This window comes from Daphnia magna, linkage group LG5 (assembly GCF_020631705.1).
Source record: "Daphnia magna isolate NIES linkage group LG5, ASM2063170v1.1, whole genome shotgun sequence".
Taxonomy (NCBI): Eukaryota; Metazoa; Arthropoda; class Branchiopoda; order Diplostraca; family Daphniidae; genus Daphnia; species Daphnia magna.
Genome location: NC_059186.1, coordinates 4277964 through 4347887, shown reverse-complemented (window position 1 = coordinate 4347887; position 69924 = coordinate 4277964). Strand labels below are relative to the sequence as shown.

Genomic DNA, 69924 nt, shown 5'->3' with positions numbered 1-69924 from the left:
TTTGCTTTCGCTATAAAACTAGTCTGACTTTCAGTATCCAACGCAAGTAAAAATGAAACCCGTTTTTTTTCGCGTTTTCGCATCTCTATGCTGCGATGGCATTTATTCGATGTTCATTATATTCAACAACAATGATAACATGTCCCGTCAGATATTTTATTTATTAGCTGATTCACCAGAAATTGACTGAATCAGTATACATTTCAATCACTTGTGGGATTAAGTGAAAAAATTTCTCATCATGCCGCATAAAAACAAGTGACAAAAAACTTTCGTTTGTTCCTGAGGAATTCAGGGCAGGAATGGCTGCCATCCGAAAGAAACTTGTCATCGTAGGTGATGGTGCTTGTTGTAAAGTCTGCCTGTTGACTATGTTCAGCAAGGATCAGTTACCGGAAGTTTATGTGTTACCTAGTGTTTCATAGGTCAAAGTTTTACACGAAAGTCCATAGTAGGCGATCATTGTTGTTGCCTATCAAGGCGGAAGTTGTTCCTCTTGATGGTGCAACGGCATTACTTGACGATGCTGAAGGTTGTCCAGCAGTTGGTGTAGACAGATGCAGTAAAGAAAGGTGAGGGTTTCATTTTGAATAAATAGTCATTGTGAATGTAATGAGGTGCGTAGACGTCATGGTTGTAGGTATACCTAAAGTGCTGACAACGCATTGTTGTTCTAACACGTTAATTGACGTTCAATGTGGCTTTTGCTGGGTTTTCATAGTCAATTTGTGTTGTAGGCTTTCTGTTGCAACAGTAAACAGTTGTGTTGGGTTCCAGAAAATGAAAACCTCGCTTTTGACACTGACGGCTGTGGCATCTGTCAGTGGCATTCAAAATGCTGCCGACCCGGCTATTACTCGAAGATAAAAATGGAAACTTAAGCAGGAAAATTACGTGGAATTGGCTGCAAAAATACTGAGGGTCGTCGAACGACCAAGAGAAGTTGTAATACTCTTTCATCGTTTCCTTATTGTGTTAGTCATCCGTGCTGCTGTGCTTGTACCTATAAGTTGTTCGTCTGTGCCTTTGTGGGAATAGTGTAAGTTAACAGTCCGTGCCCTTGTGGTAGTATTAGAAGTTACTCGTGTGTGCTCTTGTGGTAGTAGTATGTCACTGGTGTGTGCCTTTGTGGTGGTAGCATAAGTTACTCGTGTGTGCCCTTGTGGTAGTAGTATAAGTCACTCGTGTATGCCCTTGTGGTAGTAGAATAAGTTAACTGTCTGTACCTTTGTGGTATTAGTATAAGTTAATCATGTGCGCCGTTGTGGTGGTAAAAAAGGTTATTGCTATTTGCGCTTGCCCTATTGGTGTACATGTTTTGTCTTTCTCAATAGTGGGGTAGTATAAGTAAACTGTCTGTGCCCTTGTGGTAGTAGTATAAGTCACTCGTGTATGCCTTTGTGGTAGCAGTATAGCTTAAGTTTCTTTACCCTGGTGGTAGTAGTATAATTGACTGGTGTGCGGCCTTGTGGTGGTAGTTTAAGTTACTCGTTTGTGCCCTTGTGGTGGTAGCATAAGTTACTCGTGTGTGCCCTTGTGGCAGTCGTATAAGTCACTCGTGTGTGCCCTTGTGGCGATAGTTTGAATCACTCTTGTGTGCCCTTGTGGTAGTAGTATAAGTCACTTGTGTATGCCCTTGTGGTAGTAGTCTAAGTTAACTGTCTGTGCCCTTGCGGTAGTAGTATAAGTCACTCGTGTATGCCCTTGTGGTAGTAGAATAAGTTAACTGTCTGTACCCTTGTGGTAGTAGTATAAGTTAATCGTATGCGCCCTTGTGGTGGTAAAATAGGTTACTGATATTTGCACTCTGCCCTATTGGTGTACATGTATTGTCTTTCCCAATAGTGGGGTATTATAAGTAAACTGTCTGTGCCCTTGTGGTAGTAGTATAAGTCACTCGTGTATGTCTTTGTGGTAGCAGTATAGGTTAATTTTCTTTACCCTCGTGGTAGTAGTATAAATGACTGGTGTGCGGCCTTGTGGTGGTAGTTTAAGTTACTCGTTTGTGCCCTTGTGGTGGTAGCATAAGTTACTCGTGTGTGCCCTTGTGGCGGTCGTATAAGTCACTCGTGTGTGCCCTTGTGGCGGTAGTTTGAATCACTCTTGTATGCCCTTGTAGTGGTAGCATAAGTTATTCGTGTATGCCCTTGTGGTAGTAGTATAAGTTAAGTTTCTTTACCTTTGTGGTAGTAGTATCAATCACTGGTGTGTACCCTTGTGGTAGTTTCAGTTATTCGTCCGTGCCCTTGTGATGGTTTGTTTCAATCACTCGTGTGCAAGTTCATTTATTTTTAACGAATGATATTGTAATCCTTTATGTATTAGGTACGTCTAGAGATGGACAACTTGGTGATGTCCGTTTCGGCGATTGGAATGTTGTTTCGGCTGGATATTACCCACGGGTTGTTTCCGACCCGCGGATCAATCCGCCTAGTGGAATGACTCCGCATTTCGAATTCAGTTGAAGAATGGTTTTCGACCAACACTTTAATCCGCAGGTTGGATACAGTCAACAGGTTGGATACAGTCAACAGGTTGGATACGGTCAACAGGTTGGATTCCCTCCATCGGTTGCTTACGATTCGCGCTATCATCCATACAATTTCCGGCAGGAACAGGCAACCGGCCATTGTTTCACGGCATCTGCCAATTAACAATGGCGTCGGTTTCCTACTCCTGGCACCGCTTCCAACACGTCAGCGTTTGTACCACAAGGTATTTTTCTTTTATTTGAGCTTTTAATTTGTTATTGTATACTTCTAACTTTCTCTAATGCATTCAACAGGGAGATTGTGCTACGTCTGTAGCAAACCTGGCCACATTAAGAAAGATTGTCCAAAACGAGTACAGCCGGTTTGCTATTTCTGCAATGAACAAGGGCATAAGTACACGGATTGCCTACAACGGAAGACCTGGCAGGATTCGTCGGCTGGACTCGACGAATTTGAGCGTCTGTGCTCTATCCGTAAGTGGCAATTCTTTAGAATGCTTTCTTATGTTACAATACAAATTTTATGAAGGATTTGTTATTTTTGCAGGAATCCTGGAAAACAGTTGAGTCAAACTCACTCCTCCCAGTAACGAGTTTAGGGTCTTCAAGAAGATTAGGATCTTCAAGAAGTATGCCCAACAGTGTGGTGCTGTTTGTGTCACACCGCAAGGCATACCGTATTATTCCCTCAAAATTGGAGAACTGGCGAAGGAGAAGGTCTGCCCACACATACAAGAGTATGACCAGCATTCCGAAGGTAGATTGCTTTTACGATTGTACATAAAAGTGAAAGTAATCATTGTAATGTTTTCAAACAATTCGGTCCAGGGTTCTTTCTGATTACGGACAAAAAAGATAAACCGTGTTCGTACGAAAACTTCGTGAAAAAATGCGAAAAATTTGATTCCCAAAAAACTTTGGACTTTCCTGGACCAACCATTTTTTGGAACCAAATGTTTCGTTTGTTCAGGGGAGTTCTTCAGGAAAAACGGAGAAAGAAGGGTTTCCCTTCCTACGTGTTCGAAAAAGATTTTTCACTTTTTCCAAAGAAAACCACTTTTGACTGGTAAGTACTATTATTGGTGTATTTCATTTTAATCATTAACTGTTTCCATTGCGCCCGCTTATGTTTAGGCATCTAACACCGTTGAATAAAACGTTTCTACCATTTCTCAAAGAAGAATTTCACGACATGCACAATCCGGACAACAAGATGCCTGGTATTAACACATGCCAATTGCTATTGGGCCACGCCATGAGCTACACAGGGTGGCATGTTGAAAACGTTAATTTGCCATCCGTCAATTACCATCACAGTGGAAAACCGAAGTACTGGGTGTTTAAGTATTCTTTTTTTACCTTATTTTTCCCAATAACTCATACTCATTGTTTCACTAATTTTCCTTTTACTTAGGGTTGCCGAGAAATACGGCATGCTACTCAAGAAATTCTTCCGTAAAAATATTCCTAGTTTTTACGAAAAATGCCGATCTGCAGAACTGTAAGTTACACTTCAATTCTACCTTGTTACTTTGTCTGTATTTTTTTTACATTTATCTTCATTACATACGTTTAGGCACAAATGTTTTTTAGTTATGCCACAACTCTTTAAGGCAAACTATCCGCCGATCCCCTTTCACTGCTTCAAGCAGTGTAAGGGGGATTACATCATCACTTTCCCAGGCGCCTTTCATTTTGTGGTGAATTCCGGCTTGAACATGGCTCAAGCGACAAACTTTGCTTTTCCCGAGTGGCTGCCCTTTGCCAAGGCTCGGGAAGGGTGCAGTTGCGTCTATTCGGAATCGTTTATAGCCGTTAGCTCGCGTTTCAATTTGTGAAGTGTACTGTGTTTTCCATATTTTCATTTTTATGGCGAATTCATTGTAACGTTTTTTATTCTTGCGGTGTGTCTATACTTGTACCGATCTAGACGTCTATGAAATACATATAAGTTGACATAAGGAACATAAGACTGGAACATTTGCTATGAGTAACTATATATAGCCGTAGTGACTGTATGACGCAACACGCACAAACAGACGGAACATGAGAATGAGAATAAAGAACACACTTGTTTCGTAGTTGTAGTGCAATCCAGCAGAGGAAACGGTAGAAAGAGGAGTGAAGGAAAGGAATTCGTCTTCACTTGTTTCCCGATAGGGATTCTGTCAAAAGTGTTTCTTTCGAATGCTACACCCAGAAAACGCGTGAACCGCGTGAACCATGTGCAAGCAAAAGAAACAGCCCCAGCCCTATCGGGAACTTTCCGAACGCAGTTAGGAACCCTAGGATTAAAAACGCATAAAACAAAATTAAAAAACGTATAAAACAAAACTGAGGACACTTTTGAGGACATCGCAAGACACTGGATGTCACCGTGGAAAGCACCATCTAGTGGCATGAACCTAAAAATAATTTCAATATTTTCAGTACTGGAATAATAACATTACAAGTTTGAGAAAACGGTTCAAAGGATCACAGCGAAAACCAGCCATCCGGAGGATCATTCCGTCGTCTATACAATGACATCAATTTAAGCGTTCTACCTTGAAAGTTGAAAAGACGAATAAAACAAAACTGAGGACACTTTTGAGGACATCGCACGGCACTAGATGTCGCCATTAGAAATCTCCATCTAGAGGGATCTCAGAAAGTTAAAATAAAACCCATCTCCATCTAGGGGGACAAATCTCAGAAAATGTGCCTCCTGTATAGAAAACTTTTGACAGAATCCCTATCGGGAAATTCGGAGTTTGAAATCAGGTGCCATTTTTGCAAAAGGTGTCGGGGCAAGCGGGCTAACATCGATTTTTGCCCAACCCCACCCCGGCTGACGAAGTTGCACCCTGATTTAGCCCCAATTGCCTTTTCCCGGTGCGGGGCGGTTAACCCGATTATGGCTAATCAGGGCAGATCGCTAGGCGCAAATGGGACAAAAACTGGAATCATGTGTCGATTTCAGATGGCTGCACTCGGTGCAGTAGCCATTTTTTGGAGTAATGAATCTTCGGATAGTGATCTAGAAGATTTGCAGTACTTTATTCAAGAACGAATTCCCAGACCAAAAGTTAACAATTACTTGTCAGTCGTTGACCAGTACACTGATGAAGAGGTATTTTATTTAGATATTTAATAAAATCGTTATTGGTTAAGTTTGCTTTATTATTTTAATCAACTGTTCCCCAGTTCCAACGAAATTTCAGAATGTCGCGCCCTACGTGTGAATCTCTCATACAAGATTTTGCAGATTTAAGTTTGTACCCCAAAAACAATAACCCATGGTTGAATGCCTCATCGATCTGCCCAGGAACACATTCTCTCATTCTTATGGTATTAATAGCATGTAAAAAAATCATTAAGTAACTAAGATAACTAGCACAATAATGTACAGGTATGCAGGAAAAAAAAGTGTAATACGTTCAGTGTCTAGCAGATTCTGTATGGCTGAATCAACTTTCCATGACATAATGCAGCGTGTGATGAATTATTTATGCGAAATTTCACCAACTGTCATCAGGTTTCCATCAACACCAGACGAAATTGCTGCAAGTAAAGACCAGTGGGAACATGTCTGTAGGCTATACTATTTTATGTCAGATGCATTCAAATTTTTAATGTTGAGGCTTGAAATGAATGTATTTTGAGTAGATATCCGGATTCCCTGGGATTAAGGGAGCAATTGATGGGACTTGACAGCGATATTGACATACGCACTCCTGCAGGAAGACTCCCATCAGCATGCATAAATCGAAAGCTGCACACATCGATCACACTGCAAGCCATTTGTAGCTATGACAAAGCATTCACGGATGTATTCACTGGTAAATAACTAAAGGGGTATTTTAGATCAACACTTTTTAAAATAATACCGTTAACTATTTCCGATTCTTTAGGTGTTTCCAGCAAAATGCATGACGCAAATGTATATATAGAATGATCGGCGCTTACCCAATTTCTGAATGGATGATGATTCCATACAGACAAGTTGGTGAACTCACTGCGGCGAAAACACATTTCAATGAGACATTGAGCAGGTCTCGAGTAATCATCGAAAACGCATTCAGAGACAACTGGTTAGGCTCGCTTTCCATTCTGTTGATACTATGGCCAAATTCGTGATTTCATGTTGTGTTCTTCATAATTTATGCATTTACGCAAAAGACCCTTTTGATGAGACGTTAATTGAGCTTGAACGAGACGAGTTTGGAAATTTAATTGGCCAAGAGGAACCAGACGACTTGAAATGAATGGAATGGAAAACGAGTTGGTCAGACTACATCCGAAGTACGACGTGAAAAGTTGTTGGGGGGAATTAAACGAGACAAACTGAGAGATGAATTGTTTCGATGAACACTTTATGAAATAAAAGTATAAGAGTTAATTGATGTGCTCAACAGATTTTTTGTTGGTAACATACATTTTCAATTGGAAACTGGGTTCAACATTGTTTGACGTATCAAATGTTGATCAATGAAAACAGATCGCGGTTATCATGCTGAAGAGAGACTTGTGAATAAAAAACATTGAACACTGACTAAATACATATGAATGTGCGGTAAGTTAACTGAAAATGAACTACAGGACGACTATGAAAAGTATTAAATCTAAATAATAACGCTAATACCTGCGATTGAATACCTTTGTGAATTTAACTTAGGCAGGTTCTACCACTGGTTTATTGAAACTAACTTTTGACACAAATAATGGCGTCTGCCTCTACACGGGGAAAAATTCTAACAACTGCTATTGCCGATATCGGCCACCAAGAAAGCTCTGCTTGGCAGCGCCCCTGGCGGCCTACACAAAGTTTGCAATTACAACATACATTATAAGTCAAAAACAATAGGCCGTCTGACGGGCCTTCCAAATTTAGATACTCTCTCTTCCTGTGGACTTTGACAATCCGCAACAGACTATTCAGAACAGAATGATAATGGAGAATGAGACTGCATCAAAACAACGTTAAAACTGGTTGGAAGAGAAATCAAACGGGACGCATTGCGAGATGAATTGTTTCGATGAACAAGTTTTGAACTAGGTTGAGTCAACTGAAACCTAGTGTTCATTTGAATACAAAAACACGTCCTGGGGGTCATTGTTGTTCTTGTTCAAGGCAAGCTGGCGAATCATGTTATTTTTCTCTTCTCTGAATGCAACTTCCCTCCGCTTCAACTCGATCAATTCCCTTCGATCTGCCGCAAGTTGCTCCATGTGGTGGCTTCGTTCCTCATGTCTCTTCTGCTTGGCCTCCTGATTCATTTTGATTTTGTTATGAAATGTCAAAAGTATTATATTAAGTTGATAAATTGACCGCCAGAATGCGCGGGCTTGCTTTAAAAATAAAAATTATTCCCCACCTTGACCTGTTTGGCTCCGCCTCTGACCTTGACAGATCCAGTAGAGGCTTCCCTACACCCTGGCCTTGCCCTTACTCCTAAGTCAACTTGGTCCCTGACGTCACGAGCAGAACGCTCTGGTAAATGTACTTGTACTGACACAGTCGCTAATACACCCAAGTAAAGAACCTAACAACTAGCTACGAAGATTTAAACTAATAACAAACCAAGTGTTGGTAGTGAAGGAGTGACTTTACGTAAGTGTTATAAGTATATTATTCTTGTTAGTTATGTTGGTTAATTGCGGTTATGAACCGTGGTAAATCAAGAGGTAGAGGTAGACTGGTGCAATTACCAATTGAACAAGAGCAAGATATAGAGAGTCAACAAGAAGAAGAGGGAAGTATCCCTTTTGTGACAGACAGCACTCAAGAGCAGACATCAAGATCCACAGAAGAAGCAGTTGCCAAACCTGTAATTTTACCACCAATAGCGACTAACGTTATTGGAACGTTGGAGTCGTTCAACATTGAAACGGGAAAGTGGCAGGTATACGAAAAAAGACTTCAACAGTTCTTTATTGTTAACAGTATTACCAAAGATGTCAAGAAGAAGGCTTATTTGTTGACTGTGCTGGGAGCCGAAATTTGTGATTTAATATGGGATTTATTTAGTCCCACAGACCCCACTGATGCAACGGTAACACATGATATGATTTGTACAAAGTTAAGAGACCATTTTGTTCCAACAAAGGTGGAAATTGCAGAGAGTTTTGGTTTTTTTCAATATAAGCAAAAACCAGAAGAAGCCATAGCAAGTTTTATGGCATCGCTACGAAACCTCGCCAAGGATTGTTCTTTTGGAGACTTCCTTAATTCTGCCTTAAGAGATGCGTTCGTGATAGGCCTGCAAGATCAACGGATTCAAACGAAGCTGTTGGCCGAATCGGACTTGACGTTGGACTCTGCATTCAAGATCGCTGTCAGCATGGAATCCGCAACCCAGCAAGCCAAACAACTTAGACAAGAAGACCCAATCAACGTATTGTCGCGGTTATTTGAGGCCCCATGGACTAGTTGTCACGTCCGGCGCTTCTGTATCGGCTATTGACCGCAACTCTACCCGAGATGTCCGGCAGTCTTGTCAGCAGATATTTCTCCCGGTAGCTGCTGTCTACGTTAGTGCATAAATACTTGTGTGTGTCCCTTGCTGTGCCCCAGTCTAGTTGTAACTGTTTGTTAGTACTGTGTGTGTGTGAGCGCACCCACAATGAATACAATCTTAATCGCTACTTGAGTCTCAGCGTTATTCCTCGGTGTTACATGGTGGAGATGCAGAACTTGTGGTAAGTCTTTGCGCTGTTTCATTCTATTGTGCTCTAGTTGTGCGGAGGCGGAGGCTGTTAGGGGCTTCCGAGAGTCGTCGAACCAACTGGCCTATGCGCCTTAAACTGTTGGGGTACGAAGCCACAGCACCGGCCGTGTGACGGGCGATTAGGGTGCGATAGCGCGGGGACGGCCATAAGAATTTCTGGGGAGGTAGGTGGGACCTAGTGGTGATTCAGTGGGCGTAGAGGCGGACAGTGGTGCGCTGCAAGGCGGTAGATCACCGCCGGTAACGATTGAAAAATCGGGAGTTAGGACGAAGAGTCGTTCGTCGGGAGGCGGTAGGTTACCGTTGTGAGCGATCGGAAGATCGGATTTAGACGAAGGGTCGTTCGTCGGGAGGCGGTAGGTTACCGTTGTGAGCGATCGGAAGATCGGATTTAGACGAAGAGTCGTTCGTCGGGAGGCGGTAGGTTACCGTTGTGAGCGATCTGAGGATCGGGTTTTAGACGAAGAGTCGTTCGTCGGGAGGCGGTAGGTTACCGTTGTGAGCGATCGGAAGATCGGATTTAGACGAAGAGTCATTCGTCGGGAGGCGGTAGGTTACCGTTGTGGGCGATCTGAGGATCGGGCTTTAGACAAATAGTCAGAAGGCAGTAGATGAGTGGGGGTGCTGGTAGAGCCAGGGGAAGACAACGCCCTCACGACGAGTTTGGGCGATTTGCGCCAAGGGTTGATCAAGCAATTGTAGGTAGTATCGTCGAAACCCTCAACCCGAGTAACGTTGTGCGAAGGAACGGGAGTCGAGTGGACGACTGTGTAGGTGAGCCAGGAGGATTATCCGGGTGGGAAGACCGTACACGGGTAATAACGAGAGTAAGTAATTTGGGGCAACATCAAGCTAGTATTAGCGAGGAAAAAACTCTAGCGTGGGCGGACGGCGAGGAGAGCTCTGATTCTGAGGACAGTGAAGAGGGAGTAAAGTGGGATTTTGGCGCTTTTCAACGGAGATCTTCGGTTGCAAGCGCTCGATTGTTACGCGGCAGGTTAGCGAGGAATTCTGTTGTGGCCACGGCAGTCGCCCCCCTCAATACCGTAGGGATGGCAGCCCAAATCAAATTCCAGACTCCACCCACATTCACCGGTCGGGATGGGGAAGACGCAGTGAGTTGGATCCATCGCTACGAAAAGGTGGGTAGATACAACCGATGGGGTGAAAACGAGTTACGGGATCACATTGAGCTGTCATTAGAGGGGGCTGCGGGCAAATGGTATGCGTGCATGGAGGCAACGGGCAATCTTCCCAATGCGTGGTCGGACGTACAAGGGCCCCCGGTGGTCAGGGGAATTAAATCGACACTGTTGACACAGTTTACGCCCGTAAACTATGTGCGACATAATGAGGCCAAATTGCGTGCGAGGAAGCAGGGAATTGAGGAATCGACCCTGGAGTACTACTACGACGTGCTTGATCTGTGCAGGAGGGTAAACGCGCGTATGGCCGAAGCCACGAAGCTAGCGTATCTCTGGCAGGGGTTGAGACCTAGTGTACTAGAACAATTATGGAGCTTAAAGCCCACTTACTGCGATGAGTTCCTCCAGGAAGTAAAGCGCTTCCAGGAGATGACCGATCGAGGGAAGCAATACGAGTGGGCTATGGGAGTTATGGGAAGGGAGGAAAGACCCACGCATGACCCATCGCAGCAAGATGCAACGGTAGAAACGAGGTTGGAAAAAATCGAGAGAATGCTGGGAGTTATGGGAAGGGAGGAAAAACCTACGTATGACCCATCGCAGCAAGATGCAACGGTAGAAACGAGGTTGGAAAAGATCGAGAGAATGTTGGAGGAATTAATGTAGAGAAGAAAAAGAGCGGCGTGAAAGCAGCCGGAGACAGAGAAGGAGAAGCAGAGGGGAGGACTTGGCCAAGCTGAAGACCCAATTGGTAGAGAAGAGCGACACTGCATGGAAATTCTTCGATGGCGGGAGCGGTTGACTTGCTGAAAGTGGAAAAATCCCCCAACTTATGTTATTTTATGAACTCATGTACTTTTTTTTTCTCTCTCTCTCTCGGTTGATGTTTGGCAAGGTATTGTCTTTGTAGAGTGTAGAGGGGTCAAATGTTCCCCATGGTATGTTGAGTTTTTGGGATATAGAGTCTTATAGGAAAGTAATAGCGGTCGGGACGACTCGCTATCTAGGGAGGGAGATGTCGCGGTTATTTGAGGCCCCATGGACTAGTTGTCACGTCCGGCGCTTCTGTATCGGCTATTGACCGCAACTCTACCCGAGATGTCCGGCAGTCTTGTCAGCAGATATTTCTCCCGGTAGCTGCTGTCTACGTTAGTGCATAAATACTTGTGTGTGTCCCTTGCTGTGCCCCAGTCTAGTTGTAACTGTTTGTTAGTACTGTGTGTGTGTGAGCGCACCCACAATGAATACAATCTTAATCGCTACTTGAGTCTCAGCGTTATTCCTCGGTGTTACAGTATTAAGAACTCGTACTTCGGGATGCTGGAGGTGTGGTGAACCTCATAATCCGGCAGGGTGTTATTTCAAGACGCAAGAGTGTTTCCACTGCAAGAAAGAAGGACACTGGGCAGCTTGCTGTCCAGAAAAGCAAAAGCCAATCAGGAAAGTAAATAAAACGGAAGAAAAGGCAGCAACCCCCAAGAAGAAAAACGGCAAAAAAAAAAATTGATTAAACTATACAGATAATACCGAAGACGCCGAGGGATTGGAAGATTTTGATCCTGACAGATTTTAATTTTTTCTATCTTCCAGATCCGAACAGGTCCACAAAACCGTTGGTGACAACTCTGGATATAGATGGAAGAAAGGTGACCATGGAGATAGACACGGGAGCCGGCTTCACCATATTTTCAGAAAAAGAATGGAGGAACCATGGTAGCCCGAAATTGGAAGACACGCAGGTGCGTTTACGGACATACACAGGCCAACCAGTGGACATAAAAGGAAAATTCGTGGCAGAAGTATCGGTACATACATGAACAGAGTAAGCAGCTACCAATCCTTGTCGCCGGAGGCAATGGGCCACCACTGTGTGGCAGAAACTGGCTTCGCGCGATGAGACTCGATTGGAACCAAATACTGCAGCTGACTAACCATTCTGATACCATACCACGTTCTAACATGTTACCTGACTGTTTCCAAAAGAAATTTAAAAATTTATTTTCAACAAAGCTTGGAAAAATTCGAGGACCACCAGTGCATCTAGATCTTAAGGCGGAAGCGTGCCTAGATTTCATCGGGCTCGCCCTCTTACGCCTTAAGAGCCAAGGTTAAGGCAACATTGACCAAGCTGACTGAATCGAAAGTATTGAAAAGAGTCCACCATAGCAACTGGGGAGCTCCCATTGTAGTCGTGCCTAAAGAAAATGGTGACATAAGAGTGTGCGGAGACTACAAGGTAACTGTAAACCCATTTTTAATCGTTGATCACCATCCATTGCCACTCCCAGAAGACATTTTTGCGACGTTGGAAGGTGGGGTATTATTCACGAAACTAGATTTGTCACAGGCCTATAACCAATTGGAGTTGGATGAATTTTCGCAAGAACTGTGTACAATCAACAAACCTGAAGGCCTGTTTCAGTACACCCGAATGCCATTTGGCATTGCTTCCGCACCAGGAAAATTTCAACGCGTGATGGACGATTTATTCCGAGAGACGTTATGGGTAAAGTGCTATTTAGATGACATCCTCATTGCAGGCCGCACAGAAAAGGAACACTGGATGCGAGTGGAGATAGTATTGCAGAAACTACAGGAAGCAGGGGTTGGGCTTCAACTGGAAAAGTGCATTTTTGGAGTGCCGGAAATACCCTATTTAGGATTCATTGTATCTAAGGACGGACTTAAAACATCACCAGAAAAGATCAAAGCTGTGCAAGACTCCAAAAAGCCTCAAAACCTTACTTCTTTGCGGGCATATTTAGGATTGGTCAACTATTATGGAAAGTTCATCCCAAAATTGGCTCATGTGTCAGCCCCGTTAAACGAGCTGCTAAAGAAGGAGAAGCCTTGGAGATGGGAGACAGAACAGCAAGACGCCTGTCTGGCAATCAAACTGCTGTTAAGCTCAGCAGAAGTATTTTGCAACTACAACCCGAAATGGATTTTAAAACTAGCCGGCGATGCATCACCTTTTGGAGTCGCAGCGGTATTGTCCCACATCTTACCAGACGGATCCGAACGACCTATTTCTTACGCCTCCAAGAGCTTATCAGCATCTGAAAAAAATTATTCTCAGCTGGACAAAGAAGCGTTGTCTATTATGTTGACTTTCGACAAGGGATATTTAACGAAGGATTGTAATTACCAGATTTATTATAGATGTGTAAGAGAAAGACAAACACAAGTATATCGGACCCTCAGTGAAAGTAGACTAAGTCAGAGAAAAAGATAGAGAAGATGACCGTACGAACATCAGTCGTCGGTCTAAGAACGTACATAAGATACTGAGAAACAAAAAGGGGGGAAAGCATTAGGTTTTACTAGGAAACAACACTCCCGCTAAAACTAATGAACTTATAAAATTGAATTTTCTTAATTTCTTTTTCGAGTTGAATGTGAGTTGAGAAATAGCAGCTAGGCGAACGATACTTGCAATTGGCCCGAACTTTGTTCTCTGCTATGATGTGTGGGATTAAAGTTGAGCACATCATTTTTCTTCAGTGAATGAACCAAGGACTGGACGATCGATTGGATGCGTTGAATCAATTTGACGTGAGACAGAGATCGCATTGCGCAGTTTCTCGAAGGCTATCCGGTGAAGAGGCTTGGTAAGGATGTCAGCTAATTGATCGTGAGTTGAAACATACTGAATGGATATTGTCTTGTCGTCCTGCTTTTCACGAACGAAATGGAGATGTACATCGATATGTTTGGTTCTAGAGTAAAACTCGGGATTGTGAACCATTTTGATTGCGCTTTGGTTATCGCAAAAAAGTGTAGTTGGGAGCTGTTGTTCCATACCAATGTGGCGTAGCAAATTGCGTACCCACACAGTCTCTTTAGTTGCCTCAAATGTGGCCCTATACTCGGATTCGGTGGTAGAAGTGGCAACACCTTGCTGCCGGCGACTTGTCCAGGCAACTGGACCTCCGTTCAAAATAAGGACATAGCCGGTTGTAGAGCGACTAGTTTGGAGGCATCCAGCAGTCCAGGAGTTTGGAGACCTCCCGCTGAAGCAGATCCCAAAGTCGAAAGTGCCCTTAAGATAAGCAAGGATATGCTTCACAGCAGACCAGTGCTCCGCAGTGGGATTCTAAGCAAACTTCGCAACCAGGCCAACAGCGTACTTAATATCGGGGCGAGTGGTATTAGCAGCATACATTAAACTACCGACGGCTTTCTTAAACGGGAAAGCCACTCCCGCTGCGACCAAAGGCCCCAGAGCCGGAACAAGTCGAATACCCAGGTCAGCCGGAGTCAAACGAGGATGACAGTCCAGCATGCGGAATCGAGTGAGCATCCGATTGATGTAGGTTGGCTGGGAGATGTGAAGTTGTCGTTGCTGGCGGTGCCGCGTGATGTGAAGACCAACGAACATGTGAGCCGGACGAGAGGTGATGTCAAAATGACGTTGAAGGTAGTTTACGATGGCCGTAAGCAGCACCATGCTACTTCCAGCTGGAAGACCGTCATCGACCCATATAGCGACGATGATGATGTCAGTGGCGCGACGAAGATAGTAAACGCAGGGATCAGCCTGACTGGCGACAAGGCCGAACTCCTGAAGGAACATGTCGAACTTTTTGTTCCATGTGTGGGAAGACTGCTTGAGCCCGTAAAGGCATTTGAAAAGAAGATAAACCCAATCTTCATTGCCCGGGACAATGAAACCTTGTGGCTGTTCCAAGTACAGCTCTTCTTCCAGTTCACCGTTGAGGAAAGCGGTGGCCACATCCATCTGTAGCAGGTCAAGATCCGCGGCTGCCGCTATGGCCAAAATGCAGCGCAAAGAGTCGTATTTAACTACGGGAGAAAAGGTCTTTAAATAATCGATTCCCGGTTTCTGTTCGAAACCTTTGGCTACAAGACGCCCTTTGCGGCGGTCAATGGAACCGTCAGCATTTCGTTTGATTTTGTATGTCCAGCGACAGCGAATGGCCGTGCGGCCTTTTGGGAGTTCCATCAGCCTCCAAGTGTTGTTTGAGTGTAGGCCTGCCATTTCGATTTCCATCGCCGTACGCCAGAGAGCGGAATCCTCCGAGGCAATCGCATCCGCATATTGAGCCGGCTCATCGTCGACAAGAGTTGATTCAGCAGCATGAGGTAAATTGGGAAAGAAGCGCGCTTCTTGGCTTGGCCTGTTTTCGCAAACGCGGGAGAAGAGGAAGCTCGGTGAGCGGGGACCGGGCGGCGAGCTCGTCGGATATCTCTCCAACCTCTTCGGTTGGAGGAACACTAGGGTTTGGTGGTGCTTGCTGAAATTCATGGAAAGTCGCATCTCGGCTAACAATGAATTTGCGTGAGGATTTAGACCAGAAACGGTAGGCTTTTTGCTTTTCACAATAAGATACAAAATGGCAAAGTTCGCTTTTTGCGTCTAGTTTCTTGCGATCGGCTTAAGGAATATGAACATCAGCTGCGCATCCAAAAGGACGAAAGTGAGACACATTGGGCTTGGTACCATACCATGCTTCGTATGGAGTGACTGAAGTGACGGTGCTTCGACTGAGAACACGGTTGAGAATGTAAGCTGCATAGGTCACGCATTCTTCCCAAAGGTAAAGCGGCAAACCACTCCCGTGCAGCATGCTCCTGGTGGCCTCCATTATTGTGCGATTTTCCAGCTCAGACACTCCATTTTGCTGGGAAGTGTGAGGCGCGCTCGTTTCGTGGCGGATGCCCTGGTTGGCAAGATAAAGTTCAAACTCTCCACTGGTGAATTCGCCACCTCCGTCAGAACGGAAAACGGTGACACTTTTCCCAGTTTCACGAAACAAGCGGGTGACAAACTGTTTAAATAAGTCATAGACTTCAGATTTTTGCTTCATGGGGCAGATGACTCGAAAACCAGAAAAATCGTCTTTGAACAAAACGAAGTATCGCGCTCCAGACACGGAAGTTGGGCGAAGAGGGCCTTCAACATCAGAGTGGATCAGCTTTCCGATTTCCGTTGCCCGGGTACGACCACCAACAGGAAAAGGCAGCCGGTGACTTTTGCCCTTAGCACAGCCAGTACACGGAGCAATAACTGTGTCCTGATCAGCTGCGATGTTGAGTCCAATGACATGGTGGCCCTGAGCCAGTTTTTTTTATAGCTCCAGTATGAACATGTCCCAAACGTTGGTGCCAAGCAGTGAGAGACAGCGGGACGGACGAGGAAAAAGTTGGCGTGATCGTGGGACGGAACGGCTTCAATATCAAGAAGATACAGATCTTTTTTCCATCCTCTGTCCAACTGCAATGATCCGATTATTACGGGAGAGGGATACCTAGTCATGGCGGAAAGTTGAAATAACTCCGCGATCCGCAGCTGCGCCAACCGAAATGAGGTTTGTTCGCAGACCGGGAAGATACAAAACGCCGTTGAGTTTTCCATCGTTCCATTCCCCACCAATTCGGGTTCGAATTTGAATATCACCAATTCCTTTTACCTGGCATAAACTGTCGGCGATGCCTTTAACAGGCCAATAAGAGGTGACGAGGGCAAAAGTGTTGAAAAACTCTCGACGATCAGTTATGTGTTGACTGGGGCCCGAATCAAGGATCCAGCTGTTATTCGATAATGGACGAGAAATGGCTGCTGCTGGGAAAGCATACGTAGGATCATCAAATGTATGGCTTCCGTTGGCTTTGTTAGCGTTAGACTGTCTTTCTTCGCGATGTCCACCAGACTGTTCCCGTTCAGCTCGTAGTCGTTTAAAACAGTCCTTAGCCTCTTGATTATTAAAGCCACAGTAAGTGCAAGTGAGCTTGACACGTTTAAAAGGTCGTCGGCGATTTGATCCAGCATTGGCCACCTTTCTTTTGCGGCAATCGACGGTCGTGTGATTGGATAAACCGCAGACATCACAGCCGATATTATCACGGGTCCCTCCTCTTTGATATCGGCAATCGTCGGATTTGTGGTTCAATTTGCTGCAGTTCTGACAGTCAACATGAGAGCTCAGCAGAGCGGATTCATTCCGGTCTCGTTTCTTCCGTCGTTCAGTTTTGGCGGCAAGCATGGATTCGTGCAGTAGCAACTTGGTCGTTAGAGTAGCAATCGTTTTATCGATTTCGGGTAGTACGATATCAATCGATCCATGTCAGGAGAAAACCATCAAATTCCTCAGGAAGAGTCATTAAAATCTGGCCCACCAATTGTCCTGGATCAACGAGGCAGTTAAGTGCCTGTAGCTGCACGAAGATACCTTCTAGTGCAGAAATATGTTGCATCATCGTGTGGCCGACGACGTACTCGTAATGGCCAAATTTGTTAAAGAGAATGCTTTTTGAATCAATGGCGGCCTGCTCATATTGGATGACCAATCTTGTCCACATTTCGGCACCCGTTTCGCAATGCTGCAAAGTCATTGCAATTTGGGTTTCGAGTGTGCTAATAAGAGTGAGTCTGACAATAGAATCCTTGTCACTCAAACTCCTGATGTCTCTGGCATTCTCGTTCTCAATGTTGATCAAAGGGCACGGAATGTCGCTATTGGCTATGCCACACAACCAGTGTCTTTCAAACACGGTGCGAATGTTAAGCTTCCAAAATGCGAAATTAACGTCATTGAACTTGCTTATGTGGCTTACATCTTTCGCACTGAATGAAGTCATCTTGTCTATTTATCTGTTAGGCGTTGGGAAGAATTAGTACTCTGGGCCCATAACCTGTTGACTTTAGACAACGAATATTTAACGAAGGATTGTAATTACCTTATTTATTATAGATGTGTAAGAGAAAGACAAACAAAAGTATATCGGACCCTCAGTGAAAGTAGACTAAGTCAGAGAAAAAGATAGAGAAGATGACCGTACGAAAATCAGTCGTCGGTCTAAGAACGTACATAAGATACTGAGAACTAAGAACGTACATAAGATACTGAGAAACAAAAAGGGGGGAAGCATTAGGTTTTACTAGGAAACAACATATTATCTTCGGTGTTAAAAGTTTTCACTCGTATTTATATGGGCGAAAATTTTTTTTTATTCCTGACCACAAGCCTCTAATAGCCATTTTAGGTCCAAAGAAAGGAATTCCACCACTGGCTGCTGCTAGGATGCAACGTAGGGCGCACATATTGGCCGCATATTCCTACGAATTAGAGTTTCAGAAAACCATTGAGCATGGAACGCAGATGGATTATCACGGTTTCCTTTACAAGATCCATCGGAAACAGTGGGGCAGCTACCAGAATTAAGTTATTCCCGGCCGGAGCTGTTTGGAACAGCATTAGTAACCAAGGACTTACGGGAATCCACCAAATTAGATCCAGTACTACAGGAGGTGTGCACCAGATTACAAAACGGATGGCGAATTTCGGATAAAGTATCTTCATCGTTTGCCACCTTCTGTAGGAAGAGAACGGAATTATCCATCAAGGATGGCCTGATCTTATGGGGAAACTGAGTTGTCATTCTAAAAACGCTGCAGCCGCAGGTGCTATCACTATTATATGAAGAGCATGCAGGGATTGTGAGAATGAAGGCAGTAGCAAGAAGTTTTGTATGGTGGCCAGGATTAGACAGTCCGTTGACAGAAATGGCCACGTCATGTTTACCCTGTCTTCAAACCAGAAATAATCCGATGAGAAAAAAAGAAGCTTCATGGCCAATTCCCGCTCAACCATGGTCATACCTCCATGTGGATTTTGCAGGTCCGTTGCCGAGTGGTCAATATCTTTTTGTGTTAATGGATGCCACTTCCAAATGGCCAGAAATTTTCCGGTTAAATAGGATTACCTCGAATACTACAATATTGACACTTAAAACTATTTTTGCCCGTTTTGGACTTCCCATTGAATTGGTGTCAGACAACGGACCACAGTTTACATCTCAAGAATTCAAACGTTTCATGTTAGTAAACGGTATTGTTCATCATAGAGGAGCACCATATCACCCTCAGACGAACGGACTGGCAGAACGGGTGGTTCAATCGGTGAAAAAGGCCTCACACAAGATGAGAGATCAGCCCGGAACATTCGAGGACAAACTCCAGTGCTTTTTGACCTCTTACCGAAACACACCTCATAAATCTACTGGAAAGACTCCTGCGGAAGTACTGTTGGGTAGACAAAATCGTGGGAAATTTGATTTGTTTCAGCCAACCGACCTAATGAAAAAGGAGAAGATCAAAGCGGAGTTCCAGGCAGGAGAAAAGGTGATGGCGATGGATTTCTACCTCGGGAAGAATAAATGGCTGGAAGGAGTAGTTAACCATCGTATCGGAAATTTTTCGTATGAAGTGCAGATTGGACACCAAATCATTAAGCGTCATTGCAGCCAATTACTGCCTAGAGGAAGAACCGAACCTGAAGAAACATGTGACGTGATGCTACCCCAAGTAGAGTCGGCATCAAGAGATCGACGTATGGTGACAACCGGAATCACGACGGAGAATCAACTACCAATCGCCTCCCCTACACCAAGCCAAGCGACTGCGGGACCAAAGGATCTGCCTGCAGTTCCAACAGAAGCAGAAGTTATGAAGAAACAACCGGCAGTTTTGTCATCCCCGCCGCGACGTTCAACTAGAGCACGCAAAATACCCAATTATCTAAATAACTATATGTTGAAAAATGTACATTTTTGTTAGATCAGAGGAGTTGACAGAACCAGTAGAGGCTTCCCTACACCCTGGCCTTGCCCTTACTCCTAAGTCGACCTGGTCCCTGACGTCACGAGCAGAACACTCTGGTAAATGTACTTGTGCTGACGCAGTCGCTAATACATCCAAGTAAAGAACCTAACAGACCTACCCTGCCCTCTTGAACTCGTATAAAAGGCGCGCTCTTGCAGTTTTGGCACCAGTTGCCGTTGGAAAGTTGCCAGAATCAGAGCTACGGTCGGTGGGCTCTCTGTTTTCTGAAACAAAGTGTTGTAATCTGTGCTGTGGAATACAAACTCGTTTATTTCTGAACAGTTTTACGTTGTTCTTCTTTACATTTAGTGTCAGAAGTGGGATCTGACGAAGAAAAGGTGTCCACCACGTGCCGTCGAGACAAATTTAACATGGAAAAGAGGTAACTTTGGTGACGTCTATTAGTGCATATGTATGGTGGCAATTAGAACTTTAGTGTTAGCATAAATCGTTTTGCATTAACTTATTTGTGTTTGTTAATTGACTCGTTTGGAGTTATTAACTTATACCTAACCCATTTCTCTGATCCCTTCAAGTTCGATACCTAACCCTGGGACAGAAGGGAGAGAGAAAAAGAAGAAGAAGCTTACGGAAGGACAGAAGAGGAGGCGCAATTGGTATAGTTTCGAAAACAAAAGAAAAAAAACGTGAAGCAGCAGCCACTGCAGCCATCCAATTGACCTCTTCAATCCCAGTCATTTCTGAGAGGTCTGTTGTTTTTACTTCTGCCGATCTGCCCCTTCGTCCCGTCGCTACCGTTGGCCCGTCTGTCGGTCCCATCTTTCCAACTACATCTATTGTTCCATCCGTCGCCCCTAATCCACCAGCACCAGTCAGGGAGCAAGGAATTCCAGACAACCAGAAGGTACCTTGCCACAACTGCTATTCAGCCAACCACTTCCCAAGCGAAGAAGAGAGAGTCCGCAAATTCATCCAAAGGCGAAGAGAGAGGGAATTCGAAAAAACTGATCTGCAAAAAGCCATCAATGAAAGAAGATCTCGAGTGGCGAAAGAAAGAGAAGTAAAAGAGAGAGAGGCAAGAGAAAGGAGAGATAAGGATCCAAGAGAGAGAAGAGAAAGAGAGAGAAGAGAAATAATTGCAAAAAGGAAACGAGAACCCCATGAAAGGGTAAAGTACATGCTGCCAATTCGGAAAGAGAAGGAAGAAACAATTGCGGAAAGGGAAGAAAGAAGAGCTAAGGAAAGGGAAGAAAGACTAAATATTTCGGATGCGGCAAAGAAAAAGCAGGAAGAAGAAAAGGAAATAGAAAGGATGTGGTTGGAGATTAATTTTGTCGACAAATTTTTCTAGTGTTGATACAGGAAAATCTCGTAATTGACACATATTTAACCTAGTATATCATATCTTGTACCCAAATAAGCCAGTTACAGCATTTAATTGACTTAATTAGCGTCTTAATAGCTTCGCTTGGTCCTCAATTAATTCAGTCATGTCTCGAAAGACCAGTTCCAAAGTCATAATTGTCTTAGATAAATCAAACTCGGTATAATCGACACAGTTAGTGTCTTACAGCCCAGTGTTGGTCCTTAATCGACACATTGGTGTCTTAAGATACTAGTTCCAGATCTCATTCGACGAAACATAGTTTAAAGAAAACTGATGTCTATGCGTTCAAGCTGCGGTTGTAAATCGACCTCCTGTAAAGTGCGTGCATGCACCAAAAACCATAGACAGTGTAACGAACCCTGTAAGTGCCATCTTAATCGGTGTGAAAATAGATCAGTAATAAGACAAACTGACCAAAATACTGAAATGGATCAAGATGCCCTAACCGCGGCACTGGCAAACTTGATGGCTAATCAACAACAGCAACAACAGATGTTCCAAATGCAATAGCAACAAATGCTACAACAACAGGACGTGTTGACGACTCTGGCGAATAGACTACTTGCTGTACCAGCCGCTGCCGTACCCATAATCCCAGCCCCAGCTCCGGCCGCGATAATCCGGTCCACGCTGGAACCCTGACATAAAAAACACGGGATCGAACGGCGAATCACTTCAAGACTGGCTACAATTAGTCAACCGTAAAGCCCTGGCATTAGGTTGGCAAAACGCGGATAGAAGAAGGGCCGCCATAAGTTCCTTATTTGGAAAAGACCTCACCTGGCACGAAGGAATTGGGATAAATATACCTCTATGGGACGACTGACTAGACAGTCTACGCGGAACCTTCGAGGTTCAACTAACAGAAAGTCAGTGGCAGAAACTGGTTGAAGAAAGGAAACAATTACCTAACGAAACCGGATCCGCTTATGTTCTCGACGAAGTCAAATAGTGCCGTCGGAGAGCCATACCCATTACCAATGCGGAATTAACCCCCTATCTCATCCGAGGACTATTTCGCTCAGAAATTCGCTCCGTAATGATGGGGGATCCGCCAGCCACAGTCAACGCCTTCCTCGCTGAATTACGACGGCTAGAAACCATCGGCATATTTCCATTCGACTCAAGCAAGGCAATGTTTGATGCCGCTCCTCCACCTTCGAGCACCAACAATACCCGCTCGCTGTCACAAATATTGGAAGGACTTACCGCTCAGGTTGCCCTTCTGACCAGTATCACTAACCGACCCCCTTCACCTGGTCCAGTTAAAAAGCAAGTAACATTCGAACGTCGTCCTCCAGGAACCAGAAATGAAATACAGTGTTACAACTGTAACACATTTGGACACTTTGCACGTGATTGTCCTCATCCAAACCCCCGCTTCCCAAGAACAGCAACGGACTCGAAAAACGGCCATGCTGCCCCACCGAGGCAGGAGCGGCACTAAATGAGCACAAAGTACTCAAACCTACTAACCTGGCGCTGATCAAAGTACACCTTGCATGAGTTGGGCCTGTAAGAGCCATGGTCGACACAGGAGCTATGTTCAGTGTAATAGAAAAGAAATTGATACAGCATTTATTAAAAAATGAAAATTTAATGAGAGGATTTCTGCTGAGTTTTAATAAAGAACGCGCTCCTATAGTAGGAGAAATATCGTTAACGGTTAGATTCAAAGACCGAGTAGTGGATTTGCAAAAAGTAAAAGTTGTGGATCAAGCGTTATTTCCCCTGATCTTAGGTGTTAATTGGATGGGGATAAGCAACGTCAGCGTGAGGCCGAGCATCCAAGATCATTGCCAAATGGAAGCAGTCATCTTCCCGGAGATATCTACCAATAACACTTCAAACAACATAGACAAAAATCTCACGAAAGAAGAGGTAGACGCAGGCAACGGAGTGATAGCAGCAATCACCCACTCGCCCACCTTGCCACCCATACGAGTCGAACGTACAAGATGGAACAATGCGTCATCCCCGCAAAGACAATGAAGTTCGTCAATATATGCATCGAAGAAACTATAGACAAAACAGCAATGGGGAAGAGGGAATATTCAGCCTGCCCTGACAGAGAATAGATAGTAACACATTGCTTGGTGAACATAGAAGGAAAATACGTTCGTGTTTCAGTTACAAACCTTTCCAAAAAAACCTTGCTACTTATAAAGGGTCAGAAGCTAACCCGGATTAGTCCAAAGGGGATTGAGGAGGCAACGAACAACATCGACAAGGTGTGAGGGACCCTTAAAGAAGAAGATATGTACCTACCAGACGAAATAAAAGAGAAACTGATCAGTCGGGCTAATATTACGGAAGAACAGAGAACCGAACTTTATAAAGTACTTGACAAATACGCCGGTTGCTTTTATAATGAAGGGAAAATTGAAATAGACGTCAGCCATGCTCATGGCATCAACACAGGAGACGCACTGCCTATAAGCGCACGACCTCGGCGTGTCTCTACGTACGAGAGTCAAATAATAGCCGAGCAAGTAAAAAGCATGCTGTCCAAAGGGATCATTGAGCCATCAATCAGTCCTTGGAGCGCCAACGTGGTCCTAATTTTAAAAAAGGACGGTAATCTATGATTTTGTGTGGATTACAGACCACTAAATCCAGTTAATAAAAATGATGTATACCCGATGCCCAGACCCGACGACCTTATCCAAAGGGTAGCCGGTGCAATAATCTTTAGTTCCATTGACATAAAGAGCGCATTCTTACAGGTTCCGGAACACCACGAAGATCGAGAAAAAACAGCGTTTGTCACTACCGACGGTCTCTACCAGTTCAAATATCTTCCCTTCGGGCTCTGCAATTCTCCTGCGACGTTCGTCAGAATAATCGATCATGCGCTACTCAACCTAAAGTGGACGCACTGTCTAGCATACATAGACGACATCCTAGTATTCGGTTCCAACTTTAAAGAGCACCAAATGCGGTTAGAGGCGGTCCTCACTGCCTTCCAAACAGTGTTCCGTATCTTTTTGAAAAGATAAGATAAGATACGAAAAGATAAGGTAATTTTGTATCTTTTTGTCTATCTTATCTGCGATTCAAAAATACAGATTTTTATCTTATTTTTATCTTATCTTTTGCAATTTTTTCTAAAGATAGCAGATAAGATAACAGATAACTAGTTATTGGGTGCCCTGACAAAGCCTTTGTCAGTAGTCACCAAAAGTCCTCTGCAGAGCTTCATTTTTCGCGAAGTCGTAAGGTGAAGTGATCAATATTTTTCGCTGTCATCATGCCAAGAGGAAAAAAGGTATCGAATAGGGGAAAAAAACCGTTACCTCGAAAGAGATCACGACTTGTTTTGGATTATGAAGAGAGTCATGAAGGTGAATCTGATGTAAGTCACGTGGCGTCTGAGTGTGACGAAGAGATAGTTGATATTGAAGATACTTCACTTGGCAATAACAATCCTTTAGTAGTGCCACCTGATACCACACCCATTGCAGTTTTTGAATTGCAAAAGTACCCTTCTTGGAGGACACATTTTTTTAAAGATTGGCGTTGCAATGTTCAGGGAAAAGTGTTTGCATGATGTATGAAAGAATGCAAAGCCTCTCAAGGAAACAGCTATTTCTCAGGTGACAAGGGATCTTTTACAAATTTCAAAAGCTACCTTTTACACCGTCATAAAGAAAAATTTGAAGCTTTTTCTGCGAAAAAGAACCACAACCAGCCTTTAACTCGATCCTATTCTGTCCATTCAAAAATGAGTCAAGGAAGGCAACAACAACTTGACATTGGTTTAGCTAAAATGTTTGGTGAAGACAATCTGCCACTTAACTTGCTGAGAAGAACAGGATTTCGTAATTGGATAAAGGTATTATGCTCCGTAAATTTGTATTTGATATTATATATTGAATTAAATTTTTTTTTTTAGTTGAGCATACCTGGTTATTCAATTGCAACACCTGAAAGAATGCGAAACACACTCCAGACAAAACTTCACAAGGAAATCGAAACAAAAGTTGCAAACAAGCTTTCTCAATGTAGATCACTCAACAATATCATGGATATCTGGTCGTCTAAATCTATGGATGGGTACATCACACGGATTTACATGTTAAGCTGTGTCTGACGACTTTGAAAAGTTTGTAGTATTCTTGTGAGTTCGTAAAATGAATGGAAGGCACACTAGCCAAGCGATTCTTGCTGAATATGAACAGCTTTTACAAGATTGGAAAATTCCTTCGAATAAGGTATTATCTTTTATGAAAATATGATATGATATTTATTAACATATTTTCTATTTATTTCAAGGTGTCTCGAATTATGACCGAAGGTGGTTCAAACATGGTAGCAGCTGGTTTTCATCCAATTCAGGGTGGGAATCAGGCGAAGTTGCAAGTGAATCAATGCCAGATGAATTCACTCACATTGCTCCTTCTCAAGCCGAAGATCGTATCGAAGATCGTTCATCAACTGCATCCACTGAGAAACCTTAAAGTGATGAGGTTTTCATAGAACTTGAGATTGACGACGGAGGTTCTTCTTTGATGGACATCATAGATGACTTATCAACCGAATTAAAGGAATTAACAGTTCCTGATTTAGACACTCACGAAGAACTTGAAGAAGTGGAACACGGTATAGATTTACAACTTCTATCTTCTCCATCAGCATCTTTTCGAGAAGTCGTCGAGTACTGTCTTACTGCTACCTACAGAGCAACCTGCATAGCACACACACTTGGTTGTTGGTTGGTTGTTGGTGATGCAGTGAAAGCTATCTCAGATTTGGGTTCGCATTCAGCCCTTGCAGTAAGATTGTCAATTATGTTCGTAAGAGTGTCTTGGACACTGAAACCGTGTACAAAGCAGTTGGTTTTCATTTGGTAGCTAAAAACGCAACTAGATGGAATTTTCAGTTAAGAATGATTGGAGCTTTACTTAAAGCAATCGATAAGGACCACAAACTTCAATCAAAACTTAATGCAATTAAAAAGTGGGGAGAACTATCCCATCACGAACTCGGCGTGTTGAAAGAACTTACAGTTCTTTTACAGCCGTTTGAAGATGCAACCAATGATTTGCAAGGAGTCTATGAGACTACAGGAAATGTTATTCCTTGTTATCTAGACTTGTTGAACAAAGTAAGCGTAACCATAAAAGACTCAAACGGGAAGCTTTACAGCAATCCGGCGTGTCCATTTTCAAGTCAGATCAAATACTGCAAACCAATTGCCAGCGTCTTAAAAAAATCACTCACAAGGCGTTTAATCTATGTTCTACGAGATACTTTCTATTTCTTGGTAATTTTTTAAAATATAAAAAGCCACTTTGTCTTCTTTTTAATAATTCTTTGTTGATTAATAGGAACAATGCTAAATCCAATGATCAAGAAAAAATGGATTTCCAAATCCGGTGAGTCTGACTGGGCCGTAGTAGCAGCCTTTAAAGCTGAATTGGAAATGAGAGCTCAACAGCTCCAAGTATCACAGCCCAATTTAACTGAAAAGACAAAATTGTGTACCAATTTGCGCTGAAGCCAGCAACGAAGCCAGACAATTATACAGCACGTTGCTGGATGAGCCGAGTGAAAATCAGTCTGGTAGTACTTTTGCTGCTGTCATTGAGGAATTTGATACATTTCTAAATGAGCCCCTTTCCTCGATGAGAGAGTTGGTTGACCCGCTGAAAGCCAACGGACAAACAAAACCTCGAAGTTAATTACAATTTTGGAAAAACAACGCCCATCGTTTTCCAATTTTGGCGTTAATAGCCAAAGATATTTTGCTGTTTCTGCTTCAAGTGGGAGCATCGAACGTGTATTTAGTACCGTAACAGAGATTCTTCACGCTAAACGTAGCAGAATGAAAGCTGATCTTTTCCAAATGCTAATGTTTATTAAAAGAAATTCTAACATTAATTAGTAACATTAAGTTACATTCATGCAATGTTCTCCAATAAATTAAAAACTTAAATATCTTATCTTATCTTTAACTTATCTTTAACAATATATCAGATAAAGATATCACGAAAACTTATCTTTATCTTATCTGACATTTATCTTATCTTTATCTGTTTTTTTAAATTTTGTCAATATCTTATCTTTATCTATCTTTGCAGTAGCGAAAAAGTGTAATCTTATCAGATAACCAAAAAATAAAAGATACGTTTCACTGCTTCCAGAACGCCAAGATAACGCTTAATGTAGAAAAATGCAGCTTTTGCGTCCCACACGTGAAATTTTTGGGCCACCTAGTGGACGGTGAAGGACTCCTACCAGACCCAAAAAAATTACAGCAATAGACAAATTTCCAACGCCGGTAGATGTCTCTTCCTTAAAGAGCTTTCTCGCACTAGCCTCGTACTACCGCCATCCGTCAATTTGTCCTTATGGCGGTCGCTTTGCACCAATTACTAAAGAAAGAAGTATCCTGGGAATGGAAACCAGAACATCAACTAGCTATGAGGAAAATACAAGACGCCCTCCTAGCAGCTCCGGCTCTGGCCCATGATGACGATGATGGCGATTTGGTCCTAAAAACCGACGCCAGTAAATATGGTCTTGGAGCGGTTCTAAACCGAGTAAAAGAGAAAGTCTAACGACCAATAATCTTTATCAGTAGAAGAACTTCTAAAGACGAAATGAACTACCATAGTAATGCCCTAGAATGCCTCGCTCTAGTATGGGCCTTAGACAAATTAAAACCTTATGTGTACGGAAGGGACTCCAGTTATGGTTTACGGACAACTCTGCGCTAAAATGGCTTTACTAAAAAAAGGATGTGGAAGGAAAATACGCTCGCTGGATTTTAGCGTTGCAAGAATTTCAGATCCAGATAAAACACATCAAAGGCCACCTGAACGTCGTAGCAGATGCCCTCTCCCGTTTCCCTGTCGGAGAACCAGAAGAAACAGATCTCCCGGAAGCCATGTGCTGCACTGTGGTAGGAAGATTTCATCCTTTCGAAGAGATCGCTCTCCTTCAACACGATGATGAAGCGACGAGACTCATCAGAGTGCAGTTAAAAGAAGACGGAGCCGCTGCGAACGAGTCATTTATTTTTAAAAAGGATGTATTATACCGAAAAAAACCGTCAGGCTGGAAGGAAACACTTACTGGTGGTCCCCTCATTCCTTAGACGAGAGGTGCTGAGCACCTTTCATGATGATCCCTCTGCAAGCCATATAAGAATCACCAAAACCTATCATAAATTAGCAGAACGCTACTGGTGGAAAGGGTCGGTGAACAAAAAAATGGGAACATTTCCGTGTGGTGTTTGACGCAACAAATATTTGGCAAAACAAGTCCGTCGCATGCAACATCATGGATGACTTGGAAGGAATCTCTCGTGTAAGCTTTTTCAGAGAGAAAATGATTTTGAACAATTTTCTCAACTTTGGCAAATGTAAAAAAACACGCCAAGAGAGGCAAAACGAATCCGTTTTTTTTATTGTAGCTTAATCATGAGCTATGCAAAGTTAGTCTAAAGCTTGCAGAGAAGTCAAATATAGTCCAAAATTTTAAATTTTCCTCCAAAAAAATTAATCTTTAAGATTATTTGGCCATCTAAAAGGTATCGTAAGCCTTTGCCTCTCTTGGCATGTTTTTTAAGTGGAGAAAATTGTTCAAAATCATTTTTGAACGGCCTTGTTTTGACAAAATTTTTTTGCGACGAACATCGCATGGAAATGGTCCCTTTTTTAAGGTTTGAATATATAGAAATCAGAGATCATATGGAAGCGAAACATTAAAAAAATGAAGTTAGTAAGAAATTAAAAGAAGGGCAGCATAAGCTGCGCAATAAACTGTCTAAGATGGTCAATTAATGTGTATTAATGTATATTAAGGTTTATAATACAAAGAGGAATTGATTCAGGTTCCATTATTTGTAAAGTAAATTATTTTTATTGTTAATACAGAAGAAAACAGCACGAAAAACAGTCACAAGTGACTACTTTCCCCATTGTTGACAACGTTACGTTACGAGGGAATGACTTATCTGGGTAGTCAGTGCCCCTAGCGAGTGCCCCAAAATTTGTCCGCAGAAATAGCAGACGAACAGCCCAAAACAGCCCTAGCAGATGACAGTTCTGGGACCTCTAATGTTAGACCATGCTGAATGTTTGAAAACGTTAATGGCGTCGTTTGATTGACGCCTCGACAGCGTCTTTCCAACAATGGTGATTAAATTGAGCTTCGTCGAAGGTTGTCAAACTCGAAGTCATCAAGAAAATGGCCCTGCCACATTCTTCCGTCAACCAAAGGATATCTTTCGACGAATGGAAAAAGATTTTTCCAGAGAAAAAACTTTTGCAAACTTCCCGTCTATGCTGGAAGCATTTTGCTGAAGAAGACATCGTTAAATGGAAAATGATAGGAGAAGAATTTGTCCACCAGAAACGATGGCGCCTTAAAAAAGGAGCTAAGCCAAAGCATCTTCTAGGTATATTGATATTATGTTGTCCTTTGTATATTAGTTGATCGCTTAAATTTTCAACTCACAGACACTGCTCCAAGAACAAGAAATATTCGTCAACCACTGACACCTTTGAGTACAAATCAAGGTAATGAATATAAGTATTTGATTTATGTAAAATTTGCTTATTATCACATGTTACTTCTCTCTTTCAGTTGTGAAGAAGAAACGTTATTTAAGATCGAAGACAATTACTTCAATTTTAGTTTCCCATGTAGAGAACCTTGTGCTGTTCTCTCAAATAATAGCACCACACAATGTAGCTCAAATCCAATTGAGGTGATGGAAAAGGAAATTTACTTGTCTGAACAGTCAGTTGGATTGATTGGTAAACCATTTCTATGAGATGATCAAATTTCTTACACGTTGTCTAATAGGTGCCCAACATCTAGATTCTGACGAGTCATTGCCACTTGACTCTGCAAACATTTCTATTTTAGTTCTGAGACAGAAAGCCAAGATATTAATCTTCATCCAAACGGAAAGGATTACTATTCGATTATCCAAGAAGGTACAGTATGTTAAATTACAACTTGACTCCCCCAGTGGATCTCATTTCATAAATCTTAATTGATTGCGATTTAGATAGAAGTACAGACTCCACGCTACCTAGCCCACATACGATAGAACTAAATGGTCATTCAACAGCTGATGTGTCTTTTTATGAGTAAGTTAACCTGGCTTAGGCTTCTGTTGGATGTAATGGTATATGCATCTTGTCGACGTTAACTTCATGGTAACTGTTCCAACAAAAAAAAAATTTTACGATCTAGTTGAAGAATTCTGCCATAGATGCACTTGCCTTTCAACCTTTACAAAAGAATGTGAACCTTCCATCTAACTCTTGGAACTGGAATTAATCAACAACAAGGTTGTCCTTCCACGTTGGGGGTAAACTAATTTCACTGCCAAATGGCAAACGTAGCTATCACGACTATGATGAACTAAGTGGTTTTATCAAACCCTCGACCGCCAGAATGTGTGAAAAAGAAATCGCGAATTCTTTTTTAGGGTACGTTACGGAAAAATTCGCTATTTCAAGGGATATGTTTGATACGATGATATTGTAATAGTTTCTAGACTGTGTATTTGCCAGTAAACTAACTCTACTTAAGACGATACAACCATGTGCTTATATACCAAGAGATTGAAGGTTAAGAAGGGAGGGGTTTACAATAACTTTTACTTTTATCATTAACTATTATCCGCAGGGAAGGTTGCATTCATGACGACCTTCTTGCTGGGTGGGGCTGCAGTTGCTAGGAGGAGTTGCTGCGGTCTATTACATTCCTTCCCCCCTTCGGCAAGAAGAAATTGGTCCTCCAATTTTCTCTTTGTCTTCTGATTTTCTTCTTCTCCTTACTTCTCTTCGGCATGTGGCGTGGCAATGATTAGGTGAAAACTTGTTCTTTACCCGTCACCTACTTTCTTTCCTTCACCGTTATTCGTGTTTGTTGGGCTACAGTATGAGGCACAAAATACAAGATATGTTTTTTTATACCGTTATTCATTGTCTTTATGCTAATAAAGTGTTAGTAAATAATTGCTGGTCTACGTTCCTTTTTACTGGAATGCTACTACAGATTTCAATCATTTTTTTTTTTTTTTTTCTTGTAATGCTTTTCTTCTCTTCTCTTCTTTTTTTTTTTCTTGCCGTTCTTTTACGTCGGTTCTTGGTTTTCTGTCGTTCGTTGTTTTTCTCGATCTGCGGTGTTTTTACCGGAATGCCTGCTGGTGGAATTCGAAGATTCTGTCTAATGAATGCAATTTGTTGTCGTAATGTTTTCATTTTAGTGTTTTTGTTGTAGTAGTGGTAATAAACTGTTGTTGGTTCTTCAATTTTGTTTTGCTTCAATCTTATTCATTGCCAGAAGCCTTTCTCTTGCGGCTTCTTATACGTTTCCAGTCTTCAAATATGTTTCTCCTATGTTCATCAAACGCGTAATCCCGCGGGGTGTTTCCATTGACATCAGTTATGTCTGGATCTGCTCCGTGTTCCAATAAGATATTTGTTATGAGATCTTGCCTATACATAGTGGCTAGGTGTAGGGCCGTATAGTTTCCTGGTTTAGTCGTTTGATTGATGTTAATGTGAATTTTCCTTTCACATGCTGCCCTAGCGAGAGTGTTGTTTCCATGTTTGGCGGCATAATGTAGGACGGTGCTGTTGTCCTTTGCCATTTGTGCAACGTTGGAACTTATCCACAAATAACTGGCCACTTCTTCATGCCCGTAGGCGATGGCGACCATTAGTGGTGTTTCTCCAAGGCTATTGTATGATGAAAACTTGTATTTGTGATATCGTAGTATCCTGATCAAGAGTTTGTTATTTTCTGCTGCCGCTCTATGTGCGATGGTCTGGCCATCCTCTTCTATATCTGGGTCAGCTCCGTAGTCTAACAGTAAATCCGTTATGTCCAGTTTTCCCGCTTTCACGCTTGTATGAAGTAGTGTTTTGTCGTTAAATTTCTGGTTAAGAAATTCTGCCTTCGGATATCCCATGCAGCGGGTCCTAACTTCTGGATGATACATCTTCTTATTTCTTCCCTTGGAGCGTCTATCATTTCGAGGAAAATTTCTTGCTCACGTAGTCGTGTGATGGCTTGTGTTCGTTTCTGCACGGCATCTGCTCTCGCTGCCGATAAGGTTGGGTGCGTTTTCATCGCACAGTTACTACATTTAGGTAATGTTTCTTGTTGTGTAGCATTTGGATTAAATTCGAACGTTGGTGGATAAAAACCATAATCACCGAAGAGCCCATCTCGTTGCGTTTCACTGTCCGTTTCACTTTCACTTTCAATCACCAAGTAGTTTATTTCTGGTTGGCTTTCACTATCACTTGTTTCATTACGTTGCACTGCGTCTTCACTGTTCTGTTCCATCATTATTATTATTATTATTATTTTTTTTTTTTTTTTTTTTTTTTTTTTAGTTTAAAACTTCCACTTTTATTTAACACTTGTGTGTTTGGTGGCTGTTTAAGGACAATTCACTTGAATTTTTCATATTTCGAGTTTTTAATACATTTACTACTTTCCCCTTTCACCCAAAATAAAAACTTGTTAAGTTTTTTTTTTTTTTTTTTTTTTTTTTTATGTTAGTTGTTTTTAGATTCAACTTCTGTTGAGCATCTGCAAAGGTCTTCCCATACCATTCCATAACCCACAACATAAGTGCAAGTCGTGTGTTTTCCTGTGCATTTGCGAGCTTGATCGGATTCCCAGTTCTCTTCCATGACAGGATAAATATTACGTTGTTTCGGTGCGCTTGGTTGAGCCGGGCGTGATTGTGTGGGTCTTTCCATGGTAAGGGGTGTAGGAGCCGTCATCCTAGTGAACGGTTGCTCTATTATTTCTTCCGGTGGTTGAGTGCCTGAATTTGGGATCATTGAAGTTAATTCGTGCGCTTCTTCCGTATTTATTCCATATCGTCTTAATCTTCTAGCTTGTCGAATTTTTTCCATAATTCTTGTAAAAGGGTCACAAATGATCAATATGCGTAGGGATATGATGAATACAATGAATCCTATGATAGATAGGATAAGAATTTTTGATGTGTCGAACCATGAGAACATGGTTCCTATCTGATTATCTTGTTTTTCTGACATCACTATGTCAGAAACAGATTTTGAATTTGATTCCTGCATTAGGCCTACTAGATCGTTTAGGATATGTAATTGTTCCATTTCCATTGTTTCATGCGCTGGATGGCTCTTCAGACTGTAGTCGAAATCATTCAGGTGCAACTCTTCGAATTCTGTGATGAGGTCTAAGTTCGGCATGTGAATGCTTGCTTTTTGTTTTACCCATTCTCCATTTGTTGAATTGTGTTCCCAGGTGTGATGGAATCCATTTAAATTTACCAAATGAGTTTTCCAAAAGCAATCGGAATATGGATGTATGGACCATCCATCTACTCCGATTGTGCAGTTTTTGTCTTCATAGGTAAAGAATGGTTGAAATCCACATTTCGATTCTTTTGCGGAGATGAAAATCCGTTTGGTTTCACATTGTTGGAGCGTCATCGCTTGTCCGAAGCCTTGCAGTCTCGTACAGATGGGTAATCCGAGCGCTGAAGCAGCAAGAATTCCGTTACTTTGAGCTAACATCACCGCTTGAGTTTTCTTTATCGTTGATAGTTGACAATAAACGTCGCGAATTTCTTTTGCAAGTTTGTTTTCGTGTTCTGTTTCTATACTTATTTTATATTGCTCATGCATTTTTGAAATATCGAATTTAATTTTGTCGCCGAATTCTTCTATATTTTGGGCTAGACCGCTTTCTGTTTCGTTTTTTATTGGCACCTCCGGTACTTGTTCTAGGGTTAAAGATGCTGCCTCGGGTATTTCTTGCTGAGATGTTTTTTCAGTGTCATCAATAATTTCCATTATTGCATCCTCCGTAATGGTGTGATTTTTCGTTACTGGAGGATCTTCTATTTTTTCAGTTGTTGTGAGAGGTGTTGTTGAATTGCTTATTGATTCAGTTGTTGTTGTCGCTATAGTTGTCTTTGATGATTTTGTAGTGGACGTGGTTTCAGTTGTAGTTGATGGCAAGGTAGGTTCAGTACTTGGAGTTGTAGGCCTAGTGGTTGTAGTCGTTGGCTCAGTAGTTGTAGTTGTAGCTGTGGTAGTTGTAGTTGTAGGCTTATTTGTTGTAGTTGTAGGCTTTGTTGTCGTAGTTGTAGGCGTAGTAGTTGTAGTCGTAGACTTTGTTGTTGTAGTTGTAGGCGTAGTAGTTGTAGTAGTAGGCTTATTTGTTGTAGTTGTAGGCTTTGTTGTTGTAGTTGTAGACTTTGTTGTTGTAGTTGTAGGCTTGGTTGTGGTAGTCGTAGGCTTAGTTGTGGTAGTCGTAGGCTTAGTTGTGGTGGTCGTAGGCTTAGTTGTGGTGGTCGTAGGCTTAGTAGTTGTTGTAGGCCTAGTTGTCGGTGGTGTGCTTTTAACGGTCGTTTTTATGGCTGTTGTGGCTATTGTTGTTTTAATTGTGGTTGTGCTTAATTTTGTAGTTGGTTTTACTGTCGTTGTGGTGCTTGAAGTAGATGAAATAGATTTTTGTGTGGTGGGCGTGGTTAAGTTTTCGTTGTTTGCTTTACTTTCTCTTTTGAGAAGAGGGGGTATAAGTGGGAGTTGTGTTCCGTCCAATGATTGTTGAGTGTGAAGCGCTATAATGGCTGCTGCTGAAAGCGTCCGTATTTGGTGCGGGTTTCGATATTCGAAGTTAAACTGTTGTTTTCTACTTGAGCCGTGGCAATGTCCTAAACTCAGACGTCCTACTTTTAGTGTGAGACATTTTCTGTCTGACGCTGGTGAATGTAGGCCAGTTCTGTCTGTTGCCATGAGCTGTCCTGTGTGTTCGAAAGTGCCCCAAATTGAACTGGTGTTGGCGCATTCCTGTAGAATAAGCATTGTTGTGTTTGCCTTGACGCAAGCGTTAGTGTTGAACGGTCTAATGGTGAAATCAGACGTATACTCGAAAGCTTGGCCTTTGGTAGTTGCTCTACTGCAGTTTCCTACGGATACTTGTATTGCACCAGGGATCGTTACTTGTGATAAATGTTTTTTAGTTCTTCTTGACATTTTGTCCAATCTGTGTCACAATCTTCCATGGTTAGTTGTTGTTCAAGCCCATGATGTGTGACACATTTTCCGTTTGCATATTGTCCGTTCTTCAACAATCCCCAGGCGATCATGTCCCAGATGATGTTTCCGCTGCCGTGATTTGCTTTCAAGATACCGCCAAATATGGGTGAGTTTATTGTGGTTGTAATTGCTCTTCGTTGTTCTAATCGGACTTCTTGAATATCTTGCAATGTTACGTCGGGAAAATTTTCTATAACATCCGGATTGGTATTTATTGTTTGAAAGAACCACTGCTGGTTTTTCCTGGTATCTCCATCCAAAGCACACTTTTCCAATTTTAAGGTTTCGTCGACCCCTACGGTAAGACACATTTCTGATTCTTGGGAAATTAGGTAGCTGTTCTCTTTTTCTAGAATCCATCTCGTTGATTCCTCTGAACAGGCTGCAGCAAATACGTAATCGTGTGATGTCTCCGTGATGCAGATATGAGTATTTTGTACGCGTATCGTTTGGTCGACAATGTACTCGAATTTTGATCCTGATGGGAGAGGGTCGTCCTTTGAAAGTTGTCCGTACGTTGTCAAAGGGTTTCTGCTTCCGGACTCGTAAGTAATGTATATTGTTATATCCTTTTGTACGATTTTTCCATCTTCCTTGATTATTTTTGGTCTTCTATGTGCCAATCTTAGAGTTCCCCAGGCGTATGAAATACTGTAGAGACGAATCCCAAGTTGTTCGTCTTCGACTTGAGTGTCGAAGAGAAAGTGAACTTCTTGAAGAAGAGAACGTTGTGGTCTGGATTTGTACAACTCTCTGTAGTCTTCACACACGGGTGTGGCAAGGTTGGTATTTTTAAGGCAGGTTGCGATTGTGTTCTTGAACATTTCATACAAAATTTTTGTTGTTTCTGCAGGAAACGTCAAATACGTTAGAGGGATTCCAACCACTTTATGTCCTACCGGTGCGATATCCTTATCTGGTTTGTTAAGAAAAGATATTTCAATCTGCCGACTGGTGTCGTAAAGGCGGCTGGAATTATCCGACTCCGGTTCTCGAGGAAGTTCCAGGTATCCTTTCCCTTTTAGTAACGTCTGAGTGTATGAACTGTTGGTTGTTCTTTCTCCCCACACGATTATATTTTGATTTTGGATGAATTGTCCTTCCTGTTGGGTGGTGTTAAGTAATCCGAAAGGGCTTTCGATTGGACTATCCGGTTTCTCCTGACGTAGCGTGATCTGTTCCGCTACACAATTTAGTGTTTGGTATTCCTTGATGGCGTACCATTTACCTTCTCCTGTAGGAGTGGCTGTGAAACTGAGTCCCGTCGGTCCGGTTTGCATATTATTGTTGCCACATTTTTTATCGTTGACCATCCGCCAACACTCCAAAGGGGTGATTAGTATTGTTTCCTGGGAGTAAACTGTATCGAAGGATCCGATCCAGAACGATCCGGTTATTTTCTTTGTTTTAGTCCACTGTCGACATGTCCATCCTTTCCAAGTGGCTGCTGGTTTTTGTTTGGTTACTAAGGTGTAACTAGTTGGTATCCTTGGTAAATGTTGTGTTTCTGGTTTTTCATTGTCACAGTAGTAAGGCAATTCGAAGTCTAGGATTCCTCGTATTTTCATGTTGTTACAGTCGCAGATGGATGCGTAGATAGGGTAAGTAGGGTTAAGTGAATGAAGGAGGCAAAGAAGGAAGAGTAATGTCTGCATCTGTGAAAAATGAAAATGTTTAGTAATCCGGTCCTTGATATCGTCTTCTTAAGTGGTATTGGTGATTCGTTATAGGATCGTTTCGGTTTTGGTTACGGTAAAGGTTAGGTATTGTATGGTTTTTTGGTTCTCCTTCGTTCCTGCGTGGTTTGATGTTCGTCTTCACCGGATGTATCAGCTGCTGCTTCCTTGGTCGGCCTGGTCGGCGTTGGTGAATTGTTGGTTGTCGTTGTGCTTCAACATTTCCTGGTGGTTTTTGTAGTATTTCTTCTTTAGTTGTTTCCTGTTTTCTTGGTGTGTAAAGTTTGAGACGGTTGGTATGTACGATAGATTTAAGTTTTTTGTTTTCCGTGTGCTGGATCTCGTAGTTGATATCCGAGAAGCTTCTTGAGATTTGAAATGGTCCGTTCCATCGATTTATGAATTTTCCTGCTGCTGGTGGCGCCTTCAGTAATACGTAGTCACCTATGTTGTATTTCATAGTTTTCGTGGATACGTCGTAGTATTTTTTCTGTCTTGCTTGGGATTTGAAGAGATGTTCTCTTGCCAGTTTTTGAGCTTTTTCCCATTGCTGTGAATACACCATACTAGTATCTTCATAGGTCTCGTATCTTCTGTTAATCTTGATATCATTAGGCATTATTGGTTCTCGTCCGAAGAATAGAAAGAATGGTGTTTCTTGAGTTGAAGCTTGTTTTGCTGTGTTGTAAGCAAAAGTAACGAACGGAAGGTATTTGTCCCAGTTAGCAGGTTGGTCGGAGACATAACAAGCTAGCATGTCACAGAGAGTTCGATTGAACCTCTCAACTAATCCATCAGTTTGTGGATGATAGGCTGTAGTCCTTATTTGTTTGACTTTGAATAGTTTACACACCTCTTGTATTAGACTGGATAGAAAGTTAGTACCTTGGTCTGTTAGAACTACTTCTGGAGATCCATATTTAGTAAATATTTTATTAACTAAAATCTTCGCAATTGTTTGGGCAGTTTGATTTCTCATTGGAACTGTAAAAACAAACCTACTGGCATAATCTGATATAACTAATATATATCTGTATCCCTTAGCGCTTTCTTGAATTGGTCCCACTATATCCATAGCGATCCTTTCCCATACTCCTTCAACTAAAGGCAAAGGGTGCAATGGTGCTTTACTTCCACCTACCGCTTTTCTCTTATTGCACATCAAACAACTTTTAACGTATTCTATTACGGAAGTACGCATGCATGGCCATGTGTACTGTCTTTGAAGTCTAGCCAACGTTTTTCCTACTCCTAAATGTCCTGCCAATATGTGATCGTGATTTTCCCTTAAAATTTGTGGCACCAGTCTTACTGGCGTTACAATTCTTCTTTTGGTATCTACTAATAGTCCTTTGTCGTTTATTTTAAATTTATTTTTAACGTCCTTACTTGGATTGGCCTTTGCCATTTCTTTTAATATTGTTCTGCAATACTCATCTTTGTGTTGGAGTTCTATCCATTTTTCCGTGTCCTTGAGCTGATTACTTTCCGTTTCAAAAATTACTTGTTTTGTTCTAGTTTCCTTGGTTTCGTTTTTTACTTCTGGTTTCTCTTTTGTACCTGTTGACCTTGTTTCTACTTTCGCTAGCGGCACTATTGGGGTGTGACTAAGTGTTTCAGCATTTTGGTGTGACTTTCCTGGTCGGTACCCAATAATGATATCAAATTCTTGGATCTTAAGAGCCCATCGAGCTAATCTTCCTGCTGGTTCTGTCTTACTCATTAGCCATTCTAAAGGTCTATGATCTGTAAATACGGTAAACTTACGCCCGTATAGGTACGTCCTAAACACGTCGATGGCGTGGATTATTGCGTATGCCTCTTTCTCTGTGGTTGACCACTTGGCCTCGCGGTCGTTCAGATGTTTAGAGGTATAGGCTATGACGACTTCTACGTCGTCTGATTTACGAAGGTCCTGTCCGTCGGACTCCACTAAATCCGCTGATTGAGGTGGAGGTTGTATTTGAGCCAAGACTGCTCCTATTCCATATCCTGAAGCATCCGTGTAGATGATAAATTCTCGAGAAAAATCCGGATAACCTAGAACAGGTCTAGTGATGAGACAGTTCTTAATACATTCAAAGGCGTCCCTTTGTTCCTCCCCCCATTTCCAGTCCGCTGACTTTCTAGTGAGCGCAGTTAGTGGATGGGCTTTATCAGCAAAAGCCCTAATAAATTTTCTGTAGTAGCTGGCTAGACCTAAAAATGAGCTCAATTCTTTTACGTTTTTGGGAGCGGGATATTTAACAATCGCGTCTAACATTTTTGTACTTGGTGTTATTCCTTTCCCGGATACGATGTATCCTAAATAATCTAATTCTTCTTTAAAAAATTCGCACTTCTTCCTTTTCAACTTTAAACCCGCTTGTTTAAGGAGTCTAAAAACTGCTTCCAAGTGTGTCACATGATCAGCAATTGAATTGCTGAACACTATGATGTCATCTAGGTAAACCAATGCGAATTTGTACAATACCGTTTTCAAGATGTTATTCATTGCTCTTTGAAAGGTGCTGGGTGCATTTGTTAAACCAAATGGCATTCGATTAAATTCGTATTGGCCAAATTCACAAATGAAAGCTGTTTTGTGTTTATCACTTTCTTCTATTTCTATTTGCCAGTAGCCGCTTAGTAAGTCCAATGTAGAGAAATAAACCGATCCGCACAACGCGTCAATTGTGTCATCTATCCTAGGTAGAGGGTACTTATCCTTAACAGTGATTTTGTTCAATGCTCTGTAGTCGATGCACATTCGCATCTCTCCATCTTTTTAGGTACCATTACTATAGCTGCAGCAAAAGGACTGTGGCTTTCTCTTATTATTTTGTTACTTAGCATTACCTCTATTTTAGTCTTAACAACAAGTTTTAGGGATTCGGGTGTTCTTCGCAGTCGTTGATTAATGGGAGCGTTATGGCCTATGTTGATGTGATGTTTCACTTGTGTAGCTAGACCCAAGTCGGATTCTTGGTCTGCGAAAAGATCTTCATGTTTCTTTAGTAAAATTTCAATTTTAGTTTGTATGTCGTCTGATACATTGAGTGCTTGTTCTTCTTTTTCAACAATCTTAGCTATCTGCTTAGTTTTATTATTAAAGTCTAATTGAGTGAAGGATTCTAAATTACGATAATCTTGTTGTGTAAGATTTTCGTCTTCTCTATCAATCGGGATTAGTGGTATATGGATGCCTGCTTTGCTAAATGTTACGCTATAAATGGGCATGGTATTACTTCAAAAATTATGTTCTACTCCAAAGTGATCATAACATATTTGACGATTTCTAGTGTTAATCTTCACATTATTGTTAGATAAGAAATCTAATCCTAAGATGCATTGTTCATTTAAGTTGCTCATAACATAAAAGTGGTGGTTAATAATATGGTTATCATTGATAATAACTGAAAATTCAAATTTCCCTATCGATTTAAGTTCTTGTCCCGACACCGTTCTAAAAATAGGAGGATTCACATTTTCTACTTGTTTTAAGTGCTCATTACACTCTAGAGTATCCAATATTTTACTGGATACTAAACTAGCGGCTGCGCCAGTGTCCACTAAAGCTATGATTTCCTTATTAAAGATTCTAACGGGAATACGTATTAGTTTTGGAATTTCTACTTCTACATCTGATCCTAAATTGTATGTTAGTTGGGAGTTACTAATTGGTTTTATGGTGTTTATCGAGGACCTTGGTTGTTGGTACGTGCAATATCTGTCCAACATTCTCTTGCAATATGTCCTCTTCGGTTACACTTGTAGCAGGTTATTTCTCGATTTTCAGTTGTTCGAGGGTTGTTGCTAGTGTGTTGTTGCTGCTGTGGATGTTGGTTGCTGTTATAACGTGCTTGTTGTCTGTAGTTGTTTGGTCCGTTGTAGTTTCCTTGTCGGTTGGGGTAGTCGTTCCGATATGAGGGACGTTGGTGAGTTGGAAATCTGGTTTGCCTGTATCCTGAAGGATTATAATTTCTTCGTCCTGACGAATTGTAATCTCTGCGGTAGGGGCTGTTATCTCTGTTCCTACTTAGACTTCTTTCTCGACTTGATTCTCGGCTGTTATGACTGTCGGCAAATCGCACTCGCGAATCACGTGATCTTGAGTAACGTTCACTTGGACGTGGTCTTCTGTTTTCGTATTGGTCAGTTGCAGCTATGGTAACGTCGTTTTCCTGTGAGGATCCACGTTTCGTATTAGTACATTTTAATTCTGACAGAGCATCTGATAATTTTTGCTCAAGTAGTTGGATTTTATCGTCTTGTTGTTTTTCGTGATGCGTTATCCCTGCTATAACAGCTGACATCTCCTTGTCGTCTGTAGCTTCTTTCGTGTGTAGAATTTTTTCAGAAATGAAAAGTTGTTTACATAATGCGTCAAAGTCTTCTGTGTTTTCTGGCATTCGTAGATAAAGTTCTGCTTTATACTTTGGTAGTAATCCTAGTAGTAGGATTTTGCTTTTTCTGTGATCCCTCATCTTTTTCACTTTGTTTAGTAATTGTCCTTCAATAATAGTTTGGTTATGGTCAGCCCTTTCTTCTTTACCAGCGATGGTATCGTAAATATTATTTAACCTTGATACAAAAGCTCTGCAGTTTTCTTCCGGTTTTTGAGTTAATTTCGAAAGTTTTTTCTCCAGCGTAGCTAAGTCGTAGGTGTCTTGAAATCTTGTAATTAGTGCTTCTTTCCAATCCTGGTAATTTAGATCATCTCCTTCTTCCTCAACGTAGTTTTCATGCCATTCGAAGGCTTCGCCTTTCAATCGATCAGAAAAGAAACGTATCTTTTGATTGTCGTCCCATTCATTGTTTCGTGCTACGTGTTCGGCGCCGCGTAACCACTCTGATATTAGTTTATCAGTGCTTTTTCCTTTAAAGATTGGAATAGCCTTTTTGTCTTCTCTGGAGAATAGCTCTCCTAAAGCCTTCACTATTGGCTGAGTGAAGTACCGGTTCACTTTCTTTGCGTCTTCGTCGTCCTGCTCAGTTGCTGGAATATCGCCATCCTTGGGATTTTTCTTGGAGGTATTCACGAACGTTTTTTCCGAAGTGTCCTCGTCGTCGTGTGTTACGCCCATGTCGGCCTTCTTTTTAAACTGTTGATTTTCTTGCTCCAAATAGATGATTGTTTTGTTTAAGTGTTCTATCTGTGTTTTGAGGTTTTCTATTGTTTGTTCAAAATCGTTTGTTTGTTCTATTTCCAGCTCGTAGTGGAGTGATTTGTCTCCACTGTCTGTCGGCAAGGTTAGTTCGTTTATATCTCCCACTAGTTTGGTTATTTCTCCTGGTTCGTCCTCGTCTAGCCTTGAGTCGTTGGAGTCTTCAGTCTCGATGAATTTAACTTGAAGTTTTTTGTATTCTTTCACCCGGTTTTCTAGAATTATTATTTGATTTTCTTGTCCTCGTACCCGATCTTGTAGTTCTTGAAGGTCTTTTTCAAGGTTTTTGTTCTTTGAAGCGAAATCTAGCAGGTTTTTCTTTAAATTGATTTTCTCTGCTGAGGCCTTGTCGAGTCTGTCTGCCAAAACTTTTATTTCTTTCTGGAGCTGCTCTGCTGTTTCTGATATTTGTTTTATCTGGTTTTCTGCACTGCTGAGTTTCTGGATCAGTCTGGTCTTCTCACCTTCAAGTTTGTTAATTATTTCTTGCCCTTCGGTTTCAACAGCTGCGTTGTTTTCCTCTTTTCTTTTGAGAAGATTCTGCAATTGACTCTCGGTTGCTAAGGTGGTTTCAAGGTTTTGTTCTAGGTCGGCGATTCGGGAATTGGCTTTTTCAAGGGAGTTTTTCAGAGCCTCGTTGCTTTCTTGAAGTTGCTCTAACGAACTGCTTAAAGTGTATTTGGAACTCTTTGCCTTCTTTTTGTTACTCTCCAATTGTTTTTGCGCGTTTGAAAGTTCAAATTTTAGCGTAGTTATCTGCTTTTTATCTTCAATTAGTGCGATTACTGACTCTTTCTGCAATACATTGATGGTACCGAACAAAAATTCTTTTTCTTTTCCGTGCAATGTGTGTAGCTGTTGGAGTAAACTATCGAGTGTTCTGGTGTTCCCACCTTGTGCGACTATATCGTCTTTGAGTGTTTTAGTAGCATTAGCAATGGTTTCTGCTGTTACACCATCTGTTACTTTTAAAGTTTTTTCTAGAAGGTAATAAGTGTAAAAATGCAGCGAATTTTGCGTCGCCTGACTTGCTTCTTGTTTCTGTGTTTGTAACTGCTGGATATTTTCAGTTGTTGAGATTGTCTGGTATGCTTTACTTCTTTCTAAGTCTTGCTTAAATTCTAAGTCTATTAAGGTCTTCCAATTGTCCAAAAATTGCTCTCGATGGTGACTTAGGTTTGGGTCTTGGTCGGTTAAATCAGATTCTTGTAGTACGGGGTATAAAGGTAGTAGTGTGTTCTCGTTGAGAGCAGTCTTTTGTACAGGTGAATCAAACGGCATTCGCTTACCTCGATGATGTTCCGATGTCGGTTGCTTGAAGACTTGGTGATAGAGGCGTTGAATACTTGCAGCTGGCGAATGAAGCACAGATCAGAAACTTTTCTTCCAGAGTCTCGTTGTTATTCTTGCTGTCTCGTTGGGACCTCCAAATGTAATAGTTTCTAGACTGTGTATTTGCCAGTAAACTAACTCTACTTAAGACGATACAACCATGTGCTTATATACCAAGAGATTGAAGGTTAAGAAGGGAGGGGTTTACAATAACTTTTACTTTTATCATTAACTATTATCCGCAGGGAAGGTTGCATTCATGACGACCTTCTTGCTGGGTGGGGCTGCAGTTGCTAGGAGGAGTTGCTGCGGTCTATTACAATATGATATGTTTCTCGGTCGTCACGCTGTAGCTTTTTATTACCAAACTTTGTGTGCAATTGAAAAAAGTTGTCTCAAACCACTTTAAGTCACTTAATCATATTTTATCACTGATACGTTCGAAGAGTGTATAGCGAAAGTTAAATTAACCAAAGTTCTGCCCTTTTTTTTGTGATAGTTATCGCCATTGTAATCTGGGGACTTTAATAATGGAGTATGTCCCAAGTAACACATGTTGTCGGTCCGATATCGGACCGTGTTGGCATTTGTACCTAGCCGATATCACGTGCCAACCTAAACCGATATCGGCTGGAGCTCAGTTTGGCGCACCGATCTGAGTAGGCCCGATATCCCGACCGAGGTCGCACCGATACGGAACCCATGCACTGTATCCTACCAATTTCTGTATTTAATTTTTATTATTTTATTTTTATTTTTTATTATTTTACAAAAGAATATTTACAGAATATTACAGAAGAAGTCATCGCTCATTGTTGTATTTGTAACATTTACTTATTTTAACAAAAAATGAACAAACGGAAACTGAAAAAACAGATCAACTAATATAAATTTTCAGTCCTCATCCGAAGGCCCTTGGACTTCATTTTCATCGTCTTCATTTTCTTCGTCTTCATTTTCTTCGTCTGTGATGTTATCGTTTTCTTTGTTTTCTTCATCTTCTTCAGCAATCTTACGCCTTTGGTTTCTTCCGTCTTTGCGATCCTTTGCACCACGCAGGAAATTTACAATGCAGTTATTAACCGTTGAATCATCGTAAATTTTCTTGTGGCGCTTGCGAAGTGCAACTAAAAAAAAAAAAAAGAATAAACACATTGAAAAAATATTTTAGTTAACTTTACCTTTATATGCTTTGTAAAATTCAGTTGCGTTCAAAGGTTTTTTTTTCAGTTTTCCTTTTCCTTGGTGGCTATATTCGATTGCAACATCCTTTTCTAAGCAATGCCTTAATAAAAGCTTGGAAGAATCAGCAAGAGTACCACCTCCCAAAGATATAAGGTAACGAACCTTAATAGAAAAAAAAATAACTTGCTTTAAATGAGAACATTTAAAAAATGGAAATAAGCTTGCAAAATATATGTTGAAACGTTTTTGAAGCAGCTCACTCTCCAATGAAAGAAAGTCTTCCATAGAAGAAATAGGGAAATCGGGAAGTTTTTCTACGAAATCGTCGTGTTCTTCCTCAGACGTAGTGATTGGTCTACTAGCAACCAGGGACTGAACTACTCGAAAAAGTTCGTCCTGTCGGACCATTGATTTTGTTAGGTAGTCCACGATCTCATTTGGTAGCTTAATATTCGAAGCGGAAGGTTCAGCATCTGAAAACAAAAATCATTTTAAGGATACATTTCATAATTACATCTTAAAATAATTACCGTGTCCTTTATGATGGGATATGCGGGAAACACTCAAGGAATTACTATCCGATTGTGTCTCCTTAATTAAGTTTCGTTTATGGACCGGTGTGCTAGAAATGGGTGCAAAACTAGTTCGTTGTTGAGAATTTTGACTTGAACTGATTGGTGAGCTCCCTAGTGAGATATGATCTATATTAAAGAAAATAAAAAGTTAGCAAGGGCATGATTCAAGCAAATAAAATTAATACTTACAATTGTTAAGGTCTCTATTGTTGAAACGATTTTGCTGTTGAGAATGTTGACGTAAATTCTTAGATGAGCTGTCTGGTGAGACATGATCTAAATTAAAGAAAATAAACAGTTAGCAAGGGCATAATTCAAGCAAATAAAAATTAATACTCACAATTGTTGATGTCTCCATTGTTGGAACGATTTTGCTGTTGAGAATGTTGACGTAAACTCTTAGGTGAGTTGTCTGGTGAGACATTATCTATATTAAAGAGAATATAAAGTTAGCAAGGGCATGATTCAAGCAAATAAAATTTATACTCACAATTGTTGAGGTCTCTATTGTTGAAACTAGTTTGCTGTTGATGAGAATGTTGACGTAAACTCTTAGGTGAGCTGTCTGGTGAGACATGAACTAATATATACAAGAACATATAGTTATGAAGTGAATGATTATACAGGTAAAATTTACACTCACAATTGTTGAGGTTTCTGTTGTTAGCACTTAACTGTTCCCGTAAACTGTTGGATGAAATGACAGGTGGGCTGTTAATTGAACTTTTAAAGCATTCAACGGCTGGTTTTTTTGGTTTACCAACAGCTACTCTGGCCAACTTCTTTGGAGGACACATTCCTATTTCTATGATGGAACAATTAATTTATAAACTTCAAGACTGGGAATTTCAATAAAATACCTCTGATTTTTTTTACTTTCGACTTCACTGATCTCTGTCCCAGATAGGACTCGCTAAAAGTTAGGTTTTTTGCTTGCTTCCCAGCCGTAATTCTTTTACCACGTCTGGGAACCATCTTAATAAAAATAGTTTAAACACGTAATTCAATTAACAAAATCGTGAAATTGACTTACGATTGATTGTCTGTCCATTATGAAATAAAGCATTTTGATTAAATCGAGACGCCAAGAAGAAGACGCCACCACTCCTCTTGACAGTTGATTGTCAATTGTTTTCAACGCTAACCACATCTATTTAGAATATTCAATATAAGAAATTAAAAAGCAAAAACTTATTGTTAACAACTGCTATTTGAAATTTAATGTTTTTCTTTATCAACTAAATCAGAAGTGTTTTTAAAGTTTTTCCATTTTTAATGTTGTGTGCCAGAAAAGAAGGTAAAGAACAACGCCACCTACACTACAGCATTACAACTTCTGTGGCGTTGCAACCATGCAACGCTGTATATTGCAGACAAACAGTATCTTTCTTATTTTTCTCCAAAGTGGTTGCTTTTATACTCGCTGTGTCATTTCATTACTCTTGATTTACTGTTAACACTTCATTTTTTTTTCTCAGTTCTTCTCAGAACTACAAATATCGATTGCAGTGATTCAAGACATCTAAAATGGTTGTATGGATTTAATTTTGTTTACAATGCCACCCGTTTTCTCTAAATCTCGTCACGCCTTGCGCCGGCAAGTTAGTGTTTATAGGAAAATGTTTTCTACTCCACTTGTTTCTGTTGAGCCCAGGCATAGAGGTGATCATAGAGATTTATTTTTAAATATTGATGTAAATGTCAATCAAGAAATTAGAGATCAAGGTGGTTTTTATTTTGAAGAATTAGACACGGAAATGATGGTTCAGCAGTGTCAGACAGCTGATTTTGAATTAGAACAGTCAGGTATTTCTTTAACAGATGGTATGGAAAATTTAAACGATCACATTTTTCTATCATCAGGGAACGAGAGCCTACAAATCAATGGTGAGGTTTATGAGTCATTGATTGCATTTGAGTTTAAAGAAGACGCTGATTTAGAGTTCAGGGAAGATTTGGCAAAAACATTTCTGACGTGTAAGACTCCTCATAAACACATTGAAAAAATTCTTGGAGTTTTAAGAAAAAATGGTCACTCTAAGTTGCCATTAACAGCTAGGACTCTTTTGAAAACAGTTCGTAAAGCATCGCTTCAGACTTAAAATATGGCATACTTTGGATTAGAAAAGATTGTTCCAAGCAGATGAAACAAAAATAAAAAAGGGAAGTAATTACGTATTCACTTTATTTCATAAAATCACATTATAAATTTCCTTTTATTTAGATCAACTTGGCGATATTGACCCAACCCATCACTCTTATTAAATATTTATCGAAAAATTTTTATTCTATAATGATTATGATATGTATTTTTCGTCTGAATTAAAATACAATTTGGATCTTTATCAAAATGCTGACATTTTATTTTATTACAAAAATGTAAGGGGATAAAGACGTAAAAAAAATTAATCAGGATTGTTTCTCATATGGATGTCGGCCCAATATCGGACGCCAACATACAAACTTGGCAATTTTTAAATGGTCGGCTGAGAGTCGGAGGAGAGTCGGCTAAGTTGGCCGATATTGCCAACCAAAATATCGATCGGGCCGACATCGGCCCAATAAAGTGTGTTACTTGGGGTAAAAGTGATATATTATTTTGAATCTAAACGTTTGAAATATGTGTTATTGTTCAAAGAACCAACAACAGTCCAGACGAGTTTCAAACTGGCCAAAAATGACTATACAAGAGATTTAATACAAAATAGTACTTAAAGTATCTTTTAATTTATTTTTAAATATTGAGTGTGTTCATACAGTATACATGAAATATTTTTTTTTACGGAATAAACATAAATATACGATAACAAATTAACAATAACGATAATAAAGTTAATTTTGAAATTCAATGTTATTGCCATGGGCCGTAGCGAATGCCGATAGGGATGGATCCACTATTTTGGAATTAGAATATTTTTCAAGTGGGTTCTTCATTTAGTTCAAGATCGGCCACCAGGCGTCTGGGACGATAGATAACCCATATACCACAAAGAGGCTTCAGCTGAGATACCCTTTTTAACTGAAAAGTTGCTACACCTCCCTTGTACACCATGGTGGAATGGTCTGCTATTGACAACGCTGGCCGGGTGTCTAGCTATGTAGACTACTTTAACATGGGCTCTTATGGGACTAGCTATTAAAAAGCTTTTAAACGTAATTTTAAATAATGTTTTTTTGTTAGAAAAATTCTGATAATTATGTAGAATCAATAAAATTATACAGCTCTCAATATAAAACTTAAGCATAAAATATATAAATTATTTGAAATAAGTAAAGCCCCTTGGGCGCCTTTGGGATTTAAGGTTAGTTTTAGTTGTTATAGTTGTTAAATTATCTCTTCACTTCCAAGATTCGTAATCCAAGTCTGTCTTCTTAATTTGTTACTCTGACACGTTTTCCAATCTTTTTTGTTTTCGTTGAGCTCTTACGGAATACCAAACAATTTAGTTTGGTTTCTAATACAAATACTGCTACATTTAGCAATGTAACATTTCTTTCTGATTTTCGTGTTTGTTTTATAGATCAGTTTCGAAACCTAACATAATCCGGACAAATGTTTGTCTCAAATCTCAATTGCTGTTTTGTTTACATTAAAAATAGTGACATCTAGTTTTTAAATTTTGAATTATAAAAAAGTACAAAGGTGCCATCGGTTTTCCAAATATTGAAGCACCCCAAACCGTACAATTGCCGATTGTTGACTTTGTTGTATACGAAAAAAAGGTTCTAGTTGTCACATAGTTTAACAATTAAGACAATAAAATGGCGTGTATTTATCATTTGTTACCTTTTTTATAATTTAAATCTAGTAATTTCAGCTTTAAAATATCGTTAATGCTGTTTTTTCGCTTTCCTTCATTCCTATTGGTGGAAAAAATTCCAATAAACCTTTTAGGGTCCCTATCTGGAGGAGGAGTCTGTTGTAAGTTGTGCTGCGTTAAAGGCCCCTAAACCTACGGTAATTTAGTAAACTAAATCCCTCAGGGATGAAAACAATGAAATCGTTCTGAAACGTGCAACACGTATTCTTTAAAAAAATCAGGCGGTATATATACTTTGAAAAATTTTTGCAGAGATTTCCACTGTTTAAGGTAAAAAGCCTACTGTGGAATTTTTTTAGCCCCTAAAACGCGGAAATCTCCGCAAATTTCTATCCAAGTATATATACCAGCTGATTTTTTGAAAGACTATGTGTTGCACGGTTGGCAATGATTTCACCGTTTTCATTGAAAAAAAACTGTATTAAGATTTAATATTAATTTTTTATTTTATGAGCTGTATAAATTAACAATTCTACAGATGAATTGGAATTTTTGAAACAAAAAAAAAATATTTAACTTTACATTCTAAGGCTTTTTAATAATTAGTCCCATAGAGTAGCGCTCGGCCCTAGCCAATCGGGGAGCTTTTTAGTCGATTTTGTGCGAGGATAATCTTAATCGGGGAAGTGATTTCGGTGCTCGGTGTGGTGATATCGGTGATCGGTGCCTTCCCCGATTATCAATGAAAAGAGATCTAAATTGGCAGTTGCCCTGCGGCCAACAAGAACAAAATATGACCCTAGTCACGTGATTCTCGTTTGCGTATCAGAACTCAAGGTCACTGGTAAGACTAACCCCCTATGGCTGAAGCGGTGTTTTCGATGCAGCACCGATTATAGCACCGTTCCGCACAGAAAAAAAGAAATCCCCGCACCGAACTTCCCTGATTCATTTAAATCGGGGAAGCTTAGCGGTGTCCCCGATTAGAATGTGATCGGGGCTGAGCCCTACCATAGAGGAAGTGATTGACGTGTACCACCCCCCCCCCTGTTTTCGAACGCACTCTTGCGGATTTCGCCATGTTTCTAGCGAGTCCATTTTTCCTCTGAGGAATTCACATAGGGAAAAAAGGGGGTCGCAAAAAAATATTTGTGAAACGTTTACAATTTACCGAAGGATACTAGCAATAATTTTGTGTGAGGTAAGTGAACGAGCTACATTTTAATATTAAATTCATGGGTATTTAGTTCTAGAAAACAGCTAAATTTTAATGTTAAATGGTATTGTTTCCATTCTTTGGAAGGAAAAATGAGCTGCGTTGTAAAAGGGTGTCATCATACACCACGGAATCCCAAAAGTGAAGAATGTAAACAAAACCGTTTAACATTAAAATTTAGATGTTTTTATATTTTTTGTGCTTGTATTATCAGTTCTTGAAATTTCAGAACCTCTTGAGTCTATCCGTGACAGTGTTTCGGATCTTGTTGTTTTTGCCTGAAGATCAGATACCGATAGGTGGTCAACTACACACCTAAAGATCAGATCAGATAGTCGAAATAAATGCTAAAAAAAAAGATAGAAGATGCTATCTACAAAAATACCGATCAGATATTTTTTTTCATAATTTTTTTACCCCTGAAGATCAGATAAGATCAGATAAGATACTGGCACGTCCTCTGCCACCAACCAATGTAATGTCCTAGAAAATATTGTATATTACTCACAAGTCGCAATACAATACAACCAAGGACATCAATAAATAAATACCGTCAACAGATGTAACTTAAACAGTGATAAATGCAGAAATAAAATGGAGTTCCTGGATGAAAAGAGGAATAGATATAGCAAATACAGTACCCACGCCAGGTATTGGATCACCTCGGTCAAAAAACGGCGTTTTAACCCGCGCGAGAGAGGCCTAACGGTGTCTCGCGCAGGAATTTTTTTTAAATACTAAGATTGCTCGTACGAGGTTATTTTTTTTTATCAGAAAGATAAAGAACTAGTATTTAACTTTCTGATTTTAAATTCATAAAAAGTATAGTTGTTATATGGGAAAAAGGATAATTTTCAAATATTGGATCACCCCCGAAATGTGCTGCATTCGTTGTCCCTACCCGCGGCTATGCCGCCGGGTATGGGGGAGGGTGGAGGGGTGAGAAAGGGACCCCCAAATTTAACGACAATTAACTCTTTTAAGTGCCACTAGAGGCGCTTGATTAGTGTTTTTCCGCCACTATCACAAGCAGACTATTCTTGGCTGTTTTGTTTTGTTTTTTTCAATTCGCTCTCATTCAAGCTTTGTGAATAATAGAAGTTTGGATTATTCATCCTCAGGTACGTTTAACGTTTGCATATGAAAGAAATTATATTAATTTATGTATCTTTACGATAGCTTTGAAATACCTGATTGATTTTGACATCACAAGAACGGTTACTGATACAAGTGTTAGTCAAAATCCATTATTTTTACGAGTGTAAGGTAAAATAATTTATTTGGATATCAGCAGGGCACTAATAACACTTATAATTTGTTGTTCTAGAAGAATGGTCAAGTGGATTTTCCTAGATGATGGTGTTACAGCCATCAATGATGTGACAGGGGAAGTGTACAAGTTCGAGCCATCAGTAAATTACAATGGACAAGGGCAGGCTCCACAAAATGCAACGGATGAGTCTGCCAACTTGAAAGCAAACCAGAAGAATCCTTTTATTATAAATACTGAGAAGTCTGTCACTTCAGATCCTGCCAAAAAATAAATTAAGCTTTAAATAACATAAAACTTTATTTTTATGCACTTGAACTTTAAAGAAAAATTTAGTAAAAATTCACGGGGCACGGGGAAGGGCTATATAAAATTATGGTATTGAATCGAAAAATCCATATGAATTATATATACCCGAAAATGCGTGTGTGTGAAGCACGTAATCAGTAGGGAAACAGGAAAACGAATGTTCACCTTCCTCGGGCGTACGACCTGACCCCTACCAGCAAGCAGAAGCATTGCTTCAGGAGGGTTATAGGGGAGTTCAGGTTTTACCTTGTAGTCTATGATGGAATCTCCAGATTTCAAATACTGTGATATTTGTAATAGACCCGTTGATCGTCTTGTGGTCTGCAGCGAATCATGTAAAAAAGAACTATGTGTCTCCTGTGATGAGGAAAACCATTCTTCTCAGCCGTTCCATGAAAGGATTTTGTATAGGAAAGATGTGTTCTCTTCTCAAATGCTTTTGCCTTAAACTTTGTCGATTGCAATACTAGCAAAATCACACTTCAAGGTAGTTACTATGATAAAATAAGTTTTTGTTTGGTTTGATTTAATATAAATGTATCTCATTTTGCAGGCATACCAGTGCCCTGTCATGTCCCTTCTTGCTGTCCGTCGTGTTCAATATTGGGGAAAGTGCAGCTGAAAGCTGGCTTCAAGGAGAAGTACGTGATTACATTGGATGGTAATTAATTTTTTAGTTATGTAAATGTAAGGAACGCCGCTGTAAGGAAACGGCAGGCCACGTTTCTTACATCCCTTTCTCCCTACCCACGCTATCAACCCTTTTTTCCCTATTCCGCCGATAGGTTATCTACCGATGGCTCTAGCCTTTAACCTCCCTTCTACTTGCCCTTCAAACGTGGGAATTCTTCACATAGGTGTTACAGTAACTGCCAACCAAGACGTCGATCTTTCAATACTTTATGGGGTCATTAAATTATGTTATTTGTAATTTTTGTAATTTTTGTGTATTTATTAAAAAAATTATCAAGTCGTTTACACTATCTACTTAATATTCATATTATTAGATTCTCTATAATGTCCTTTACAATACTATTGGATGCGTTATTATGAGTGATGAAAAATATTCATCGAATTTGTTACTGCATTCTCTGTTTTGAATGAAATTTCGAAGAATTTTGAAAATAAAAAACTCAAATGTCCAACATAACACAATGCAGTCCGTCGGATGTCCGACAGATGTCGAGGTCGGATGTTGAGTACATCTTTTTGATATCCTCCGGACTGTCGGAAATTCCGACGGACGAAGCTCACAGCCATCGTCCGGGTGCCAACCCTTTGGCCGAAGAAGGCTAGACTCAGACGAGTCACCTTCGGTGGAGTGCCGCGCTACCGAAGGTAAGAAAGTCCATTAGCGGAAGCAAGTGACTTAAGACGGCCTACGGCTCGCAAGAGCCGTAGTATGGAGGCTGGAGCTCGAGACTGTGACATTGGTACTAGCTGAGTGCTTTTCCATATATATGGAGACACCTGTTGAGGGTGAAAGGAACGACGTGAGGGTTGAACTCATTGAGGCGGAGCCTGCAGAGTTCATCCCGCCAGAATATAGGTTAAGTTCCCGCAGGGTTATCGAGAAGTTTACTGATCGATAGCCGGCAATCATCAGCAGCGGTGCCCTCTATTCCAGGATTGGACGACCGGATAAATTAGACATCGGTGTAGTTTTCTGTGTATATAAGGGGCCGTCGTGCCATGTTAATACACTAACTTTTCTCACCGAACTTGTCTTGTTAAGTCCCTCATTTGTTTCCAGTAATCCGTTTCCCACGTTAAGGTTGAAGCCCTCTTGCCGCCGCCTCCTCCAGCTTGCCAGCCGCCGACTCCGACGTGCCAGCCCGCGACCGAAGCAGCTCCCGAGACTTCATTTTCCAAACCGCAACGAGTAATACTCAGCGGCCTTGAACGCTGTTAAGCCCAATAAGGCTTAACAGGATTGACCGTGCTCTAGCCCGATAAAGGCGAACAAGCCGTCGTTTGACTTTCCGTAACGCAGCGAAAAATAATAGTTTTCAGCTGGGACTTAGAAAAATTTCCAATTTTTTCGATAAGAACTTAGAAACAACTAAGGATTTAGAAAAATTCAGCAACTAAAAACTTTTTCTTTGCTTTTTTCTGATTACAGTGTCGGACAATATCCGTACGCCCGCCGAAGACTCGGTGTACCGCCAGTTTGAGAGGGCGCTCGAGAATAACAACCTCCACTCACTGTGGGTCGGACTAGACCGGGTGGTGCCGCGAGAAGTTTTCCGCCGGTTGGGCCTACGGGAACCATTCCCACGTCCAACCACAGCTCCGGCCAAAATCAAAACTACCACCTCGTCCAGCAGATTTGCCCTTTACGCCCGACCAGCGGAGACCGACTTGAAGTTCCTCAACGATAAGGAGCGGGCTGAGTTAGAGTTAGTTCAAAAAGTCAAAGAGAAGCACGCGTTAGCCATACTAATCGCGCAGAGGAAGGAAAAGGAAGCTGCGGAGACCGCACTTTATCTTCAGCAGACCTGTCTCCTGCGCCGGGAAAAAGAAGCTCTGCTTCAACGTGAGGAAGAACTCACCAAGAGCTCCGCTGCCCGGAGACTCGCAGCCAAAAACCCCGAGCCTTACGTCCCATCGCCGATAGTACGACCGGCAACCTTGCTTGCGATTCAGCCGCTGCCAGAAGTACCTTCTCTGCCCGGACCATCCACTCCGGCTCCCGAAGCTCCACCAGTAACCCCGGCGCGGTCCTCTAAATCCTCTAAGTCATCGAAATCTTCTAAGTCCTCGTCAAAATCGAGGACGGAGGCGCCCGGGGAGACGCCTAAATCCAGCAAGGTGGGCCGGAGCAGGACATCCTCGTCGGAGAAGGTTCTGTCGAAACAATTCAAGAAACACGGGATACACACTTCGGAAGACGAAGACGCCGTGCTGAAGTCCCCTGCAAGCCCTTATTCGGCTTAAACTTGTTTGCTTCGGCGAAAAATCTTGTTGTTGTACTCATTGCTGTTAACGCAAATAAAAATATTTTGAAACCGATCTATTGTGTCTTAGTTGACCTCATTCTTCGGTAAAATAAAAAAGATAGAAAATGGCAGAATCTAGGTCAGGCAAAACCCGAGCGGCAGTGGTCACGGAGGTGTCTGACGAGCGATTCTCGCTACAAGAAGTAGCGTTGGACGAGGCGAAAAACGACATCGCCAGCCTAAACGGTTGGATCGAAAGAGTCGACGCCAAGTTCACGCAGGAATGTCAACGGTTGAGCCAAGAAGTTCAGACCGCAATTGAAAGACAAGATGGTACGCTGGCGACGATCGATGGAAGGGTGCGAGCGCTCGAAGTGGAAGTTCGCCGTCTTGGCGTGTTACTGCCACAAGTAGAGTTGCAGCTCCAACAGAGACAGTCGACGGCGATAGACGCCATGATGAAGACGATAAGAGAAGAGATGAACCAACAAAGGGCGAACATGACGTTCACGCACCAGAGAGTGATAGAACTCGAAACCTCCAAGGCGATGAAAAAACACAAGGACGATATCCTTATTGAGCTGAGGAGGAGCCGAGTAATAGAACAAGAGGAGACCCCCGAGACGGGGGGAGACTCCTCGGCAGAAACAGTGACGGCAAGGAGCCGTAACGCAAGTGGAGCGTCGATAATAAACATCTCCTGTGATACCAGGGATGATTTGACGGCGGAAAGAGACACCCTGATGGGAGAACTGATGGGTGCTGGACACATAGTGAGAACGTCGAAAGACAAGAAAGAACGCCGAGTGAATACACTCAAGGCAAAGTCAAGATATGACCGAATTGCGGAGTTAACACGGAAGCTGGCTGGAATCTCGACGGCGGATGAGAGAACAAGTGACCACGAGCAGCTAGACGTGGCGCTGGGTGAAATAGCGGTGCTGGAACAGTTGGCGGAGTCTCCGAAAAGAGACCCTACACCGACGACCACGACACTCGTGAACCGTCCAGCGTTACCTCTTCCGGTGTTCAGTGGAGATATTGCAGCGTGGGGGAGTTGGAAAGCCGCCTGGGCGACCTACGACGACGACAACACGCTGACAAATGAGCAAAAGTATCAGTACCTTCGGGGCTGTTTGAAAGGAAAGGCGGCCGATGCGATCTCGTACCTGCAATACGGGTCGAATCAATATCGCAAGGCAATGGAATTATTGACGGATAGATTCGGAGACCAAGACAGGCTGAAAAAGCACTACTTGGCGGAACTAAAAGCGATGGCAAACACTCGATTGAGCGAGACTTCCGCTCTTTCGCAGTGGCAAAAACTCCATGATGGGCTGGCAAATAGCGTCGCGGCGCTTAACAGCCTCGGAGTAGATACGAGGACACATCAAACCTATCTCGCCCCGGACCTACTGGCGGCCTTTCCAAGGGCGTTGGTTAGCCAGTGGAGAGATAGGTGGGAGGACGATGAACCGACGTTCTCAAAGATCTTGAAGGCCCTGCAAAGGGAAATAAGACTTAGAGAAGAAGACGAGACGTCGGCGTCGAGTGGTAGCGGGAAGCCCGTGCCAGAGTCGGCCGCTACTACGACGAATAATGGAAACCGAGGCCTGGCATGCCTGTTCTGCCAAAAGATACATTTGCACCATAACTGCAACCAAGGGTCGTCAGCTCAGAGAAGAGCGGCGGCAGAGAAAGAAGGTCGGTGCCTGAAGTGTCTGGCCCGATCTCATCGGACGGAACATTGCATCTCGCGAATTCCGTGCCGACACTGCGGGAGCACGGAGCATAGCCCTGCCGTATGCGTGGCTAGACCACGGGGCGGCGGCTACGCGCCAGCTCCCGCAGGAAACAGAGGATTCTCCCCTCAAAGAGCTCCAAGGTGGTGACGATAGACACCACCACGTTGACGATTTCCACAAGATCGAAGGCGGGAGTACTGCCCACCTTCACGGCCTACCTTAAAGGGAACGCCGGAGATCGGGTAAAGATAGTCGGACTAATTGACTCTGGGAGCGAGAGAACGTTCGTCCGCCAGGACACGGCGACCAGAGTCGGAGCTGAAAAGATAAGGGCTGAATAACTAGCGGTCAACGGATTCGGAGACCAGAACAAGGCGGGCAAAAACCATGCAGTGTTCGGACTCAAGCTCGCGGGACTTAGCCAGGATGCCCCAGACATTAAGAAGCGATTGCGAGGAAGTTTCTCGCAAACGCAAAGAAAGTCACCCCGACGGATTTCTCGAAAAGCCTGATAGGCGAGGGGAAGGACTTAGCCGATGACCGGTACATAACCGGTCAACAAGGCAACCAGTTTGATATCATCATCGGCTGCGATTTCATCTGGTCGATAATGCAGCACAAGACCATCCCAGGCGCAAATGGGCTGGTCGCATGTGCAAGCAAAGTCGGCTGGCTGATTTTCGGCACGATGGATGAAAAAAGTAGAGCGGAAGAACAAATGTTGACCGCGGCAGTAGACGTGCAAAAACCGATGATGGACTTCAAAGAATTTTGGAGTCTAGAACACATGGGGGTAACCCCACAAGAAAAAGCAGAACCCCCATTCTTGGAGGCCTATCAGGAGACAATTCTGCGGGCAGACGATGGGCGTTACATGGTGTTGTTCCCCATCAAGATCGGCCATCGCAGAATTGAATCCAACCGGAACATCGCAATGATACGGCTGCAAGGGCTGCTGGGCAAGACCCAATTGGAAGATAACCTGAAATACCACGAGATACTTCAGCAATATATCAGAGACGGATTCATCGAAGAAGCCGATCGAGGATTCAACGGTGACTGCACATACTTACCTCACCGACCAGTGATTAAAGTTAGCGCGGAAACCACGAAAATTCGGCCGGTGTTCGATGGATCAGCACATTTGAAGGAAAGACCTAGCATCAACGATGCTTTGGAAATCGGGCCGAATCTAAACCCGGAAGTATTGGCGGTCTTGTTGCGTTTCCGACAGAATCGGATAGCCTGGACCGCCGATATCACTCAGGCGTTTCTCCAAGTTGAGATCCGCCCGGAGCACGGGCAGTTGATAAGGTTTATCTGGATCGATGATCCTAAAAGACCCCAGCCTAAATTCATCGAGTATCGATGGAAAAGAGTGCCGTTCGGGTTGTCATGCAGCCCGTTCATTCTCAAGGCTGTTATCCTCAAACACCTGAAAGGGTTTGAAGGGATATACCCCGAGACAGTGCGGCAGCTACAACAGCAGTTGTACGTTGACGACTGGCTAGGGGGGGAGACAAACGTCGACGAAGCGGAGAAGCGTATTCGCGAAGCGATTACGATCTTCAAAGCCACAAAGATGGAGTTGTGCAAATGGACCTCCAACAGTGCAGAGTTGATTAAGAGACTGCAAGAGGTCCAATTTAAAGACAAGAAGAGAAAGCGACGGAAACAGTTATCAAAAGAAAACTTCTGTGGACCGACTCAGCGATAGCCTTCTTTTGGATGAAAGGCGAGGCTGGTCGGTGGAAGCAGTTTGTTTACAATAGGGTGAAAGAGATAAGACAAACAGTGGAAACTGAAGAAATCAGACACTGCCCAGGGTTAAAAAACCCGGCGGACGTAGCATCCAGAGGGGCTACGGCAGCGCAGTTAAACGCACAAAAGAGTTGGTGGACTGGCCCATCTTGGATGGGGAAAGAGAAGGAATGGCCCCAGTCACCAAGCTCCGCGACCGAGCTCCAATTGAAGGAGGTCTCGGTCGAAGAAAAGACAGTCGAAGTAACGCAATGCGCGACATCAATCGAAGCGAAGTGGTACAAAAGATTCAGCTCCATGCGAACCATGGTAAGAGTCTTGGCCACGATGCTAAGAGCGATAAAAAGGTTTAAAGGCAAAGAAAGTCCGGAAAGCCCGGCTGCAACGGTCAGACACCGGGGAAGGAAGTTGAAATTCCCCGTGTTGACAACAGAGGAAACTCGAGAGGCAACGATCGAGCTCTACAAGGAAGCCCAGGCGACTCACTACGGAGCAGTGGTGAAGAGCTTTAAAGCTGGGAAAACAGAAGTCCCACATGAGTTGAGGAAACTTGGCCTCATGTGGGACAGCAAAGACGAGTTGATCAGGTGTCGAGGCCGGCATCTAAATTGGATGGAATACAATAAAAAAGCAGCGCTCATTCTGCTACCGGCCGAACACATCATAACAAGAAGACTGATTGAACAAACGCATCTTCGGTTGAAACATACCGGAGTGAAAACCATGATGGGGGCACTCAGAACGGATTTCTGGATTCCGAAGATGCGTCAGACCATCAAAAAAGAGACGAGTAAGTGCACCAGATGCCAGAGAATGGACTCGAGGCACTTCGATGAAATACCAGCGCCTCTACCGTTGGACCGCCTGCAAATGTCGAACCCGTTCACGATAACGGGGGTAGATTTTGCAGGCCCGTTCCTAGTGGAGTCGCCGGCAAATAGCGGCCACAAGACGAAGGTATTCGTGTGTCTCTTCACCTGCGCCGTAACAAGAGCTGTTCATCTCGAAGTTACGACCGACCAGGAGATCTCCACGTTTATCTTCGCGCTAAGACGATTCTTTGCACGGAGAGAGTACCCAAGGGCGCTCTACTCCGATAACGCAGGAACGTTTACGTTGGCTGCTAAGTACCTCAGAGCAGCGTACAGAGACAGCAGGGTGTTTAACACCCTGGTTTTTCTCAACATAAAGTGGAGATTTTCTCCGAGTCTGGCCCCTTGGTTGGGCGGATTCTGGGAGAGGATGGTGCAGACCGTTAAACGGTTGCTATACAAAACATACGGAAGTGATTGTATGGAATACGATCTATTCCAAACGGTGTTGACAGAGATCGAAGATACCATCAACACCAGACCGTTGACATACGTGGCAGAAGACGATACGGAGCCGCTAACGCCCAAGCAATTGGTCACAGGCTACCGGCAACAGCAGCATCACCCGGTCGATGACGAGGAGAGAGAGTACTCGGACCGGGTGACACTGACTAAGAGAGAGAGGATCAGGAGAAACCTGGTCGCTCAATAGTGGAAAGATTTCTACACGGAATACGTGATGGATTTGGAGCAGTTTCACTGTCCAACTCCAGGTCATACGAAAGAAATTGAGCTGGGACAAGTCGTGTTGATTCACGACGAGTCGGCCAAAAGAACGAGATGGAAGTCCGGGAGAGTAGTTAAGCTAATCCCCGGCAAAGATGGAAAAACGAGGCGTGTGAACGTCCTGATAGCAGATAAATTCAGAGGAAAAGGGTCGATCATGATAACGAGAGACCCAAAGAGTTTATATCCGTTGGAGCTCCACGCGGGCCAGATAGACGATGACCATCGCAACACCGGACCCTACGAAGACAGTGAGCTTTCGTCAACTCAGTTAGACCAAGGTCCAACGGGGGGAGTGTCGGAAATTCCGACGGACGAGCTCACAGCCATCGTCCGGGTGCCAACCCTTTGGCCGAAGAAGGCTAGACTCAGACGAGTCACCTTTGGTGGAGGGCCGCGCTACCGAAGGTAAGGAAGTCCATTAGCCGAAGCAAGTGACTTAAGACGGCCTACGGCTCGCAAGAGCCGTAGTATGGAGGCTGGAGCTCGAGACTGTGACATTGGAACTAGCTGAGTGCTTTTCCATATATATGGAGACACCTGTTGAAGGTGAAAGGAACGACGTGAGGGTTGAACTCATTGAGGCGGAGCCTCAAGAGTTCATCCCGCCAGAATATAGGTTAAGTTCCCGCAGGGTTATCGAGAAGTTTACTGATCGATAGCCGGCAATCATCAGCAGCGGTGCCCTCTATTCCAGGATCGGACGACCGGACAAATTAGACAACGGTGTAGTTTTCTGTGTATATAAGGAGCCGTCGTGCCATGTTAATACACTCACTTTTCTCACCAAACTTGTCTTGTTAAGTCCCTCATTTGTTTCCAGTAATCCGTTTCCCACGTTAAGGTTGAAGCCCTCTTGCCGCCGCCTCCTCCAGCTTGCCAGCCGCCGACTCCGACGTGCCAGCCCGCGACCGAAGCAGCTCCCGAGACTTCATTTTCCAAACCGCAACGAGTAATACTCAGCGGCCTTGAACGCTGTTAAGCCCGATAAGGCTTAACAGGATTGACCGTGCTCTAGCCCGATAAAGGCGAACAAGCCGTCGTTTGACTTATCCGCGCAAGCCCGATAACGGCGAACGCAGTAGTCGTTGAATAAGTGCCACGGCACCAGACAAAAGTTTACCCGAAGGAAAGGCACATAGTCTGGCAGGCTTACCACCGTAAGACCCGACTGACCTTCTGCGCCAGCAGTAATCTGGCCTTGCGGGATAATCATTCCTGAAACGGACAGCCTCATATCCGATTTGGATGTCCTATGGATGTAAATTTTTTTGGTTTTGACCGCCCTCAACAGCACCGTCGGACATTCTAAGGATATCCGAACGGGCTTTCATTTGGCTACAAATATGACATTAATTGGACCTCTAATCTTGAAAATATATTAGGCTATACCAGGATTAGAACGCGGGTCTCCCTCACCACAGTCGAATATTATTCCACTGTACCAATCTACACATATAAAAAATATCGTTTTCGAACAATACAATCGAATTGTTGTAAAACACTTTCGATAACAAATCACATACAGGATTTTTAAGAAGTCAAGATGATGTCGAACTTAGGTTAAACCTGAAGTGTATAAATTGCAATTAAACAATTTATGCTAAATACTTTTTGAATTTTAAACTTCAGCATGATTTATTACGTTTAAATTAGTTTTTTATTATTTGAAATTAAAATCCTATCATAAGTATACTTGCTTTGAATATTATTAAATGCCGAATAATATTTATTTTCTGTAACTTAATTTCCAATGGCTTGGTTCCCGTAAGCTAAACGGAAAGCCTCTGTAAACAAAATTACGACTAACATATATTTTATTCATTTTTTGTAATAAATTTTTTAATACACCATCCGGCAAATAGATAATTACTCCTTAATTTTTTTAATTTTTCGTATTAAATTCTGGACTTAAAATAAAAATACGTTCAAGGGAAAAATTGGAACATGGTTAAGTTCTCCCCTTTTGGAAAAAAAGAAATTCTGACAATTAATAATGAAATTTAGTGATCGGCCCCAATTAGTTCTAATCGAGTTAACCGCCCCGCACCGATAAAGTGCATTCAGGGTTGAATTGAGGTGCCACTTTTTCAACCGGGGCGGTGCGGGGAAAAATTGGAAGTTTACCCGTTGCCCCAACGCAATTTAAAAAAAAATGCTGTTCTTTCGGTTTCAGAGTAAAAATTGGGGCCAGCCGGTAGAACGAGCTATTATCGGGGTTGTTATCGGACCGATCGGGTGAAACAGTCAATCGATAATGTTTTTTGCATTGATGAATCGATTGATTGCAATCCAATTGATTGCAAACCCCAATTAAATTCGGGGAGAAGAATTTTCCACCCTGAGCCACGCCTCAATGGCCCGAAATGAGAAACCCGATTTGCAAAAAAGCGCCCCGATTGGCTCGAGGCCGATCCTTAAATGAAACAATTGAAAATCTTCTTGGCTGTTGAAAGGAGGTCCATAGAGTATAATTTCCGCACATCCATTGCACTTCCGAGGTGACTAGCCGACGGACATCCCTGGAACTACCCGTTGAGTACATGGATATCTAACGGATGTTCGGCACTGATTCGGACTTCCGACGGCAGAAATGTGCTATATGGGGTATTTCGGAAATCAAAATTTACAACTTCTATTTAAAAAACATAAACAAACGAGACAGGCAGCAGAGCATAAAAACTCATTTTCTGGCCAAACCTTTTCTCATATCCCTATCCCTTTAAAGAAAACAGATTGTATTTAAAGTTTATGAAAAAGACAAAAGATTAAAAAAGTTCAAACATACTTTACAAAAGAGTCGATGCAGGTGCGACAGCAAAAGCTGAGTATGTCATGTTTTTCGGGGATGTCCCTATGAAAACGTGAATTATGGACTCAGCAATCCCAAATCCTGCATTGGTTGCAATCGTCCTCTGTACCTGTGCTTTTACACAGTGTACAAAGAACGATTGGTAGCTCTCGTTGGATTTTGTTGTCAACAATGGCTGAGGGTACGACTGATTCAGAACAATCAACGACTTTCAATCTTGCTTGAAGCCTTGATGATCGTCGTGAACCTTCTATAATGAATTTGTCGTTTCTTCTTCTAGCTTTTTTTTCTTTCCCTTTTGTAATGCAGATAAAATATTAAAGAATAACGTAAAACAATCATGAAACAGAACAAGAGTTAAAATTTTAATCCCTGATGGCAGAGCCTCCTTTGTCAGACTGCTGTCTGTACCCGTATTGGCCCCAGTGGCCCCAGTGTGGTAGTGCGCCCCAGATGGCCCCGGTGTTGGCAAGGACTCGTGTAGAAAATGTCCGTTCCTATTAAATTTTGTCTTAACTGAATGCTTAAAAATTTGATAATTACCACTTGCATTTCCATATATTGAAGATATCCGTCATAAATGTCCTCATCAAAATCCTCGTTTCCCTGCGGTAGATTCTTTTTCGGAAAAGCTTTCCCGTTTTGTATCCTGGTTTCACCCTGCTGCCTCTTCCGCTGCTCGATGCCTGACAGCTGCTTCCTAGCTTTTTCTCCAGTGAGAATGGGAGAGGGTGGATCTTGATTTCTTGAAGACTTTGGAATCGTCGAAATGGGGCTAAAGTCTAGCCTTGAAGCAGGCGTAGCTGGAAACTGGTGGGATTCCTTAAAGCAAAAATTTGTCGTAAAAAGTGGTTGGAATTCTTGCTATTGAACTTACCTCCAATGTTCCAAAATATCTCTGAATAAGGGCTTTCTACAAAGTGAACTTCCCCTTACCAATGTCACTTAGTCGGCCGAATTCTTAGGAGACTTCGCCTAGTTCTTCATTTTTCAGAGTTTTGGTAAAACTGTCAATGATAACTGGCGAAATCATCTTTTCAAATTCAGCCAGGATTACGTGTCCACCTTTAAATTTGAACAAGAGTTAAAGACATGTTTGTTTAACTCCAAATAAAAATGGGCTTACGTATGATGGGTTCAGACGTAGATCATGGCAATCGTCAAGGGCCTCTTTTTTGCCAATTGGTGTGCATCTAGATTGAGACTGAATTGATTCAATTAGAAAAACTGTCAAAGAATCCAAATGTAGTGTAAAATAGTAAAAAAAAATGGCTAAGCAACAAAAAAGACTTTTTATTTGTAATTGAAATTTTATGTGTGTCGCACCAGTACATTCCAGAAGTAAGTTGGTTGTCGGGTAATCGAGGCTGAGCCCTACAATCAAGGAATGGTTTCCTTTCTACTCACTAAAATCAAAACAACTGATCAAAATTTATTAAATAAAACTAAAAACATCCTGAATTTAAACAGAAAATTATGCGGGGAAAGAGAAGTAAGGAATTAAAATGGCAATTGTGGCTTTTCAGAATTTAAAATCGAATGCTTTACACATGGTGAAAAAAGTCTAAAATAGAAAAATGAAAGCCGCTAAATGAGTGGCTCTTTTAATAACTGTTGAAAACCTAAATGACCAATACCTTTTCGCTAAGGGTAGACTTGGGAATGCCAAACATGCTGGCGATGCTTCTATAAGAGCCACTGCCGGTAATGTAAGTGGCAACCGCATTTTTCCAGATCCTCAGTAGTGTAAGCCATCTTTGAAAAATAAATATGAAAACCGTTAGGTTGTAGGATAATTTTGTTTAAAAAAATTTAGTAAAAGTATAAATTCCATTTATCCATAACTAGATCAAACAAATATTTGTTTCCGCTTCACAGAATCCAACCCTAGGTCAGCGGATCATGAAGCAAGCGCTTTACCTGACACTAACAGCTACTTTTCTGCTATTTATCTTCTTTCCGTTATGATAAATTGTGATGCGGCGCCAATATTTTACAACCGATTTTTGAATAACACTGCAAAACGAATTTAGAAAACAATTTTTTTTCTCGGAAAGTTTTAGAGACGTATACGTGGCTAGCTAAACAGCACAATATTGCAAAGAATATATTTTCAACGCATGTAATAGACTTGTTGCTTCTGAGGATTGAACCACACAACTTCGCATCACTAGCCAGAATTCAACCCCATAGTTAATTCTAATAATGATTTTTAAAAATTTCCAGCTATGCGGTGGTTAAAAAAAAAGTGTCCGGAATTAGCAACACCGTTTAACACGCAATGAGATAGGGATACAACAAGAGCAATTTAAAAACACTTTTTTACATTTTTTCAATAATTGGACAATTTAAAATTAAATGCGTATCACACTGGAATTAAGGACTGAAAAAAGTGGAAAAATTTATGGCGTTTTGGTAAGATCTAATTTAAAAAACGTGTGTCCGAATAAGGGGCAATGTTTCCCAAAATATTTTTCGTTTTAACAATAGTGAGGCATAGTAAATTTTTTTCAATGTCTTTAAAATTTAAAAAAACCTTATTGGCGTTGAACTTAAATGCTAATTTTCAAAAAATGCAAAAAAAAGTTTCTTGGATGAAGCCGGACTAGATTCTAAGTCCCTAATGATTTTTCATGAATTTCGTCAAAATGGCAAAAAATAACATGAAAACATCATACATAAATCGACTGCTTTTAAAATTCTCCGTCGATTGATGTAAAAACATAAACAATAAATTTTCAAATTTGTTTGACAAAAATCACTGTCAGACATTAGCGTCGGCTGTCCGAAATTAGCAAAGTTGGGTGTTTCTATTCCTATCATTCCGACTAAATGACCACTAAACTGTAACTTATAAATAACTTATAGAGCTTGTCCTGGTGTACATTCAGGTGTCATTAGTAACAGGATTTGTTCCTTTAATATTTGTTTAGCAGTCTAGGTATCAGCTAGAAGAAAGTGCACTGTCTGGGTTCTTTGGCCACAAGCAGAACGCACGGATTTTAATAGCATTTTTCCGTTTATTGTTGCGTTTCATAAAATGCCCTTTGGCCGAATAACGCAACCTCCCATTTAGTATGAATTTTGTCTATTAGATGTCCCAATAAACACCCTATTAGACGGATATTCATTTTTTTTAAATCGTATTTTTATGTCCGGAGTTATCATGAAACTACTCCGTGTCCAAATTTGCGTTTTTACCCTACATTAGAAGATTTCTTAAAGGGGCTCTTGCCTTGGCAAATGAAATCGAAATCTTTTGTTAGAGAGTGAAATGGAAATATTTCTTATATCAACAGAGCGATCAATCCAGTCGTTAAAACAAAAACTAAATCTATCACAACATGAAAATGTAAGTGAAAGAAGTGTGCTTGTCAAAATTTTTCTCATTGAACATGAGTTAAATAGATTTAAAAAAGTGAAGAGAGAAGCAAATTATCTATTAGATCTACCTAGCTATGAAATATATGAAATACTATCCGAGCGTGAATCGGATGTTGAAATCAATGAATAAAATTTCATTTAAATATTATATACACGTACGCATGGCTTTTAAAATTCTAAGGCTGATTGAATATTGAGGCACAGTCCGCTATTCATGGCTTTGTTCGGCACTTCATTATATTTCCAATAAATGGAGCTAAAATACAAATTTTTTCCGAAGAGTATCGTTATGAGTACACACAAAATTAACAGAGAAGTATACTGTAACGAGCGATCAACGGGAGACACTGTTTATTAGGGAAATCTGGTCTCAACACAGCAAAACTACACGAAGGCACAAATTAAGGATGATAACTGTTAGGTTTAGGAAAAATGGGTTACACTAAGGGACGAACTGATCAGGTTAACACGCGACTAACCCACGACTAACTCATCAACTAACTGATTACTCTCCACACCCCAGTCTCTGCTCGGCTTTTTATGGCGTCATTTCTCCCACCCATCCCAGGCTAACGCGTTTGGAGGTTGTAAGATGACCATTGCCTACGGATGGCGAGTTTCTCCGTTACATTTAGAACGGAGGGCGAGGTTATTTCTCACGCTTCTATCTCAGCGAGAACCTGACCTCCATTTGTTCGTGTAAGGACGGAAAAAGGTTTTCTAGTTTTCCTTACTTTTAATATAGAATACGGGGACTAGTTTTGTGTGATGGTGATGAGTTTATTGTTGCACAAAGTTTTTGCCAAAGATCGAGATAACAGTTAACAAGACGAGTCCGATTAAAAGAGATTTACTGAAGACGACTGCAAGGTTAACTGGTGAAGACTACAAAAGAGACTGGAAGATGAACGAAAAGCGATTGAAACATGACTGACCCAAAATCTGGAAAGGGGCAACATTTATAGGAAGGAGCAAGGTCTTTTAGGGTTAGGTGTCACAGGGAATTAATATTTTGCGTGTAAATGTAGCACCTATGTAAAGAATTCATACGTTTGAAGGCCAAGTAGAAGAGAGGTTGAAGGCCGGAACCATCAGTAGGTTACCTATCGGCGGAAGAGAAAAAAAAAAGGTTTAAAGCATGGGAAAAGGAAAAAGCGATGTAAGGAACGCGGCTGGCCGTTCCTTACAATTGATAGCCTCAGTTTCCAATTAAATTTCTTTCTCTTCGTCAAGTGTTGGTTCTTGATATACCTCCTCCAGATCATCTTCTTGTATATGTTTTCGTTTCCCTGCAATTCGAACATTTTGTAACATCTGGTATTTTCAGTTGTTGATGTTGAATGAATGTAAAAAAAAACTTTCAGCGTCTCAACACCATCAAAGAAGCATTTTTTCAGAAGCTGGTTTGCTGGTCTTTTTTTAAGATGATCTCCCAAAACTCCATAGGTTTTGGCCTTTATTGATGAATGTTTGGAGTTCGGTGTGTGCATTAACAAGATAGCCCTCACACCATCACTATCTCTAACAAGGGCTTTAACCTTGAAAACAGCCTTGACGAGCAAGTACTTGAAATTGTTATGAAACTATAAAGATTTTTTACCAAATTGTAAACAATGCGTTTCCTGTAACGCAGTCATGACATGTCATGTCATGTCTTCTCTCTAGTGCAGAATTCATTAGAAATAGAATTTGTCAATATTTATTAAATATATCCATTTTTAACAAAAGTTTAAAAGTTGCTGCACTAGAGAGAAGACAAACGTTTTTAATATAATGAAATAGGCAATGTTGCGAAAGGCGCAAATTTCAAAAAATTGTGAATTTCAATCACAAATTTAACATATAAATAATTGCCTAATCTAGATGAATTTGGTATTTAAGGATAGGGAATTAAATTAAGCTTAAAGGAAATCAAATGCTGGACACATTGATTGGTAATTGTATAAATAACGAACGAATAACCCCAATTTTTACTATACCCCCGAGACTCGAGGGGCCTCCTATACTAGTGAACCTGGCGGGGAATCTTGGGACCCTTTACTGAACACCCGCCGTTTCTTCCTAAAGACTGGGATAGCGCGAGAGTGTACCTTTCCTATTATATCGTGCTATAACCTTAAAAGTAACACTATTGCGCACTGCACATTGTGCGAAGTTATATCCAGCATTGAAATTGTTCACAATCTCTATTTCCAGTTATTATTAATTAACATAGACAAGCAATATTCTGCAATTAAATTAGCAGACTTCAAAAGAATTGCCGAAAATGCAAATAACATAAATATTTGGGTTGTAAATATATCATTACAAATTATTTAAATATTTTGGTTATGAATATTATGAATACAAGTATAACAAAATTAAGATTTTAAATACCTTAACTATGTGGATATAACGCAGGAAAATCTGTATGTGAAAATATTTATTAACACAAGCAGAACAACAAGCTAAGATTTTACCCATTTATAAAGCTGGAAATGCAAAAAATTATAAAAATTTGTAGAAACTGTCAATAAAATGATTGGAAAATGAAATAACTAGAAAGCAAAATGACTAGAAAACAAAATAATAAGAAAAACAAGCTTTCAATACTAACTTGGAAAATGTCACAACACACAAAGACCTGATGTGACATTACAAAGCACTGGTACTCCTGTGAAGTACAAACAATTGTAGAAAACAAAAGAGAAATCAGCTAGTCAGTATAATACCTACTGATCACAAAGTAATGAATATTAAATAGTATAATCTCCTCGGGTTTGGTTTTCCGTTCAATCAGAGATTCAAATAATTACTTCCACTTCATTATAATCCTGCATTTAATGATCAGTTCATGAATTGATAAATAAATTTTTTATTTGAAAGAATTCAACTCATACAATTTAAAACAACTAGAGTACCATAATAAATTCATAGATGTTTTATACCGCGAGTAAAGCTTATACTTACGTTAATCATTTGATTGACAAGTGTGTTAAAGTAATCAAAAAGAGATGGTGTAGAGCATGCACTTCGGAGATTACTGAGGAACTCGAGCCTCACTCTGCCCATGTTGACGGGAACTTAAAACTATGCAAAAGAAGCCGAGAAAAACAGTAAATCACTTTATATATTCAATTCAAGCAAGATTATTAATATATATATTAATTCTCCCCTACAGAAAGAAAGGGAAATGCTTATTTGAGGACAACGAGATGATCACTTCTCAGGCAGAACTGCAGCGTGTTAAAGAAGAAGTTGCTACAGTGCGACCTCAATCTTTTTATTTATCATATGCTCCGGGGGGGTTAGAGAAAATGGTTTCACTTTCAGCCGAGGATCGCATTGACCTGCGCTGGTGGGCTACTCATTTGAGGGAATCAAACGGGAAATCGTTCTTTCCCGATCACCTTCATTTGCAAATCTCTTCTGACGCATCCTTGAACGTATGAGGGGCAGTGTGCGATGGTGTCTGCTCCAGAGGTCCATGGACGGTCATGAATGCGGCACGCCACATAAATGAATAAGAACTGTTGGCAGCTTTTTTCGCCATTCAAACTTTTACACAGTTCTTTCGTAACGTTTCTGTTCACATTTTGCATGATAATTCCACCGCGGTGACCTATATTAATAAGTACGGCGGCACTTACTCTAAATCATTAACATCAATTGCGTCACACATCGTTCGTTGGTGTGAGGATAGGATTATCGCTATCGTAGCTTCTCATCTGCCAGGTATTTTCAATTTCATAGCGTATCATGAGTCAAGGGCGTCCTTTGAAAAGAGCAACTGGATGCTTTTCACTTCCGAATTCGCGAGGTTGCGTTCGCTTTGGGT

General features: G+C 41.5%; 7 protein-coding genes, 1 long non-coding RNA gene and 1 pseudogene across 10 annotated transcripts; 8 read left to right on the top strand and 1 right to left on the bottom strand.

The window, feature by feature from the left end:
• Positions 1-3683: 3683 nt before the first annotated feature.
• On the top strand, positions 3684-4435 carry LOC116923381 (lysine-specific demethylase 4E-like). The gene is made up of 3 exons (XM_032929829.2): positions 3684-3835; positions 3906-3992; positions 4068-4435. The coding sequence occupies exons 1-3, from the start codon at positions 3684-3686 to the stop codon at positions 4327-4329; spliced, it is 501 nt and encodes a 166-aa protein (XP_032785720.1). The 3' UTR covers positions 4330-4435.
• Positions 4436-10107: 5672 nt separating this feature from the next.
• Positions 10108-11452, top strand: LOC123472222. Its single transcript, XM_045173457.1, has one exon. The coding sequence runs from the start codon at positions 10254-10256 to the stop codon at positions 11010-11012; it is 759 nt and encodes a 252-aa protein (XP_045029392.1). The 5' UTR covers positions 10108-10253; the 3' UTR covers positions 11013-11452.
• Positions 11453-19023: 7571 nt separating this feature from the next.
• LOC123472610 (uncharacterized protein K02A2.6-like) lies at positions 19024-21829 on the top strand. Its single transcript, XM_045174474.1, has 4 exons — positions 19024-19838; positions 19927-20027; positions 20281-20353; positions 21712-21829. Exons 1-4 carry the CDS (start codon positions 19024-19026, stop codon positions 21827-21829), a joined length of 1107 nt encoding a protein of 368 aa, XP_045030409.1.
• A 3623-nt stretch (positions 21830-25452) lies between these two features.
• On the top strand, positions 25453-27003 carry LOC116923380 (annotated as a pseudogene).
• Positions 27004-29423: 2420 nt separating this feature from the next.
• LOC116922714 lies at positions 29424-30831 on the top strand. 2 transcript variants are annotated; one of them, XR_004394146.2, is made up of 5 exons: positions 29424-29726; positions 29788-29847; positions 29915-30270; positions 30345-30464; positions 30533-30831. XR_004394146.2 is itself a non-coding variant. In XM_032929100.2 (3 exons), the coding sequence occupies exons 1-3, from the start codon at positions 29516-29518 to the stop codon at positions 30040-30042; spliced, it is 399 nt and encodes a 132-aa protein (XP_032784991.1). In that variant the 5' UTR covers positions 29424-29515; the 3' UTR covers positions 30043-30831. The 2 variants fall into 2 exon arrangements, 1 of the variants encoding a protein (XP_032784991.1); XM_032929100.2 differs by having other exon boundaries at positions 29915-30831.
• Positions 30832-44354: 13523 nt separating this feature from the next.
• Positions 44355-46606, bottom strand: LOC123472176 (uncharacterized protein PFB0145c-like). 2 transcript variants are annotated; one of them, XM_045173340.1, is made up of 10 exons: positions 46346-46606; positions 46173-46287; positions 45956-46117; positions 45803-45892; positions 45653-45739; positions 45502-45588; positions 45268-45438; positions 44963-45210; positions 44734-44899; positions 44355-44679 (listed from the first exon to the last, which is right to left on the bottom strand). In XM_045173340.1, the coding sequence occupies exons 1-10, from the start codon at positions 46460-46462 to the stop codon at positions 44447-44449; spliced, it is 1476 nt and encodes a 491-aa protein (XP_045029275.1). In that variant the 5' UTR covers positions 46463-46606; the 3' UTR covers positions 44355-44446. The 2 variants fall into 2 exon arrangements, with proteins under 2 accessions (XP_045029275.1, XP_045029274.1); XM_045173339.1 differs by having other exon boundaries at positions 44734-45210.
• A 4710-nt stretch (positions 46607-51316) lies between these two features.
• Positions 51317-51824, top strand: LOC116926929. The gene is made up of 3 exons (XR_004396399.2): positions 51317-51410; positions 51469-51550; positions 51617-51824. It is a non-coding gene; the product is annotated as an uncharacterized LOC116926929 (long non-coding RNA).
• Positions 51825-57240: 5416 nt separating this feature from the next.
• On the top strand, positions 57241-58269 carry LOC116936662. Its single transcript, XM_032943876.2, has one exon. It carries the CDS (start codon positions 57241-57243, stop codon positions 58267-58269), a length of 1029 nt encoding a protein of 342 aa, XP_032799767.2.
• A 350-nt stretch (positions 58270-58619) lies between these two features.
• LOC123472609 lies at positions 58620-59837 on the top strand. Its single transcript, XM_045174473.1, has one exon. The coding sequence runs from the start codon at positions 58620-58622 to the stop codon at positions 59835-59837; it is 1218 nt and encodes a 405-aa protein (XP_045030408.1).
• Positions 59838-69924: the final 10087 nt, after the last annotated feature.

Excerpts from the sequence above, each read along its gene's own strand:
- LOC116923381 (XM_032929829.2), top strand. The coding sequence starts at position 3,684 with ATGCACAATCCGGACAACAAGATGCCTGGTATTAACACATGCCAATTG. Across the intron at positions 3,836-3,905 it reads CCGAAGTACTGGGTGTTTAA|GGTTGCCGAGAAATACGGCA; the intron begins GTATTCTTTTTT and ends CCTTTTACTTAG. Across the intron at positions 3,993-4,067 it reads AAATGCCGATCTGCAGAACT|GCACAAATGTTTTTTAGTTA; the intron begins GTAAGTTACACT and ends ACATACGTTTAG.
- LOC123472222 (XM_045173457.1), top strand. The coding sequence starts at position 10,254 with ATGGCAGCCCAAATCAAATTCCAGACTCCACCCACATTCACCGGTCGG.
- LOC123472610 (XM_045174474.1), top strand. The coding sequence starts at position 19,024 with ATGGATGCCACTTCCAAATGGCCAGAAATTTTCCGGTTAAATAGGATT. Across the intron at positions 19,839-19,926 it reads AAGAAACAACCGGCAGTTTT|ATCAGAGGAGTTGACAGAAC; the intron begins GTCATCCCCGCC and ends CATTTTTGTTAG. Across the intron at positions 20,354-21,711 it reads AAATTTAACATGGAAAAGAG|ATCAGTAATAAGACAAACTG; the intron begins GTAACTTTGGTG and ends GTGTGAAAATAG.
- LOC116922714 (XM_032929100.2), top strand. The coding sequence starts at position 29,516 with ATGGCCCTGCCACATTCTTCCGTCAACCAAAGGATATCTTTCGACGAA. Across the intron at positions 29,727-29,787 it reads TAAGCCAAAGCATCTTCTAG|ACACTGCTCCAAGAACAAGA; the intron begins GTATATTGATAT and ends TTCAACTCACAG. Across the intron at positions 29,848-29,914 it reads ACCTTTGAGTACAAATCAAG|TTGTGAAGAAGAAACGTTAT; the intron begins GTAATGAATATA and ends TCTCTCTTTCAG.
- LOC123472176 (XM_045173339.1), bottom strand. The coding sequence starts at position 46,462 with ATGTGGTTAGCGTTGAAAACAATTGACAATCAACTGTCAAGAGGAGTG. Across the intron at positions 45,740-45,802 it reads CAATAGAGACCTCAACAATT|ATAATGTCTCACCAGACAAC; the intron begins GTGAGTATAAAT and ends TCTTTAATATAG. Across the intron at positions 45,589-45,652 it reads CAATGGAGACATCAACAATT|ATCATGTCTCACCAGACAGC; the intron begins GTGAGTATTAAT and ends TCTTTAATTTAG.
- LOC116936662 (XM_032943876.2), top strand. The coding sequence starts at position 57,241 with ATGGATGAAAAAAGTAGAGCGGAAGAACAAATGTTGACCGCGGCAGTA.
- LOC123472609 (XM_045174473.1), top strand. The coding sequence starts at position 58,620 with ATGGTAAGAGTCTTGGCCACGATGCTAAGAGCGATAAAAAGGTTTAAA.